The sequence below is a fragment of the Benincasa hispida genome, chromosome 3 (genome assembly GCF_027475165.1).
Source record: "Benincasa hispida cultivar pf3 chromosome 3, pf3_genome.v1.1, whole genome shotgun sequence".
NCBI classification, from domain to species: Eukaryota; Viridiplantae; Streptophyta; class Magnoliopsida; order Cucurbitales; family Cucurbitaceae; genus Benincasa; species Benincasa hispida.
The window spans coordinates 3,534,201-3,606,289 of NC_143480.1; the positions used below are offsets into that span (position 1 = coordinate 3,534,201).

At 34.1% G+C, this 72,089-nt stretch overlaps 1 protein-coding gene across 2 annotated transcripts; it reads right to left on the bottom strand.

The window, feature by feature from the left end:
• Positions 1–12,436: 12,436 nt before the first annotated feature.
• LOC120072869 (ABC transporter C family member 2-like) lies at positions 12,437–47,219 on the bottom strand. 2 transcript variants are annotated; one of them, XM_039025394.2, is made up of 28 exons: positions 46,905–47,219; positions 45,906–46,339; positions 45,344–45,522; positions 44,798–44,837; positions 43,795–43,948; positions 40,819–40,933; positions 40,657–40,737; positions 38,364–38,388; positions 37,971–38,027; positions 34,164–34,229; positions 33,489–33,563; positions 32,537–32,644; positions 28,685–28,819; positions 27,500–27,606; positions 27,325–27,418; positions 26,480–26,647; positions 22,391–22,531; positions 20,975–21,178; positions 20,257–20,355; positions 20,015–20,167; positions 18,981–19,369; positions 18,090–18,270; positions 17,587–17,910; positions 15,088–15,844; positions 14,190–14,311; positions 13,514–13,759; positions 12,987–13,413; positions 12,437–12,697 (listed from the first exon to the last, which is right to left on the bottom strand). In XM_039025394.2, the coding sequence occupies exons 2-28, from the start codon at positions 46,236–46,238 to the stop codon at positions 12,597–12,599; spliced, it is 4,881 nt and encodes a 1,626-aa protein (XP_038881322.1). In that variant the 5' UTR covers positions 46,239–46,339; positions 46,905–47,219; the 3' UTR covers positions 12,437–12,596. The 2 variants fall into 2 exon arrangements, with proteins under 2 accessions (XP_038881322.1, XP_038881323.1); XM_039025395.2 differs by having other exon boundaries at positions 46,809–47,021.
• Positions 47,220–72,089: the final 24,870 nt, after the last annotated feature.

Genomic DNA, 72,089 nt, shown 5'->3' on the forward strand with positions numbered 1-72,089 from the left:
AAAGGAGTGATTTTACAATTTTGAGCCCTTTATAATTTTTTTTTTTTATGAAAACAATGTAAAATGAACCTAGATTGAAAATTTTTCTGTTTTAAGTCCCTTAAAGTCTTAGAAACGGTTTATCCATCTCAGATTTTTGTTGTCACCTTGAAAGTCCCCCTATTTGCTTGGAAACAACTTTTAGTGCCGAAGAGTAAACTATATAGAGAGAAAATAGAAACCTTGTGTGTGAGAAAGCAAAAAAAAAAAAAAAAAAAAAAAAAAAAAAAAAAAAAAAAAAAATTATACTAGTTGCTTTTCTCTTGAAAAACAAAAGGAAAAAATGCATATAAAAAGAGATATAACTGGTGTGCTTGGAAATATATATATATATATATATAGTGTGTGTGTGTGTGTGTGGATAGAGATGAAAAGAGTTACTCCACATGTTTAGGGTCTAGACTTTTTTTGGCCAAATTTATGTATTCCCTAGTATAGTCTTCCATAAAAAATTATGCTATAAGATGTGCTTGTCCAGCTTGTAGTGTGTCTCGACAATTGAACCCTTTACTTAATGCTTTTCAGTTTTAGCTCGTATGTCGCTGAGAAGGAAAAGTTTAAAACTGATTTAAGGTTGGTTTAGATTATTATCAAAATTGGCTAATTGGGCTATTAGAATTTCTAATAGGTTGAGGGGTTCACATAATTGAAGGAATTAACTAGTAACTAATGATAGAAAATAAAAAAAGCATGCAAACTAATCCCAAGATTTTCTATTAATTTGATTCAATCCTCTTTTCTACGCTATCCTTTATTTATTCTTCTTCGTTTGGTTTTTAATTTATTTTGTAAACAAAATCAAGAATCACCAAAACCCCTTTTTCTTACTTGGAATTCATTAATTGGTCTAAGTTAATTCGACAGTCTCCCTGTGGATTCGACCCCGGTCTTATCACTTTGCTACATTTGTGGTTTAAGCCTTAAATTGGTGAAAATAAATTATCTTTGCTTAGGTCAAGAGCACTCACGACACGCTAGTCTCAGAGACCGAACATGTACTATACTAGTTTTTGTACTTTGTATTTGTTCACCCCACTAGCTTTAGAAAAAGTGAGAGATTATTGGGGTTGATGCCCTAAACCTCATGGTTTCGTAGCTTGTAAATCATTTGTATAAACAAATTATTTATTTAATAAAATAAGTATTATTTTATTTGACATTTAGTTGCATTAACCCAAAACCAATAAATTAAGATCCAAGATTATTTGATGAAGCTTAAGCATGTATGTGGAGACATACAGATGGATCATTTTTAAGTAATAACCTGAATAGTTTGTAGTAGATGGATAAGGTGAGTAACTTATCCTAGTGACACTACGGATACAACCCGCTTTGTAATTGTTACAATTGTTATAATGTGGTATAAATGATTTAATCTTGATCATTCATGTGGAGACATGTAAGCAAAGGTATACTATGCAAAGAGTTTGTATAAGACCAAACCACGAAATGATTAGTCTCTCTTTATAACACTGTTAGTAGAAAAGACTTACATTTCACCATGATGACCATAGGTGACTTGACCTTAATTTTGAGTGAGTTGTAAACTCTTGCCTATGAAGGCGGTCCTTTGATTTGCATGGGTGTGAGTGGCCAAATTCATCGACTCAATATGCCTACCACTTTGGGGATTCATCCGAGTGGGGAGTTGGAAACACAGCTACACAAGAAAGAATTCACTCATTCTTATTGTTAGGGTAAGTAGATAAATTGCTCCCTTAAGAACTTATTTCGGGTCCTGAACAATGAGGTGTCTGAGACTCTCCTGGCTCGAGAGTGGTTCAGTTATAGTTGGATTTTTTACCCAGTTGTACTTATGAGCAATTTGTGAAGGGTCAATCCACTGTTGATTGATTATATCAAATGGACACATAAATATATCTACAGTGAGAAGAGTGTAGTTGTCAATCTTTAGAGAAGAGTTTAAGTTGTCAATTATTTGAGCAATCTGTATTAAGGTTTGTTAAATAGAGACTAATAAAAATCAAATTATTAAGAAAATTAATTGTATAAGATACAATTAATATAATGTATGTGGATACATTATGTTATAAAGTTCAATGAGAGAAATAAATATTTGAATGTGATTCAAATATTAATTATATAAATGAAATTAATATAAAAACTATAGGTTAATATTAATATGAATATGGTTCATATTAATTAAAACTATGGGTTATTTGAGAGATTTTATTCTATCGGTTATATTATATGTGATATAATAAACTATAGGTTATATATTATATGAGATATAATACATAGTTTAAATTTAATTATATTACGTTAGTTAATATAATTATAATTTAAATTAAATATTGAAATAACTCCCTTAACAGTTGTTTCATGATGGATGTGGTCGTGGGGAGTTATTCCTTCACACAATTCTCTCAAAAAAAAAAAAATCTTTATGGATTGAAACAAGCATCTCGATCCTGGAATATGAGATTTGACACTGCGATAAAATCTTTTAGCTTTGAACAAAACGTTGATGAACCTTGTGTTTACAAGAAAATTGTGAATAAGACTGTAGCCTTTCTAGTATTATATGTTGATGATATCCTACTCCTTGGGAATGAGGTAGGATTCCTTGTTGACATTAAAAGATGGCTAGCATCACAGTTTCAAATGAATGATTTGAGAGATGCTCAATATGTTCTTAGAATCCAAATAGTTTGAAATTGCAAGAACATAACACTAGCCTTATCTCACGCATCTTATATAGACAAGATGTTGTCTAGATATAAGATGCAAAATTCCAAGAGAGGTATGTTACCTTTCAGACATGGAATTCACCTGTCTAAGGAACAATATCCTAAGACACCTCAAGAAGTTGAGGTTATGAAATGAATTCCTTATGCATCAATAGTTGGGAGTTTGATGTATGTCAATACACGCCCAAACATATGCTATGCAGTTGGAATAGTCAACAAGTTTTAGTCCAATCTTGGATATGATCATTAGATTGTTGTTAAGAACATCTTCAAGTATTTTCAGAGAATGATGGATTGTATGTTTGTGTATGGTGCTAAGGATTTGATCCTTACAGGATACGCTAACTCTGATTTTCAGACCGACATTGATTCAAAGAAATCAACTTTGGGATCAGTGTTCACTCTAAATGGAAGAGTTACAGTATGGAGGAGGATAAAGCAAAGTTGTATTGCTGACTCCACCATGGAAGTGAAATATGTATCACCCTCTATTGTGATAACAGTGGAAGTTGCAAATTTAAAAGAACCGAGAAGCCATAAGTGTGGAAAGCACATCGAGCACAAGTACCATCTAATCAGGGAGATCATACACCAAGGAGACGTGATAGTCACGTAGATTGCCTCATAAGACGATCTAGCTGATCCATTTACAAAAGCCCTCACAGCTAAAGTATTTGAGATCACCTAGTCAGACTAGGACTACGATATATATAAATATAGGACAAGTGGTAGAATTTTTGGGTATCTGATGCCCTAGTTTATTCGATTTCTATTTTATTCCCTCATACTCAACATTGTGTATATGCAAATCCATTGGAGTTTTAGTCCAAATGGAGTTTGTTAGATTGTATGTCCTAAAACTTACAGTTTGTAAATATTAAAACATATTCTATTTTACAATAAAATTGTTATCGAGGTTTATTTAATAAAATTTTTATTGATTATGTGAATTGCACCTTTAAGAACCCTAAATCTAATAAACTAAGAACCCCTGGCTATAACATGAATTCTTGAACTATATGTGGAGACATAAAAGTGGATTAAGTTCAATTATATAGCCAAAATGGTCTATGGTATAAGGATAAGGCTGGGTACCTTATCATAGGGACCCCATTTTGTATATGATATAAACAATGTGATCCTGAATCGTTCATGTGGAGACATGTGAGCGAGGGCATCCTATGTAAGGAGTTTGTATAAGATCGGTCCACGAAATAGTCATTTTTACTTTATAACATTGTTTACTATTAAGATTGACTTTTTCAATTCGATGACCTAGGTAACTTGATCTTAATCCTAAGCTAACTAGTACTCCTGTTTATTTGGGATTATCCCTTAATCTGCATGAGTGAGAGTGGATAGGTTGTTCCCTTAACTACCGAATCCTAGTCTTGAACAAGGGACCTTTCCCTCTCTATGATTGAGAGGGACTCGATTTAGTGGTAGGACCACAAACCAATTGTTCATTAGTGAATCAGTGGAGACTTAATGAGCAAGATGTATTATAGGGATAAAACGATAATTTTGACCTAGCCGTAATCACGAATAACTTATGAAGGATCGACTTACTAATCATGGTTAAATCATGTGGATAAAAATATATCTATAGTGAAAAGAGTACAACTACTGAGCTTTAGTGGAGTGTCTCGGTAGTTAATGAATGTTGGTTAATTATGTTAAAGAGTTTAGTCAATTAATCCAGAATCGTTGGAGCTCATGATCTGTAGGTCCGTTAGGTCCGCCTGCTAGCTCATATCGGACTAAATCTTAGAATAGTGTGACGAGTGAGTTTGAAGTGTTCATATTTGAATTAGGGAATAAGCGTTAAATATATGCGATATATTTAACGACGTATCATTCAATTGGGAATTGAATGATAAAGAGAGAATTTGAGATATTTAAATTGGATTTAAATATCAAAACTATGAATAAGGATTCATCGGAGATTAGTATTGGATTTAATAATTGAATATTAAACTAAATTAATTAAATTATTTAGTTAATTATTTAATATTAATTTAACTTAAAATCAATTATTTGATAATTTTGAATCAAATGGAATTAATCAAAGTTCATCAAGGTCAAATGTTGACTTCACAAAGCTTTTGGAGGTCAAAAGTCAAAAGTTGACTTCACTAAGTGGGCAATCCCAAAAATGATTTTGAATTAATTCTGAACTAAAATTGTATTTAATTAAAATTTGACTAAAGTCAAATGGTGACTTCAAAATAGTCAAAAATCAAATTGTTGACTTTACTTAGTGGAAAGATCCAATAACGATTTTTAGTGGAAAAATTTAACTTTTAGTGAATAATTCATTAGACAAAGTATTTGATTCTACAAAATGCCACTTATCCCACTAAATTGAGTGCGTTTTGAAGTGTCAAAATTTGGTTAACTCAATTTTGCATGAATTGAATGTAATTGCTCTACAAATAGGATGTTTTGATGGAGATTAATTCTTCTTGGCCATTTGATGAATTTCAAGTTAGTTGAAAAACAAATTCTTCTTGGCAACTTAGAGATTTTAAAAGAGTTTTAGAAATTAAGTCCTTAGTTCTCTCTCAATTTCTATACTAAATTCATCCATATTTTAGTCACTCGCCAGATCCCACCATCTCATTCTAAGGCTGAAGAATAGTTGGAAAAAATCTCATGGTGGTTCACAGCCAATTCGTGAGAAGATTAAAGTGGAATTTGTGGTCAATTTGGAGCTACAAGGGTTGTATTTTTTAACTTTTCTTTTACATTTATTTGCATGCTTATTCCTTATAAATTAGCATAATTAGAGTACTAAAGATTCATTTTACTTTCGCCGCGCATGTGCACGTTCCATCAGTGTCCTCTTTGTTGTGTTTGAGGCCTTACTGTGAAGCCAAGTTCGTTGTGTTGCTATGAACGGGAGAAGAGTTTGTGATCATTCATCAGAGAGGAATCGTGAAGAAGTGTTTCTTCAAGGGTTAGTATTCGATCTCCCTTTTTCTTCTCTGAATTTCTATAGAAAAAGCATGCTTAGGACTTGTTGTTTATTATCTATTTTCGTCTCTCTGATTTCTAAGTTCTATAAAATGAAATTCGAGACACGAGGCGTTTGTACGCTTCTACTGTGGGAATTCCAATCTCTCCACTGCCTATGTACCCTTTATAATGAAAAGGGATCAAGTCATAATGTAAACAAAGTTATTGCATGTCATGCTATCTACATAGCTAGTCTTTTTTTGTTCCTGCATTTTTGATCCAAAGTTGCTGAGGCAGTATGAAGGCAATCTTCTAAAGATGGATGATTATCGAGGAAACTTCTTGGGAGGAATTCTGCCAAAATTACCGACTATCGAAGTTGAGGAAAGTCCTCGTCTTCTTCCATAGTAGGCTTAAGCTTCCATATCATTTTTTCCCTTTATTTTTCTGAGTCATGTTCCCTCTTTTATAACTTCGATAGGAGTGCAACTCTTTTTTAGTGGAATTCGAATTTCTTCTCTTTCGACGAGTCACAAGGATCCATCTTGTGTCATCGTCACCATCATGTTCATCTTTGTTTCGAGAATCTGATATTTGAATCACTTGTTGAAATCGAACAACTATAGGTTCGAGGATCCCAAACTGGATCAAACTTTTTTTTTTATCATAAGATGAAGACTGTGTTAAAATACTTGTAGTCACTACAACTGCAACATGGTTATTCTGAGCACATCTAGCTCTAGCTTAAACTTCTTTTCACAAGCTAACTTTAGGATCAACTCCTTCAACATAAAATATTTTTTAATTGGGTGACTGACAACTCGGTAATACTTACAGTAGTTGGGGTCATTGACTTTTCCTAACTGCTTCAGTCGCTTGCACTTTGGTCGTTGAATTAGTTGTTTCTCTAATAATTTCTCTAACATATCTGCAACATCAAAATCAGGGAGTGGATAAACTTTTCTTGCCTTTCTTTAAGAGTTGGGTGACGCTTCTCGCCCTCATTGTGTTTTCTTTCAAATTTTATTTCTTTTCCTCAAGAGGAAAATTTCATTAGGGCTACATGAACGACCATAGATTCTTTGGTGGCACTATTCACGATCTTTTCAATGCCCTAGATTCATTCTTGTCTTTTCTCACCTTGGGAGCCAAAAAGTCCTTAGTTCCCCTATTGACGATGCTCAACTCTATGTCATGGGTGCAAGTCGCTAGCTCTTCGAATGTACGAGGCTTTATCCCTTGCAGAATGTAGAGAAGTTCCTAGTGCATACCTTAAGTGCACATCTCCATTGCAGATAATTCAGTGAGTCTATCTTTACAATCCAGACTCAAAACTCTACATTGGTTAATGAAATTGATGACTGACTCTTCTTTTTGCTGCTTGACATTTGTCAACTTCATCATACCAATGATACGTTTAGTGTTATAAAAGCGGTTTAGGAACTCTATTTCTAGTTGTTCCCAGTTGTCAATCACTTACAGCTCCAAATTGGTTTACCAATCAAAAGTATTTCCTTCCAAGGTTCGGAAAAATTGCTTGACTAGCAGGTCTCCTCTTGTTCCTAAATTTTTACAGGTTTCAACGAAGTGAGCAACATGTTGTTTCAAATTGCTTCCATCGAATAGTTGGAACTTTGGAGGTTGGTACCTAAGTGGCATCCTCAGGTTGTCATCCTCTTGATGTACGACTTAAAGTACATAAAAGAAGATTGTGATGGTCCTCTGTACTGAGCCCTTATGGAGTTTGTAGTCATGTCCTATAGCTATTGAACTGACAGGTCGGCGACATAGGTAAATTGTTGTGGGTCATTTTCCTGGAAGGCAGTCTTTTCTTTGTCATTGGCTTTCGCAGTTGGAGCTTAACTCATCTCAACAGTTTCTCCAGCCTCTATTTGAACTCTTAATGCAGTGATTTCGTGATTTTGCTCCTCAACATCTTTAATTAAAAGATCTATCTTCCTCTCCATCTCTGTCATGGCTATCTCAAATGTTACATCTGCCATCATGATAGACACTACATCAAAGTGTGATTCTTTCTCTGATCGATTAGAAGCAGAAGTAGAGTTGTCAAACAAGGAATTTTCTTGTTTGACAATTCCTTGATCCCACCTTTAGGAAATTCCAACAACTGTTCCCAGATTTTCTTTGTGGTGTCAGAGCCTTGTTCTTGCTCATGCAGGATCCCTTTTGAATGATTTCGAGTGATAGGTCCCATATAAGAGTCGTTTGTAGCAGTTGCTTTGGATGCAACTTTCTTTGGTGTCATTTGTTGATTGATTGATTTTGATGACGAGAGAGAGATGAGAGGTAGAGATGTCCCATTGGACGTGCCAGTTTGTTCGCACAAGATTTTCAGAGAAACTTGTTTCGTAGAATTGAACTTGTGTTTGTGTTGATTTTATGTGATATGGTTTGATCTCTAATACTTGATCCTCTTATTCTCTTTTGGTTGAATGTGTACGCTTGATTTGAAGAAATGAAGCACGTGATGTCCTTGAAGTTAAAGTCTTGAAAGAGTGTTTGTATCTCCAAAGGACTTCAGTCTTCAAGTATGTGTAGCTTTAAAAGTATAGGATTCTTCTAATTGTTGGGAGAATTCTCTCTGGGCACTCTGGAGTGCAAAATTTTCTATCCCATAAAAGAAGAGAACTCTTATATTTATAGAGTTCTCATTTGGACTTTATGGGCTTAGGCTTAGTTGGTCCATGGAACCTGACCCTTGGGCTCAACTATTTGGATTTGGATCTTAATTTGACATTTTGGTCAAATTAAGCCTATTCTTTTGGACTTAAATGGATTTTAGCCCAAATAATAATATCAAATTGGACCGAATTAATTTTATTCAACCCAACAGTCATGATGAAAACATGAGGCATCATCGAAATTTGCCAGTTATATCTTCAGTTTTAATTTGAGACACATGTCAACCTTTAATTGGACCCAAAATTGATTATTTGGTAATTTCACCATTAATTTAAGAAATGGCGTGACAATTTATGATTAGTTCAAAATTTCTCATTCAACAATATTATTTTATATTTTAAATTTAATTTCATTAAAAATTAAATTAAATAGACACCAATATTATAATACATACGTACATACATACATACATGTGTGTGTGTGTATGTATGTATGTATGTATGTATATTTATACATATACATACATATATATATATATATATATATATATATACATAATGTATGTATGTATGTATGTATATACACACACAAAATATGAGGTCTTTCTAAAATGGGGCTTTAGGCGATCGCCTCACTTGCCTATAGCTTAAGTCGACCGTGATTGTGTGTAAGAAACTATTGTGAAAAAGAACTGTAAATGGTCAAAACCTCTTTGTTGATGATAATGTCATAATGTCAGCATAAATGATCTCTGTCGACACTTCCTACAAGGCATCGAGATAGGTAGACTCCCCAACACCTTTAGTATGCTATTGGAAGAGGTCAATCTAAAATTAAAAGACCCTATAGAACGGCTTCTTAAAAGTTAAGCTTATAAATACCGATATCACTATTAATATATTTGTTTTTTTATCTATTTGTTAGGAGTGTTTTCATAAAGCAAACCAACTTTTGAAATTTAAAAATGGTTTTCAAAAGCCTTTGTTTTTAAAATTTGGTTAAGAATTTAAGTGTTCGAAAGATGAAAAAAGTGTTAAAAATTATTAGAAAATAAACATAATTTTTAAAAACAAAAAATTAAGACCCCGTTTAGTAATCGTCTTTTGTTTTTGTTTTTAAAAAGTAAGTCTGTGAATACTACTTTCACCTCTAAATTTTTTTTCTTTGTTATCTGCTTTTCAAATATGGTTTAAAAAACAAACCTATATTTTGATAATTAAAAAAAGTAGCTTTCAAAAAGTTTTTTATTTTTGGAATTTGGCTAGGAATTCAACTATCATACTTAAGAAAGATGTAAATTATTGTAACAAATGTGAATGAAATAGGCTTATTTTTCAAAAACAAAAACAAAAAACTAAATGGTTACTAAACAGGATCTAAAAGTCAAATGATTATCAACGAGATGCTTATATCTTAAGTGTTTAACATCTTCTAAGTATTTAGGAGTAGCCACATTTTCACCTGACTAATTCATTAGCTACACTACAATACTAGAAGTTGTCGTTTAAAAACAACACTTGCTCAACTAATACATTCGTGAAATACAAATTCACTAAGGGGTTGTTTGGATTGAGGTTTCCTCAATGCCCAGGAATTAAGGATGTCTGGGAATTATATGTCTGGGAATAAAATTACTAGGAATCAAGGATGACTATGTTTGGTTGTGCATGGGAAAACAATGTATGAGAATAGTATGTGGGAATTAAAAAAAAATATTGAGATTGTGAAACAAGTCCAAACGATCGTTTACAAAATACTATACGTGTTGGGAATGCGACTAAAGTTCTACATTGGTTAGATAAGAGGAGGATCATGGTATATAAGTGAGAATGACTATCTCCATTGGTACGAGACCTTTTGGGGTGAAACCAAAAACAAAATTACAGGATGACTATGTTTGGTTGTGCATGGAAAACAATGTTTGGGAATAGTATGTGGGAATTAAAAAAAAAAATAAGATTGTGAAAACAAGTCCATGAGGGTTTATGCCCAAAGTGGACAATATCATACCATTGTGGAGATAGTTTGAGGGTATCCTAGAGGCACCATTATAATGTAATTTTCTGAAAACATTCTCTCTAATAATACCGTTCTCCCTCTGTCCGTGGACGTAGTTAACACACTGTTAGTGAATCACGTATATCTATGTGTCGATCTTCTTTATCTCTACGTTCTTTTTTTTTATGTTTTTTAATTGTTGATTTTGTAACAATATGATCTCTTAAATTATCTATACGATCGTTGAGCTTCGCTACACGATCGTTTACAAAATACTATACGATCGCTTAAATTATCTAAACGATCGCTGAACTTCGCTACACGATCGCTGATTAACAAAACGCTATATGATCGCCTACACGATCGTCTACCAAATGTTATACGATCGCTTACCAAATACTACACGATCGCTAAGCTCGACTACACGATTGCTAAGTAACAAAATGCTATACGATCGCCTACCAAATGCTATACGATCGCTTACCAAATGCTACACGATCGCTGAGTAACAAAATACTATATGATCGCCTACCAAATGCTACACGATCGCTTACCAAATGCTACAGGATCACTGAGTAACAAAATGCTATACGATTTCACGACTGGAAGGAAGAAAAATCGTGGTAGGAAGCGGAAGAATAAATGAAAACTCACACTCCTCAATGGGTATGCAATTCATTCATTTGTGTGAGTAAAAGATACCTAGGAATTGCATTTTCCAAGATAAATAAACAAATCCTACCAACCAAACATGGGCTTTGTAAACCTATTCCCATTCCTACCCTTTTTTCCCTCCAACCAAACGGCCCCTAAAACTCTAAGTCTATGAGAAAGTAAAATCAGGCTCTGTCTTTGTTTTTTTTTTTTAAGTAAGGTTTTCCTTTTTCTTTCCTTTTTAGTTAAATTATATATAATATGAAACCCGTAGAAATCTTTTTTGTGTTGAGAACCCCTTAATTATTAATCAATAAAAATCTCAAATCAATAAACACAATTCCAAGGAATAGTTAGAGAAGGTTATTTATGATTGAAGACAGGAGTTTTCCCAAAAAAGAAAAATCTAATTTCAAGTAGCTAAAATTTCCATTAAATATCCGTGATTGCATTTAAAAAAAAAAAAAATCATCTAAGATACTTCAAATTAAATTTTAAAAATTATCTCAAATTTTAATTGTCAGTACATCTGTCCTTTTTGAAAAAATAGATCAAAGATTGATCCAATTAAAAAATAAATCAACGATCTACCAGATTAAAATAAATAAATAATCTATTGTTCCATAAGTTAAAAATAAAGACATAAGGGACATAATTATAATAACCACATCTTGCTACCGTACATATTATTTTGTAATTCTCAATTAGCTACTGTAATATTATTTCCAAACACCAATTTGTTACAGTATTTACTATTTGCTACCATTTTTACTATTTCTCTCATTATTTTTTATTATTTGCTACGATGTTTACTATTTTCTCTTCAAACTAAAATAGTTCACAGTTCAAACACATACGATAATAACCAAACTAATCTAAAACCTAAACACAAATATCATAATTCAACTATAATAACCTATGATTATAATAACTCATTATCCCATGCACTCCCTTAATAAACTCACAATTTTAAAAAATATCTTTTGGGCCAATTGGATCTCCAAATAATAAACATTGAATCTTCAAACTTATATTACAATTTCTACAATTATGTAAGTTTGATGGTGCAGTTTTAACACTATATAAGTTTGAAGACCCAATTTTTACGATTGAAAGTTTGACTTATAATTGCAATTACACTTTTGCAATTTGCTCAATATTTTTTCTTTTTTCGGCTCCCTCGCGGGGGCTTCAATGCCAGAGTCCATCTTGATGTAAATCATATTCAAGTAAAATAATTACCCCCTGATCTCACAGTTCTATTATTACAATCAGAACTAAAGCTGTCTAAAGGGCCTTTTTGGCAGAATCTGACAGGGATTCTTAATTTTTGTTCTGTCTACTTCTTTGTTTCTGTTCATAGAAATTATAATTTTTTATTTAAAAAAAAAAAAAAAAAAAAAAAAAAAAAAGAGAGAGAGAGAAAAGAAAAAGAAAGAAACTGTCTAAACAATACATAATTCCTCCGCAATAATGTATTTAGTGCAAAATCCAGAGCCATTATATACCACGGCCACGTAAATGCAAAGAAACAGCATTAGCTAAACAATTGGAATCAAGAAAGTCTCAAGCTAATGCTAACCTAACCAAATTTCACTCAATAGTGCTTTGATCCCAATCGAACTTCGTGTCTTCAAAGCCATATTCTGAATTTTGAAGCCTGTTTCGACCCAATCTGCTTAGCAGAGCAAGTCCTGGAAAAGGGAAAACCACAGTATTTTAACAAATAAATAAGTTGGTTCATGAAATTCTATCACAGAAAATATCAGGGATTCCCATAAACGGATATCCACTACTTTTTAATTTGTAATATAATTTTCCTTAACTTTAAACTAGTCTGCTATGCTGGTTGCCATAATGAAGGATTTTTATGTACACTTGAACATTTGGAATCCATAGTCTATAATTATAACATATGTTTAAGGCCAGAAATACTTAAATTTATGTACTTATGGGTATAAATATGGGAAGATTTGGCAATACCTTCAATCATTCTGAAAAGAGACGACCACCATCCATCGGTAGAGATTTGGTAACCATTCAAGCTTTGTTCAATTTCAGTATCATGCTTTCCTCCCAGAACTCCCCGTAGCATTATTACGGCATCCTTGGTTCTCCTAAGGATACTATTCTCATCTTCTACCTCCAAACTTTGAAGATCATTATGTGAAGATCCAAGGCTGACAGCCAAAGCAAATTGGGCAGCTGCAGCCCACCGCGAGGAAGCCAACCATTTCCTCTGCCCATCCACCTTATAGTTCTCTTCAGTTCCCGACTTTTTCTCACCTCCGCCTCCCAGTACTAAGCTGCGTAAGTATTGGGCATTGGCAGCTCCTGTACTTTGAACCATCTTTGAAAAAGCGCTTTTTTCATTTGACAAAAGTTCTTCGGGAGTATTATACTCCAAAACCTAAGATAAAGCAGAATCAACAAGTTTAAAATTAAAATGAGAATGCAAAACAAAAGGAGTCATTTCAATAATTTAAGAACTTTTAAATTGATTAACGTACCCGACCAGAATCGAGTAGAAGGATCTGATCACAGTCTATGATGGTATTTAACCTGTGTGCAATAATGAGCATGGTACAGGATTTAAACTCCTCCCTTATTGTTTTCTGAATTAAAGCATCAGTTCTAACATCAACAGCTGCTGTTGCTTCATCAAGAACTAGAATCTTCGATCTTCGAAGTAGTGCTCGAGCAAGACTCAAAAGTTGCCTTTGTCCAACGCTAAAATTCTCCCCGGACTCAGAAACCTTGCAACCAAACAAGTTACATAATTTAGTTTTTGTTGCTTCTCTTTGTGGGAGGGGAATATCGAGTGAATTTTTTACTACTCGTAGATGCATGTAAACGGATTGTTTTTATAAGGGATGAAGATTTGCAATGGCTCAGTAAGTTTTATGATTCCATCACTTCCTTTTGATTCTATTTGAAGTCACACAGCAAGGAACCTAATAACAAGGAATCTTTTGGGAACACTCTGGATAATTAAGACATCGCAATTTTACTGTTCCATCTCATGTTTTTCACCAAAAGTTTGATGAGTGCTGATATTGACCTCAAGTTCGTATTTTAATAGAAAAATGTTGACTCAGAGAATCGAATTCCAAACAAAGGTAAGAGTATTTCATTTAGATCATTCCATCACATGACACACATCACACAAAACTCATCATGATATACCTCAGCATCCAGGCCAAAGGTATTCCTCCTTATGGCATCCTTCAAATGTGCCCTCTCTAGTGCTTCCCAAAGATCAGCATCATTGTGTTCATTGAATGGATCTAGATTAAACCTAACCGTTCCTAGACAAAACGAAAAAGAGAATGAGAACAATAATAATCAACTCATACCTATTTTTCCAAGAGTCCCCATATAAAAAAAACTCATAATATAGGCACTTTCATTTAAATAAAAACCAAAAGAAAACTAAACAAGTACTTTTCAGTTCTTGTATCATAGCTTTAATTTTATCTTTTTCTTTTCCAATATAGTTCAACTGCTGCTCGTTCTATCAGGTTCTTTCTTTAGTATGATATGGTTTTCTCACTTCACATATTTAGTTAGTATCAAAAACAGCAAAATGAAAAACTACATTCTCAAGCAGGCACCAAAGTCTGCATAAGCATTGTCAACATTGTTCAGTCAGGGTGATAAATTTGCCTCCGTTTATGCATAAAGATATAAAAAATACTTTTTGAAAACTTAATTTTGGTCTTGGAATTTGGCTACATACTTGGGCAAAGTGAATTGTAAGAAAAGAAACACAATTTTTAAAATAAAAAATTAAGAACCAAATAGTTATCAAATGGAGTCTAAGTTGTTCCAAAAATAAAAAAATAAATATCCGGAACTTTTTACCGTATTTAGATTTAAGCTTTAACCACCCAGGTCACTTACAAAAACTAACATAATATTCCCACAAAAACTAAAAAGGATTTGAACCACATAAGTTTTAGTGTCATGATAACATCACAATGGGAAAAAGAAGAAAATATTGGATGCAGTTTGATTAATTAAGTAGTAAACAATATCAGCTATACTATATTATTGACATAGGAAGCAACTATAGATTGCGTACCTGAAAAAAGAACAGGTGCTTGTGGTATGATCCCTAGAACTCTCCTCAAATCCAAAAGCCCAAACTTTGCAACATCAAAACCATCTATCAATATTTTTCCCGCTTCAAGTTCAACAATACGAAATAAAGCATTCAGCATGCTCGACTTTCCCGCACCCGTTCTTCCTACAATGCCAACCTTGTCACTTGGGAAAACTGTGAAAGAGAGCCCATGCAAGACTGGAGGGAGCTCAGGTCTATAACGTAAGACAACATCCTCAAATTTTAGAAGTCCAGAAGAAGGCCATCCAGGAGGGGGGCGGTTGCTTTCAATAATTGGTGGAGCTTCTGAAGGTAAATCTATGTAGGTCCCAACACGCTCTACAGAATTTAAACTATTCTCGGCCATACTCGCAAGCCTTAGAACACCTGTCAACAAAGATGTAATATTTAAAGCATAACTAAGAAGAAGACCCATGGTGGATGCAAAAGCTTTCTGGTTTTCTGCCCTGCCATTTTGCATCACAGCAAAAGTTGCTGTAAACCATATCATAAGACCGCCAACTGTCTCCAGACGGATTGCAAGCCATCGATTTCCACTCATGTTCACAAGTGTAAATCTAATGTTATTATCCATGGCTTTTCCATTAATATCAGCCATTCTATCATAAGCTTTGTATGCACGGATAGTGGAAAGACCATTTAGAGCTTCTCCAAATTGTGCATAAACAGGAGATCTACTGATGGAGTCTAGCCTCTTTATTTCCCTTGCCATGCTCTACAACAAATTAAAAGGAAAAAAGAAATTAACCCTTGAATATATATATATACCCATGTTATTCAATGCTTGTAACTAGCTTTAAATATAAGCTTATTATGTACCCCTTGTTCGATGCTTGAAATTATTAAGATAAGCACATGATAATCCCTAAAGAAGGGAAAAAAGAAAAACCGCTAATAATAACAAAATGATTTTGAAGTTTAACTATTATTGGGTTCTTGGTGGATGTATACCTACAGTTGAATGGGTATCTTTTGCTATGCTCTTCAATTGCTTTAACAATCGTCCAACCTCCTTTATTTAGGTCAATTGTTTTATTTAATTAATTAATTTTTTTTGTAAGGTATTGAGTAGGTTGATCTCTTATATCGAGCCATGACTGCAGTGCTGAAGTCAGCAACTCCTGTTCCATATTCAAACCCAAAAATAAGCAGTGGGAGAGACACCACCACCTCCCCTCTTCTTTTCTCTCTAACAGATATAGATATCTAAAGTCCATCTGTATTGAAACTATTTGTCAATTGCTAGTTGTGAGTACATATCACATAATCATTATCTACTAACCACTAAACACCAAGGATTTCCCTTCCACCGTGGATCTGAGCACTCTGGCTTCAATGAGAGAGATATAACCGAAATTAATTAACTAATATTAACCATGGCCTAATTAGAATTATTCAATCTTAACTTATTAGTTAATACTAATAAATAAACTTAAGGTACATTTGCAATTTTTTATTGATTATTATTCTATTCTTTAACATTTGATAATAAATTCTATGAAATTTTATAGTTATAGGAAACATCTCATGAGCATAACTCAGTGCTAATTGGCATGTACACCTTGCCTTGAGGTGGTAGGTTTAAATCTTCGTAACCTTGGCCTTTCTTGCCAATCTTGTTTAGTCTTTCTTTTCTTGGCCTTTGTGTTAGATAATATATAATTAAATTTACCTTCACCCATCAGCTTAAGCTTTTGGGTCACGGTGATTTAAGATGGAATCAGAGCAGATGGTCTAGAAAGGTCCTATATTCAAACCCCTGCAGTGTTGTTTCCTCCCCAATTAATATTGATTTCTACTTGATGGGCCTTCTTCGTATTTCAAGCCCACAAGTGAGGGGAGTGTTAAATGATGTATAATTAAATCTACATTCACCCATCAACTTAAGCTTTTTGGTCAATCGGTGATTTAAGACTTTGGCTAGGTAGTTTCATTTATTTAAGTTCTTGTGTCAGTTCTTGATTATAGGTAGTTAAGACTTATTTACCAGCTCAGCCAGTTGTAGTATTGATTTATCAGTTCCTGTTCTGCCATGTCTATAAAAGTGGCAGCCCTTTGTATCTTTTGGGCATGAAATAAAAACTCTGAGGTATTACTTTCACTTGAGAGTGCATCATCATGTTTGTTCTACTTTATACAGAATTATAGGAAACATAACCATAAACTCATTTGCTATTTTTCTTGCAAAATGCATATAAGATACAGCTTTTATTAAACACATAAAAGCAGAGCCCACCTACTGAACAAGCCAGTCCTATATGAGCTCAATTTTGAATTAAAGAAAAAAAAAGGCTTTTAATTGGGAGGGTAGAAATTGGATGCGACTCAAAATCAAACGGAGAGAAGTTTAACTGAAAAAATATGTCAGAAAAGTTGGATGTATAATTGGACAATTAAACAACGATCTAATTTACTCTTTTTTCCAAAAGTAACCATAGAAGATGCATTTCCAATTACCTGGTAGTATAAATAGGCTGCATAAAACAATAACAGAAGTGGAAGGATTGCCCACAATGATAGCGTGCTCACAACTCCTATCAAGACAAAGGTTGAAAGAAGCTGCGAAACTTGCCCTAGAAACATGTTGACAAAAGGGGCAACATTCCTATCAATATCCCCAAGATCTTTTGCAAACCGATTGATAATCCTCCCAAGAGGATTGGTGTTGAAGAACACCATTGGAGCTCTTAGAATAGAAGAAAGCATTTGATCGTGCAACCTTTTCGCAGCATACAAGCTTGACACAATCAGCCAATAAGAATTTACCAGCGTCACAAATACCTGACATCAAAGGCAGAAACTATGTTTCTTTTAGGCTAAAGCCAAGACAAATCATGTGTTTGCAATGACAGTTTATCATATACATCAAAGAGCGAAAAAAGAGAAAGTAGTAGTCAATGCTCAACCTCAATCAAGAAGAAGAAAGAGATTAAAAACATGCAGAAATTACTAGTTGGTACCTGAGCCAATGATAGGCCTGCATATATCGTGTTGTAGAACAAAGTTTCACTAGGTACCAAATTACTTTGGTCGGTCCAACTGCTTAACCATAAGCTACTAAAAACTCGAAGAGTTTCTGATAGAACATAGCTCAGGAGGAGGATAAGAACAACCCATAGGCCTCCTAATGCATTCTTGTATCTGAAAGAAAATGAAAGAAAACAGTTGAATGATGACAAGATTGTGGGGGATTCACATTAACAGCAATTGTTATAAATAAACCTTGTACAATTAAAACAGGGGAAAGAAAAGGAATGATGAGCTATTGTCCCCATTTAGAAGCCAATGGAGATTAAAGATGGGTTCTTTAATTATAATTAACATTAATCAAAAAGTAAGCATAATTACACAAGCTCTTCCATAGAGAACTCTATAAGGATGCAAGAAAACTATTTGGCAGGCAATCTGAGATTTTGTTTTGCGTTTTCGAATTCACCAAGTTAAGCAAATATGGAAATGTATTCTAAAAACCATTTTCAGATTCTGTAATCCAAATAGTCATTTGGTATTAGATCCAAACTTCCCTTAATAGTTAAAAGTCTTGGACTTTCTTATTTGTCTTATTTGGAGTTTGAAATAGAGTCAAGATTCAAAGAGGAGAAATCTTCATTAACAAAAGTTTATAATTGATGGAACAGAAAAGAATATCCATCAATAATGTTGTTTTTGTGGTTAATAATCCTTCCATACAGAAGTCTTTACAATAGTTTTTTATAATAATAGTGTTCAAAGGGCGCATAGTCTCTCCTGCCAAGATTTATGAATTGAAAAAAGGAAATTATGAATATATATATATTAGAAGGAAAAAAACACACAACTGGATAGTGGGATTCACGGTCAAGAATTCTTACCTCGATAAAACTTTCCAACTGACTACACCCGTTTCTCTTTCTTCTTGCTTGATAAGAACAGATTTGTTTTCTTTACGCTTTTTTGAAGGACTCGCATCCTTTGCATGATCATTTCCCATCCCATTAGCAGCAAGTTCTGTTGATTTTTTAGTATCACTGGTTTCACCATCTTCCTTTTCCTCGGTATTTTCTTCCAATTTACCTGCACTTTCCATTAGTCTTTGAAACAACTTTCCATTTTCAAAAAGTTCCTCATATGTTCCTTCCTCCTTCACTACACCTTCATGAACAAGGACAATTCTGTCGACTTGTGAGAGAAAATGCAATTGGTTGGTAACAAGAACTCTCGTTTTCCCCCTTAATTCTCCCCTAATGCATTTTTCAAAAACCTGTCGATGGTTGGATGATTGCATCAGAATGGTACAGGAAAATTCAAACAAGACACTAGAGTCAAAACTATGTTCAAAGTCAATGATAGTGAAAAGAATACTGAATGCAGACAACAACTTCAAGAACCGAGCCCAATGCCTACCCTTTTAAATGGGAAAAAAAACATGACAGAGAAGTACACCGAAGCTGCTGCAATAACAATGATTAGTTTTTAAACAGCAACTAACAGTAAGAAGGTAACAAGTTATAGGTCGACCCCAAAGAAAAATCTCCATGCACTAAAACCTAAGGTGGGGATGAAATTGCTAATAGCTTTTCAAATAACTAAATAGTCAGAGTGAACTTAAATGTCAAATAAAACCCTCTTAATAGAATTATTGCTCCTAGCAAAACTAGATGAAATAGAAGAAATATTCAATTCGAATACCAAAAAAGCCCATGAACTAGACTAGAGTAAGTTAATTGAGAGAAAAAGCAGATATCAACTTACCATATATTTTGTAGGTTATAAATCATCCAAACTTATATAACAATATGTCAAAAACCCATAAATTTACAACACATGGGAGACTACACACTTATATATACAAATATTTAGTACAAAATCAAAATCAAGGAGAATAATACTCTAGTGGTACATCTACCTCTCTAGCCACGTGAGCATCAAGAGCACTCAGGGGATCATCAAAAATGTACACATCTGAATTGGAGTACACTGCCCTGGCCAAGGAAACTCTTTGCTTTTGACCACCACTAATGTTCACTCCTCTTTCTCCAATTTCAGTAAGATCACCGCCCTAACAGCAAACAAAAGAAAGAAGCTCACTGCTGAATTTTATTATCATCAAGTACCAACGTTGATATAAACCCATACTGTAATACTTACTGGCAGTAAGTCAAGGTCGTGCCGCAATGCAGTTATATCTATTGCTTTCTCATATCTAGCAGATTCAAAAGTAGAGCCAAACAAAATGTTATCACGCACCTACATATAAAATTTGAGCTCCATAAATATAACAAGTTAATAACAAATTATAAAGTTCTTCAGTCTAAAATAGTTTACAATAATAACAATATATTTTAATTTAAGAGAAGTTACATATTAAATTAGTAACCCAATCCCAGAAGACTAATAACAATAAATTGTAATCCCTTTGATAGGGATCTTTTATACATCCTTTAGAATATTTCATACATCAATGAAATTGTTTCTTATCAAAAAGTAAAAAAAAAATAGAAATAAAAAAATAAAAATCTAGTAGCCTAATCTTGGAAGACTAAGAATGGAAATAATCATTGAATAGATCGGTCAACCAATTCTGAAAAGAAGGTAGAAAGATGCCTTAAACCACATATCAGATAAATGTCTATTAATTAGTTGACGACATTGAGCAAAATACTGTTTTAAATAACAAAAATAGTAAAAAGAAGGAAATTAAAAAAAAATAAAAATACAAAGATACCACAAACCATTTCATCGAGCTAAATACCATTAAATGCATAACTATTTTAAAGCAAAGTAAAAACTTAAATCATGCATATGATCTGAGAAAAAAACAAAATAAATGCATATCTCTACTCTTTTGCAAATTATTTCAACTCACCGTTGCATTAAAAATCCATGCAACTTGGGGAACATAAGCAACAGATCCCCGAATAATAACATTAGTATCTGCTGCAATGGCCGGAAGCTCTCCAAGCATGGCTGATATTAGTGATGTCTTTCCCTCTCCTGTACTTCCAACAATTGCGACTAAGCTACCAACTGGTACGTCCAAATTGATGTTTGACAATGTAGGTTTCTCGGCCTGGTTATAAAGTAATAAATGACCAAATGAATAATTAAACCATTGAAAAACTATATAAATAACAGAGAGCTTGTGATGTTGGTAAGGAAAGGAGATAATTACACTTCAATATACGCAAAAGCAATGACTAAAGAAAATACACATTGAGAGACAATAAAATATTTACCCATTTGAGACTAAGACATTTTGTGTCCTTGGAACAAAGACATATTGTGATCAAACTTCTTCTATTGCTGTGCGTAAAAGTTATTGGCTCGACAGAGATAGATCATCCAACATATTGTTTGGATATGTAAGCAGTTGCAAACTGCTGCATAAATTAAATATATAGCACTCACAGCACTAGAGACTTTAACTACAGAAGAATTAATACATTCCCCTTGTTGTTCTACGGTTAACGGTCGTTCTTGTAGATGTAATTATTAGAATTGAAATTGGAGTTGTATCAAAATGTGAAAACACAATAACTTACTGCTACCTAAATCAAGGACAGGAACAAGAACTAAAAATATTAATATTCTGATAAGTATTTTATAGTAAACTCAAATGTAACTAATTCTCATTAAAAACGGATAGAGTAAAATTAAGGAATCATATTGAGCAATTGGTTACATATTAGTAATTTTGTTTCTTTATGAAATCAAGTATTGTACCAGATTTAAGATGGTCTATTCTCTCTCCCCCTCATTATTACTTACCAAGCACCAACCACCCAGTAAAAGAATTAATGAGTTCGAGAAAACTTGGGTGCTTTCAGTGCAGAATGAAAGTCGAAATCCAGATCCTATCTTTTTCAAATGAGAGTAAAGCGCTTGGGAGGAAACCTACGGTGAGTGGCATTTCAATATGGGTAGCCCGAGGAATTCAAAGCACTCTCTCAGAAAAATCTTTTCCACTGTGGCTCTTCCAAGGGAGGATAACAAGGTTCAGAGCCATGTAATTCTATGGAGTTTGTGGAAAAGGAACGTAAAAAAAAAAAAAAATTAATAAATAAACAAAAAAGGAGTAAAGAAAATCTCTTATTTTTGGCACATCTTGTAACTATTCTTTCTACGCCACAAAAGGCAATCACAAGCTCTACAAGAACAATGAAGCATTTTATGAGATAATAATGTACACCAGTCCATAAATAACCTTCTATATTTGTATGCCTGTCCAAATAAATAAATCAAAATACGGAAAACCAAAATCTTTAATGAAGAGAGAAGACACCTTAGAATCCCAAGAAAAACATCCATTCTTGATTGAGATGGCTGGAAGTTGTGGATTTAGAGGTGGATTTGGAAGCAGAATTTTCTCTTCGGCCAGAAGTAGATCCTCCATACGCTTCAAGGATACCTTGGCATTTACCACCTGTCAATCAAGCTTCTTAAGTAACACAATAGAAAGAAAACCATAAAATTATAATTACTCATAAAATTATAACTATTATGCCATTTGCATAACCTTGCAGTTACAGATCTCATTACAGAAGTTAGAAATTGATAAGAAGATAGTTTTTCTCGAACTGAATTGGAAATAGATCGTACTAAATAGGAACTGCAGACAGGGGCATGCATGAGTTCCAAATGAAAATAATCACAGCTAAAAATTTCATTTTCAGACAACACGAGAGCATGTCTCCGCTACCTTACCTTTTGAACAACCGGAAAATATATACATATAAAATATATATATATATATATATAAAAGAAACAGACGGGTATATTTCATCAATAGAAAACAATCTAAGGGCAAGGGGTTGAGAAGACCCCCTCCCCAAAGCACTAGTGAAGAAGAGCCTTTCAATTGTTAAAAATCATCAAGGAAGTTATAATTACAAAAAGATTTGGTATGGTTATTGCACCACCAAGAGGTTGTGTGTTGAACAACAGTCCAAAGAGAATCAAAAGAAACATACTTATCTTAAAAAACTCTATTATTCCTTTCCTTCCAGACGTACCATAAAAGAGACCAAGAAGCCCACCTCCATGTAACTTTCCCTTTACCTACGAAGGCAAAGCAATCAAGCCCATCAAGCAACCAATCATATACTTTGTTTGGAAGGCAGCACTTTGTTAGAAACCAAGGTAGTATGGGATTGTCCCACATTGGTTAGAATGTAATGACCAATGTGGTACTTAAGTGGCTTGGCTTTTCCACCCCAATAGCTGGCTTTTGGAGTGTAGTTCTCCAAGGTGCTTAAGTACCTAATAATTGTATCATAGCCGATTGTTGACATTCTGGAGTGGAACCGCGGAGGGTTCTAACCGGGTGTGGCCGAGTGAAGCAACGCCGGAGTAGCTGCCGGGACATCGGCTTTCCAAGTATGGGGTATTGGTAGGAACCAAGGTAATATGGGATGCCTGTGTCCCACATTGGTCAGAATGGGATGATCAATGTGGTACTTAAGTGGCTTGGCTCTCCCACCCCAATAGCTGGCTTTTGGGGTGTTGTTCTCCAAGGTGCTTAAATACCTAAGACACTCCAAACAAAAAGTTCTAAACAAAAGAGTCCATCCCTTAGTAGCAAAATCACAATGCAGAAATAAGTGATCAAGAGATTTCTCGTCTTTCAAGCAAAGGCAGCAAACGGAGGGGCCTAGAGCGGTATTTTTAAACTACCTTTGAAGCTTGTCATGAGTATTTAAGACTTTATAAGCAAGGGACCAAAGGAAGAATTTGACTTTTTGGGGGATATTAAGCTTCCAAACAAGATTCACCAAAGGAAAGGTGGAGGAGGAGGTTCTCTTAGTGACATTCAAAAACGTAGCTTTGGTAGTAAGCTTCCCCGAGGAGTCAAGCTTCCATTTAAGGCAATCGTGACCATCTTGAGGCGCTCAAGAGTTTAAAACTTCCAAAATAGCCACCATATCACCCAGCCCTCTATCAAAAACATTTCTCCTAAGGCCCAAGTTCCAGGTTTGACTGGAAGCACACCAGCAATCTGTCCATCCTTTTTTAAGGTAAAGTAAAGATATCAGGGAATTTCTGTACAAGGGGTTGAATATCACACCAGCTGTCCACCCAAAATCTGATTCCTCTCCCATCACCTACAATAAACTCAGTGAACTCAAAGAACTGCTCTTTATGCTTTAAAATGCCAGCCCAAAGTCTAGTTTTCTTTCCCTTCTTAGGCATATTTGAAGTCCATCCGTGAGCATTGATACCATAAATAGCCCCAATTTTACGTCTCTAGATAGCATTCTCCTCTTGGCAGAACCTCCAAAGTCATTGCATAAGGAGAGCTGTGTTTTTTTTTTTACGAAGGGACCCAATTCCAAGGCCACCATAAATAGTTGGGAGAGAGGTTAATTCCTATTGACAAGGTGGGATGTAGGGTTGCAGGGGCCCCATCCCAAACGAAATCTCTAATGATCTTTTCTAGCGGTTGATAATGTCAACAGGAGCTTGCATTTAAGAGAAGTAGTAGCAAGGAGGACTACTGAGAACCGATTGGGCTAGAGTCAGCCTACCACCTTTAGAGAGGGAAATTCCTCTCCATCTGTCCACCTTTAGATTAAGCCTCTCTTCAAGCGACTTCCAAGCTTCCTTAGCACTATGCTTGCCTCCAATAGGAAAGCCCAAGTACGTGAATGGGAGAGATTCCATCTTGCAACCGAATTTTGTGGCATGAAAATTCACTTCCTCTCTATCAAAGTTGATGCCAATGATTTAAGTTTTAGTAACATTGAGAATAAGCCCCGACCCCAAAAGAAGCAAGTTGACAACAAGCCACCAAGCCAAGAGGTTACCATTCTCCTAAGAGCAAAAAAGAAGAGTGTCATGGAAATGGGTTAAATCTGAGGGCATAATACCAAAAGAGAAACCTCTGACAAACTTCCTTTCATTGCAAAAGTAAAGGAGGCTACTGAGGGCATCCCCCACAAGAGCTATACACACACACACACACATATATATATCTTAATGAAAGATCTGATTATCAACTGTTCGCTAGAAAAATGGACGATCATAGCTCTAAAACGAGCTATTATAAGTGTTAATAGTTGTTTGCCTGCCAAATTTGAAGGTAACTAGCTGAACTTGTAAACTAAAACAAAAACAGCTATTTACATAATAACCAGGTATGCAAACGTCCTTAGCTCATAGGGATTGATACTTTTTCTTTTGTTATTGACCCCTTCTATGTTCTTTTTGGGATTTTCCCTTAATAGCCTCGTGTCACAAGGGTGTTAACAGCTTCCTTGAATCCTCCTCTATTGAAATGAATTCATACTCCTAGTTTGTTCTTTCTTTCTATGTTTTGAGTCCTTGTTAGCAGAAATTTTGAAACAAGTCTCTTAAGTTGTCGCTCAAGTTTAGGAGCCATAGTCATGGCCTCTGTCAATCATGCTTGGTTGTAGGTCCTCTCCTTTTGATTGTTCAATCTCAACCAAGAAATATAGTGGGCTAGTTACTGGTATATCGTTTCAGCCTAATTGTTTCTTAATTGAGCCTACATGATTGCTCTGTACCCTTGCTAATCAATGTTCTTTCCTCATCTACAATTTTGATACAGCTCATATAAGAGCTGTCTGAAGTTTGTAGGAAAAGCCTTTCCTTCATCAGCGCCCCCACAGGCATATCAGATAAGTTGTCTGTCAATTATCCTGCAATTGAATTGAAAATGCATCATGCCAGCACAGCGGCCTCAAGTGTTAAGGCGACTAATTTCACTTTGTGATCCTCCAGGCTATCGATATAAGGCAATGTTCAGCCAGTCTAAAATATTTCCATGTCATATCTAATCTTCCATCAAAGGTCGGCAATCATTTGTTCACCCTCTCGCTGGATCTTGCCATCTGAGATCCAGGTTACCCCTTCTCCAAATTCCAAATTAGTCATTTAGCTCAGTATCCTCCTCTAATTCATCAAGACCAGCATCCCAGTTCCTATTTTGTTGTACAGATGACATGTTGCAATTTAAGCAAATCAATTCCACTATCAGCTATGTAATTTGGACGCTCTTACCAATCATGTCAAATCTTCTTGCATCCAATACAGTTCAGTTTTCTGGCACAAATCAGCTCTGAATCTCATTTGATATGATGATTACATCCGATCCTGGATGGTAGCTCGCCGCGGCAATTGGAAGTAGGCGGAGGAGTTTACTTTGTTTACTAACACAGCTTCTCACCCTCCACCCCCACAAAAAGAGGGAAGAGAAAGAGAAGAAACAAACTAAATAACAAAAATAGAAAGGGAAGTGTGATAATGGGATGCATAAACAAGAAACTCAAATGCCAACAGCCAAATGACAAGCTCATATCTAAGCCAAAAATGGTTTAAAAGATAAATTTTGAAAGCAAATAAGAGATAGAACCTGAGTTATTATATTAGGAAGCAGGAACAGAGGAAACCGCAGCACTGCAAATAGAGAAAGTGACGTAAAAGCCCTAGATGGAGTCAAATCTCCCCCAAGAACCGTGAACAATCCAAAAGCAGCCACAGTCACCAAAACAGGGATGCTATTCAATATAAATCCATTAAGCTGCAAAAATGAATATGATCATTAAAATATAGATGTGACAAATGGAGAAAGAAGTTCACTTCATTTGTATAATTGATAATTCATTGTCATTGTAAAATTGTTAAATTATATATCAGTGTATAGCAGACAAAATACCCTTCACTACATCAGAACGGAACCCATAAAAATAAAAGAATCCCCATGTGTGTGTGTGTGTGTTTTCCTAAAAAGTAAATAAATCTAAGGGAAAGTTACCATTTTGGTCCCTAAGTTTTTACTTATAGGTCGCTTTGGTCCTTTGAGTTTTTAAAACATACCCTTTTAGTCCCTAAGTTTAATGAAATAGGTCTAAAATGTCCCCCAAACTAACAATTCTGTTAAATTCAAATAGAAAGATGATTGAATTGATGACAATGTTTTTAATGAAAAGAGACTAACGCTCAAAATACAAAGAAACAAACAATATATCATTTATATTTGTAAGATTTTTTCTCTTATTGATAGTTGGTTTTTACACTATATAAGAAGGCCTTGTATTTTATCTATTGTATAGAAGAAATACATTAATATTTTCTTCCCAAATTCAAGTATTCCATTAAAAGGTCAAGTGGCAACCTTAACTATACATTTTTGTTTCTTTCATAGGTAACACAATGAACAGAACATAGCATTTAAAAATAAAGAAATAAATAACATACCGCACCAAGAAGTGATGCCTTACGGAACCATGACAACTCGTCATCTCGAATACTTTGTACTTTTGACTGAAAACTACTCTCCCATGCATAACATCTGATCCATTTCCGAAAATCAATAAAATTCAGGAAGTTTTAGATAATAAAGAGTTGAGTATTTTATTCTTATACTGCATACTTCACTGTGTCCATTGCAGCTAAGATCTCATTCATGAGACCAATTCTCTTGTCTGTACGTTGTAATCCCTCTTTGGATTGTTTCTGCAATCTGCTGATCACAAGTGTCTGTAACCACAAAATACAATAGTATAAATATTAGATATGTCTGGTATGGGATCATGTTGAGAGGTAAGCAAAATACTAACTAATGGGTTCAACATCATGCAAAACCTACTTCCTTAAGATGTCAATGGATGCATGACGATACCAGATCATAAGTACAGAAATAAATGCACTCAAAAATTAATCAATTGCCAAAATAGGGGTCTAAATAGCACCTCCTGCACTATGAAGCGTGTGTATCATTTACATTACGGATAATACAATAAATCAGCTACCAACGGCAGAAGACAAATGAGGAAGGTTGGTCAAAATATGTGGATGCCTCCTCCCAGATACATACATAATCAACTTTTCATATAATGATATAGAGAAAAAATGCTAAAGTAAATTTATCGGTAATTTTAAAATAAAAAAATTGAAAGGGGTCAAAATTTATCATGTTGAACCAGGAGAACTCAACAAAAGTGCATAATCAAATAGTTTCTTACAAAAAGATATAGTAGTAAAGTTATACTGTTTCTATGAAACCAAAAGGTCAAATGAAAAATTAACAGTGATGTGGGATTTTGAATTGAGAAAAATGGTTGCTTTGAGCATGATTTTGGAGGACAGGGGGATAGATGGTAGAAACCAAGAAGGGAATATGAACATGATACATTTGTGGAAGAAGAAAAGCTGAGAAATAAGTTACAGAGAGGCCCGAGTCTTTAATTTCTCGCAGCCTTCCTTTCACTTAGACATCAGATTACATAATCTCTTTTCTTTAAAGGGAGTACATAGTCTCTCAAATCTACAATTATTTAGCACATTGATAATTCAAAAAAGCTCTCCAAACAAAAAAAAAATACAGACAAAAATCTATTGGTTGTGTATCATAACACAGATACACTGCATAAGAGAAAGAAACCCAAATTAAAATGTAAGAAGTACTTTATTAGAAAAGCCGTCAAGCATTGAGATTGCTGATTCCAAGTCTGGTGTCAAGGAAGCATGAAGGTAGAAACCAAATTTAATTTTCGAGCTTCAATTCTTACATTTGCTTTAGAAACTATTTAGACATTAAGAGCTGTTAGATACATACCTGTATGGGAAACAAAAGAACTAGCAGCGATGAACCAAAAAGTGCAGAGACTCCCAACTGCTGGTAAAGAAGAACCATTGCAATGATAATACGAAATGGAGCTGACCATAATGAATGAAGTGACTGGGTTATTAGCTGGATACCAAGACCAAAAAAAAAAAAAGAAGAAAAAAACCTACGGTAAGTTTTAGCATTTGATTAGAAAGATGATTTTTTTTCTTTTCTAGAATAGAAATTCATTCTATAAGACATGACTAAATAAACAAGGAAAGAGAATATTGGGAAGTGAGAACTTGCAATTACGTAGCCATAGAAATATATATGGGAAAAAAGAAAGTATAAGATCTGACCATTCAGATTTAAAATCATGTGTATACCTCCTTATATGGTTTGTATATGATTTTTTTTTCTTTTTATATCCGTGAGTGTCCAGGCTGGTTTTAACCTTGATTAATCTCACAAAACAATCCACCTACTTGATGCTACATCATTTGGCTTCCATGGATTAAACTCATTCCTTCTAATCCCTACAAGATACCATAGTCCTTATTCAATAGGTCAACCCAAGATGGTTAAATGAACCTATAAATCAATTTTTGTGCCAATATGTTGTTTTCAAAAATACTTAGAAGGTTATCTATTTTCTATAAATCTAAGTTTAACTACTTTGACTTACAAAGTAGTAGCTAAAGTACTAGTGGAGAGGCTGAAAAAGGTAATGTCAAGTATAATAGAGGCTTCACAAAGTGCTTTCATTGAAGGAAGGCAAATATTAGACCCAATCCTCATAGCAAATGAAGTGGTTGAAGATTATCGCTCCAAGAGAAAAAAAGGGTGGATTTTAAAACTTGATCTAGAAAAAACCTTTGATCGTGTTGATTGGGAGTTTCTTGAAAAAAATCTTGTTGAAAAGAATTTCGACTCAAGATGGATAATGTGGATGATGGGTTGTATTTCTAACACAAAATTCAAAATTTTTATAAATGGAAGACCTCGTGGTAGAATCCAAGCTTCAAGAGGAATAAGGCAAGGTGACCCTCTTTCTCCTTTCCTTTTTCTATTAGTCAGTGAAGTCCTAAATGCACTACAGTCCCAACTTCATGAGAAAGGTAAGTTTGAAGGCTTTATAGTTCGCAAAGATAGAATTCATGTTCCTCTCTTGCAATTTGCGGATGATACTCTAATTTTCTGCCAAGATGACAAGGAAAAGCTTAGAAACCTAAAGAAAATACTTGAACTCTTTGAGTGGTGTTATGGGTTGAAGATTAATTGGGAAAAAATCAGCCATAAGCGGCATCAATATTGACCATTTTAAGCTACAATCAGAAGCTGCCATTCTGAACTGCAAGACTGTCTCTCTTCCATTCATGTACCTCGGTCTTCCATTAGGTGGCTACCCTAAACAATTGGCTTTTTGGCAACCAGTAATTGATAAAATTCAAAGTAAATTGGACAAATGGAAGAGATACAATCTTTCAAGAGGAGGTCGCTCCACCCTTTGTAAGTCGGTTCTTTCTCATATCCCAACTTATTATATGTCACTTCTCCTGATGCCAGAAAAGGTGGTTCGAATTTTAGAAAGACTTTTAAGAAATTTTTTATGGGAAGGGCATTCCGGAAGCAAAATAAATCATTTAGTAAAATGGGACCTTGTTTCTCGTTCTCAAGAAGATGGTGGTCTCGGTATTGGTGGCTTGAAACTCAGAAACCAAAGCCTTCTAGCGAAATGGGGGTGGAGGTTCATCAATGAGGAAAATAATTATAAGCATCCATGGAAGAAGTAAGTTTGGTTGGCACACCAATGGTAAAACTACCAACAGCCTTAGAAGCCCTTGGATCAACATCTCAAGATCTTGGCTAAAAGTAGACTCCTTGGCAGCCTTCAAAGTAGATAATGGTGAAAGGGTAGGTTTTTGGTGTGACCCTTGGTTGGAAATTGTTCCTTTAAAAGACTCATATTCCTAGTCTTTTCTCCATCTCCACCAAGCCTGAACGCTCATTACAAGACTATGGGATGAGACATCAACTTCTTGGTCTTTCCACTTTAGAAGACTGCTAAAAGATAAAGAGGCAGAAAACTTCCAGCTCCTGACTGAAAAGCTTTCCCACTCTAAACTTAATTCGCTTCCCGATAAAAGAAGGTGGTCTTTAAAACCAAGTGGGATTTTTTCAGTCAAGTCTCTTGTAAAGCATCTATCCTTCTCCTCCCCAATTGGACCGCTACTAGAATCAGCCTTATGGAAGTCCAAGAGTCCTAGAAGGGTTAATATACTGATTTGGATCATGCTGAATGGCTTGCTTAACAGTGCAGATATTCTTCAACGGAAACTACCTACTCATTATATTTCTCCACAGGTTTGCTCTCTTTGTTGGATAAACTCAGAATCTCTCTTACACTTGTTCTTCCAGTGTTTTTGCATAAAACTGTTGGATACGTTTATTTAAGTGCTTCAATGTTAGCTGGGTTCTTGACGATGATTTTAAAGCAAATGTGCTTCCAACTCTTAATCAGTCCAAAATTGAAGAAGAAGCCAAGATTACTTTGGGTCAATGCAGTTAAAGCTTTGTTATCAAAATTATGGTTCAAAAGGAATCAAAGAGTGTTTCAAGACAAAGCATCTTTTAGCTCCTTTAAATTTGATATCGCTCTTATCAATGCCTCCTCTTGGTGCTCTCTCTCCAAAGCTTTTAAAGATTTTTCCATTCAAGACATCAGTCTCAATTGGAACGCCTTCATCTTCCCGCTTTCTTGATCCTGTAACTGCCTAGTTGTGGCATCTTTTATTTTTCAGATTATCTTTTTGTTGTATGCCTTTAAATAGGCAAGGTCTACTCAATTTTGTACTCAGCTATTGAATTTCTGTTCTACATTTTAGGAGATGATGAGAATGCTATGGAGGTGTTAACCTAGTTGAGATGTCCTGGTGCATTTGTTGATCCTTTTTTATTAGTTTTGTTCTCTATGGTTTATTTCCTTTCATACACTTGTAACATCTTTCATTATCTTAATGAAGTGGGTTGTTTCTTGTTCAAAAAAAAACTGATGGAAGATGAACAAATATAGATCATGATAGTAGCAATGAAAATTCCATGCAACAAAGGAAAGGAGACCAATATCTTCATTGGCATATCCATCCACGTGCAATCATTACTCGATAATTTCAAGAGAGAGAGAATCCTTTTTAGACTAGAGTCTAGAAATCTCCATAAATCTCCATCCAACCCTTCGAGTGACTGCAATGGGATTCAATCCCATGATCACTTTGGTTGAGTCCAAGATCATCCCAAACCCATGGGTGTAGACATCATTATTCATTAGCAAACTTTCTAGAAGTGGCAAATTTTGAAAATCAATATGCATAACCAAGTATAAGTGTTAAATCACTAATTGACCCAAAAACGTAAGTTAAAGGGTGAAGGCAAATTTAATATTTTATCATCTAACGCTCTCTCTCACTTGTGGGCTTGAGAACCAACAAGTGAAAATCAATATTAACTTGGGAGGAAATAACATTGCGGGGTTTGAACATAGAACCTCCTAGACCACTTACTCTGATACCATTTTAACTCATCGATTGACCCAAAAGCTTAAGTTGATGGGTGAAGGCAAATTTAATATTATATCTTACCAAAAGCTTAAGTTGATGGGTGAAGGCAAATTTAATATTATATCTTTTAACACGAAGCCCTATGAAATGCATTTTATATTCGAATATGAAATTTAAATGGGGAAAAGTGCATAGGGAAGAACAAAAGGAAAAGATATAAAGAAATTAAAGTATATAACATATATATGCAATACATATATATATTGCATACACATCATAAAAGAGTATGAAAAGTTGAAAATGCCTGAAGTGTCTCAGCATCAGTAGTCATTAAGTTTGTTATCTTTCCCGTCGAAAACGTCTTGCGGGCCTCGTGAGTTAACCTCAGAGATTTGCGAAAAACAGCTGCAACCTAAAAATGGATAAATAAGCATAGCTGTATTAGGATAACCTTTCTTGAACATACCTTTGTGCTTAGGACAGGAACTAAAATAATGAATCTAAGCATATGGAACCAATATGGTAGACTAACTTACCTTTATAGCAGTTAAATGAAAGAGCCAAAAGCCACAAAAAAAGAAAGGAAAAAAAATAAAAAATAAAATAAAATAAAATATTGCATGTAAGGTCATGATGCTGAATAGGGCTTAAAAGCAAACAATAAATGAAGATCTTGAAAACTAAATACAACCTTAGTACTTCTCTGATGCATTACATTGAATTTTAAAATATAACAAATTTGAAGGTGGATCCAATCCAAGGCGATAAAAAGGCACCATTGTCATCCCAATTCCTCAGCCAAGGTGAGAGGCCATATATTTTGCATCAATGAACCTTCTCCAAGGGGGTGACTTTTCATTTTGGTACCTCCATAGCCATTTAACTAGAAGGGAGGAGAATTCTCCCATCTTACCAAATAAAGGCCTGATTTTCGGTGCTGCCTTTCCAAAGAATGCTTCTAAAAGTTTTATCGTGAGATCGATCAAATCACTTTCAAAGACATGGAGAAAAGATATCATATTATTTCAAATACTAAACGATAGAGGATCCATTTTAAATACCAAACTATTATTTTGAAAAAGAAAGAATATAACATTGGTTCCAAGGACTAGAAAAAGCTCACTCAGCAAAAATATCCTCCACTCAAAGAGCCAAACTTGCATTATTATAAAAGATAAAGAGAGATCATCATGGCAACATTTCACATTGGTGATAACTGATAACCAAGCATATGTAAGACATAAGGTCAAAATTACCAAGGTTGACCTCACTCGATAACCAACACGCATCACATTCTGAAAATACTGTGCTTCACATAACACTCCAATGATCTGTATCCAAAGTGAAAACCCATTAGATGTGTCCTACATGTGTAATCAAACTGCAGTCATGCAACTTGTGCCAAAATGAGCCAATTGAAGTCATATATGACATGAGTAGGACAACTACATGTTCTAAGCTAGATCAAACAAGAAACTAATACCAAGTTAGTTGTGAGAGGAATATAATATTATCTATATTAAGAATATAAGAGCTAAGTTAGGTCTTTCATAGGAAAGACTGTTGCAAATTAAAAATAAATAAATAAAAAGATAACACTATTATTAAATATTGAAAACTAATACTTATGGTCAATAATTACAATAATATAATGCAATCAAAAAATTTGTTTTGTTTAGTACAACAAATGTGGGAGTATGGAAATTTGAACCTCCGACCTAAAGATGTCATTGCCACTGAGTTATACATGTTAGCCAAAATTCCAAAATCTATGTTTGGCATATTAACAAATTTATAATTTTATAAGATGTGTCAAAATAATAAGATATGTCATCTTTCGAAGTCATGATGGATACATGTTAATACCAAAGACTAACCTACTTATTGACATGCATAGACTTGGCAAAATAGGACAAGAATTTGGATCATACCACTCCAGCAAATATTGAGAAAGCATAAATGTAACCAATTTGAGATGGATCTCCACGCTGCATGGACTGCAAGTATTCAAAAGAAATACGTGAACAAATACAGGGACAAAATTAAACAGGAAAACTTGCTTGACGGTGTTTACAAAGTTAAACTCTCATGGTAATATAGATGCCTAATCAATACCCATCTAACTGAATTATGTGCCAGTGCTAAGCACTAACCAAGATAACAAGCAAGTATCGAGTAATAAGACTTTCTTATGACCAATTATTTATCCATATATGAATTGGTTATAGTTTTTTTTAATAAGAAACAAACTATTAATTGATTAATGGAAATGATAAATTTTTCAAGATACGAACTCTGAAAGAAGTGAAAAAGGAAAAATGCAAACACAAATCAAAGAAACTTGAGAAAAACTAATAAAGGATCTTCAGTTAATACAGATATAGGGGTATAAGACTTGAATAAATTAGAAAATGAACACCATCGTTTTGAACTTAGCAATATCGAAATGCTCCAACCAAGTAGTTTTAATTAAATAATGCATCTTCAAGGTTTAATTCTCTAGATAAAATAAAGTAAAAGTAGTTATGGTACTTAACTAAATTAATGACCCACTCCTGTGGATCATACTCAAATTCAATCACTATTTAAAACTTGACACTGTGCACCTGCAGTTTTCCATGGTGTAACAATCACGCAACATAGTGTAAATAGTGTGGGTTACTATTTGCAGATTTGCTAGGAGTGAAGCAAATGTGTCAAGTTTTATGAGTCTAGTAAAGTTTGATATAGAGAAATTTGATGGAATGATCAACTTCGGAGTATGGTAAGTGTAAGTCAAGGATGAGATAATACAATTTAGGTTACACAAGGGCTTGAATGAAAGAATGAACAATGATACGCCTGAAGAGTTAAGTGGCGATGGTGGTCCAATGGAATCCAAGGGTGATTCTAGCGAGGTTCAAACAAGAAAGTCTTTGAGCAGAAGACTGAAAACAAGGAAAAAAAAAAGAGTAAATTTGTCAAAGAGCTTTGGATCGAATGTTGACTCTGTCTTTCTTGTTAAGGGAGACAATGACTTCCTCTGAAGAAAGACGAAATTCATCCTTATGGTATATCTGCTTTACCATGATAGAGGATGATGTAAGCAGTTGACAAGTTTGCACATGGGCACTGGCTTGGTTGTTATGTTAGATGTGTGGTAGAAGTTGTATTGATGGCTGAAGAACTTCCAAGTAAGCCAAGTAAGTGGAAGTTGCACCATAAATTTCAGCAAGGTTTATCGACATGTAACGAAATAGTAAAATCTTGGAAGGTGGTATTTCAAGTGGTCTACGTTTGTGATGAACTGAGTTATAATTCTCTGAGCTGAGAATTATGATTATCGATGAAGACAATGGTTGCAGCCAAAAGCTGTGAATTCTTCAAATATCTTGCCAAGGTGGAATTTGTTGGATTTTACCAAAATATTATAAGACCAATTGACCCACATCTGAAAGGTTCAATAAAGTGATGGGCTCCCAACATTAATATATATATATATGTATGTATGTATGTATGTATAATAAAATAAATTAAAATAAATTATATATATATATATAAAAAAAATAAACTATTAAAAATAAAAAATAAAAAATAAAAAAACTTTGTCTTTGGTTTCAAATCATCCCAATTTGAAGCACTTTAAGCTTGGTATATATACTAGTTCAGTTGTGTGAGAGGGTATAATGCTCTGACAGAGTGCTCTTGTAATTGGGGTGGAAGAAAGATTTATATGTGATGGTAATAATTTTTCACATAGTGGAATTTTTTTTAGTTCGTGGTTTTTTCACAGATAGAGATGTTCAATTTCCCCACGAGGACGGAGATTTCCCGATTAGGCGGGGAATGGGGGAGGGAGTGGGGGAAAAAATTCCCCGTGAGCTAAACGGGGATGGGGACGGGGAATGCATTCCCCGCCCCGATTAGCTTTTACATATTTATTTAGTATGGTTATCTAATGTTATGTTATTATTATTATTATATAAATATTACATTTAAATTTCAAATTTGATTATTTATTGGAAAACATAATGAATATGTTTAAATTGAATGTTTAAATTTAGATTATATATGTGAATAATTTGATTTATATTTATTTCTTTCTACTAAAAAAAAATAATTAGTTTTTTTAAGCCAAAATTTAAGTAATTTATCTTTAAATTCAAATTGTCATATAAAACTAACCATAATAAACAATTTAGTGATAAAGCTAATTATTTAAGTAAAATTTGCTCAGATTAGTGATTTAAATTAATTAGTTTTTTATAAATAAAAAAAAAAGTAACGGGAAAAATTCCTGGGGGAATCCCCGCCCCAATCCCCGTGGGGAATTTTACAGGGATGGGGAATAAAATGGGGAGTAGGGACGTGGATGGGGAATGGCATCCCCGGCCCCACCCCGCCCCGTGGACATCTCTATTCACAGATTTAGAGTTTTTCCGCATTAATTCTTGTGTTCCTTGTTTTATTGATTTCTTTTAATTTCTCTGTTTATGTTTATTCCTTTGGTAGAAGTGAGATTTTTTCCTAACACCAAGGAGGTCTACATTTTCCTTTTTATAACCTTGAGTATCGAGGTCAAATCACCTAATCCCACTATACTTGGTTGCCAAAGGAATTTATAGAATATTAAATCTTAGGTAGATGGCCACCACGGTTTGAACTCATTTCCCTTAAGTTCTTTATTATTTAGGATCCTTATTGACCATTAGGTCAATCCATGGGGATTTATCAAAAAAAAAAGTCCATTACCCGAAGCATGTCATATATTACTTTCTTGCAATCAATCAAATATGATTGTCCGTTTACATAACTCATTAGAAACCTAAACTTTTAGGTTTAAATCGTCATTTTGGTTCCTTGTACTTTTAGGTTTGTTCAATTTTGGTCCCCGAATGCCGTGTTTGCTTCGTTTTGGTGACTAAACTTTCAGATCTCTATTTTAGGCCGTGAAGTTCCAAAAAACAATTGTTTTGGTCCCTACTATATCAATTTTTCACCTAATGTTCACTTACTCAATACTCACCTCCAACCTACAAGGACATTTTTATTTTCTTTCATGTGCTTGTATAGCATAGCTAAGCATCTCCATAGACTGCCTTTCTTTTAGAATCCACGCGAAGTACAATATAACTTCTCATTAGTATTAACTTTTTGCTAGCCTTTAAAGGCTCATCAATTTTGTTGGATGTGATGAGGGTGCTATGGGGATGTCAACCTAGTTGAGATGCCCGGGTGCGCCTGCTGATCCATTGGTTTCTTTTTAGTTATTTGTATTTGCCTTTATTTCCAAGTACACATCTCTTGTACTAAATCTTAATGATTAATAAAGGTTGTTTCCTTTTTAAAAAAAATACAATATAACTTCAAATTTTTCATTTCTAGGAGGATAACTTGTCAACATTTTTTTCAGCAACCTTTCCCACCCAATGTCACAGAAAAGAAAATGTTTATTTTCTTTAAATTAAACTATTAATAAAAGTGCCCGTCCCCGTGGACCAGTTATAACTTATAAGTTATCCCTCTTGAAGTATTTGTTGGGGAAAATTCTACCTCATTCCAAACAGGATGACGTAGAAAGTGAAAATTCAGGCAGGCCTAAAATGCCTTCAAAGTTTCAACAAATCAGCATTCGTACACAGTGCTATCAAAAACAATAAATGGTATGTGAAGCGAGTTCACAAATAGAACTACCAAGTATCAAATGTTTAATGGTGAAGAAAAAGTATAATGCACCAGCAAAAAAAGACCCCACCAACCTCGAGAAGTTTATTCAAGATGACAGGCCCCACAAATTGAGAAAGATCATTGCCAATCTGCAAGTCTCACAACATGTTAGTCAAACAGAAAGGACAAGAATAATGCAAAAATACAAGAGTTGAATTCAATTTTCCTGTGAGCCTCTTTAATACTATCATTTTTTTATAAGATGGAAAATATGCTCCCTTCAAATTAAGGATAGAAATATAATGTTTCTTTCAGCTAAACCAGTGAGCAGTCACAATAACAATTACTGAGGCTAAAAAATGTTCAGATATTGGGTGCATTATTGCATGTTTCAATTTTGGTGACCAAATATTTGTTCATAAATGGATACATTTGTTTAGAACACTCCAAATAATCTACTAAATTCAAGGTGTAGATCATATTACCTTCCAAATGCCACCCAACCAAAACCTATTGAATGGAAAAGAGAGAAGAGAAAATTAAAGAAAGACAATGTAAAGAATAAGCAGCAAAACCAGTAGTATTCCTATCACAAAAACTAAAAGGAAGTAGCACATATCCAATTCATTTTCAGCACTTCACATAATACACCTTTAGTAGAAATCTGACAATCGTTAGTTTTGTTAAAAATAAATAACTGAGAAAGTAAGTTTGTATCTTTTGTTTTTACCTCTTATAATCCATTACATTTGGAAGCATTAATGCATATATAACTGAATGAAATTATCAGATTGAGTCTCTCCACTACTCATGTCCTAATATTTCCCGGGGAGAGGAACATCATGATGTTGTCATGAACAGATGGAATCTTAGCCCTTTCCTTTTTCATTGCCCCAGTGAGTACAAGTTCAATAGTGGAATCAACGTGAATCATGATAGATTTAACTCACAAAATATACTGGATTATGTTTGACCCAATACCCCATTAAAGAAGTAACTCATTTCTCCTAGAAGGATTATTTAACCTCAGCTAGTTTTTTTTTGTCTAATCTCCTTTTTCTCATCAATATTTTTCCAGAAAAAGAAACAAACGTTCAATTGATTAATGATTAATGAAAAGAAACAAAACAATGTTCCAGGGGTACAAACAGAAGTGTTCAATATAATTATTTGATTGTGGCACCAGCGGTTTTGAACCCATTATTTAAACATGGATAATCGACCCCTATTTGATTATTTGGTTTTTGAAAAATGTTCTTGCTTTCTCAGGATTCTTAATTGTCGTTTTCATCTATCTTTCTTATGTAAATATTTGAATTCTCAGTCAAATTTCAAAAACAAAAACCAAGTTCTAAAAATTACTTTTTTAAGTCCTGTTTGGTAACCATTTGGTTTTTTATCTTTTGTTTTTTAAAATTAAACCTATAGATACTACTTCCACCTCTAAATTTCTTTCTTTGTTATCTACCTTTTACCAAAGGTTTAAAAAACTAAGCCAAATTTTGAAAACTAAAAAAGTAACTTCTAAAAGCTTGTTTTTGTTTTTGGAATTTGGCTAAGAATTCAACCATTGTACTTAAAAAAGATGCAAATCATTGTAAAAAATGTGGAGGAAATAAGCTTAATTTTCAAAAACAAAAAACTACAAACGAAATGGTTAACGAACGGCCTTAGTTTTCAAATTTTAGCTTTAATTTTTTGTCTATAAAAATTTGGCTTTCAATTTAAAGCTTTTAAATTATGCTTTGATTTTGAAAATACTCCTAAAATAAATTATGTATGAATGTCTCCTGATGTTCTGAAGGCCTAGTGACTTAAGCAAGTTCCTTCACTCGAACTAGTCATTGGAATTGTCACATTCACTAATCCCTAAAAATGATACATTGGAAGAATCTTTTTGGCTCAAAAGACTACAAAACATAGAAACCAACAAATGGAAGTGGTGTTTTCAAAAATAAATAAATAGCAAAAAAAACATTTAAAAAAATACCCCGCCAAAGTTTGCCTTACAAGTTATAAACTATCTTGCTGTTTTATAACTTCAAAAACTAAAAATAAAAAGTAAAGACAAACTATAATGTATTGAAAAGACATTAATCTAAAGAAATATTCTTTGACTACTGTAGCATTCACAAATACTTCAAATTTACAAAACATGTCATTGACAATTACCGATAAATCATTTAAATATTTATGTGCCCTCTGTCTCTCTCAAGAATTATCAGCTCATTAATACATTGAAAGTTTACAACTTTCATCCAACAAAATAAAATTTTACTTCATAAGTTCACTTTGTCTTTATTATTCATTAATTCAAACTATAACAAATTCCAAATATTACTTTTTAAAACTTTCTGATTTTTTTTCATAAATATTATTAAATAATACTCCAAAAAATTTATGATGTTTTATTGCCTTAAAAATAATAACAATATATTCAAAACAGCCATGTTTAGTCACTTGTTTAATCAACAGTTGAAAAAGGAAGTTTAAGAAATTTATTGAGTAAATTCAATATCGTCTTTACATACTCGTTGATTATTTATTGAAAAAAGTGCATGTCATAAATAATACAAGTGTTGATGTACTAGTAGTGTCAACGAAAACTAGAAAAATATTTTTAATAAGAAACTAAAACAAAACAGAAGACTACACCTCCTAATAAATTGATAGTTTACCAAATATCAATCAAGAAACTACTGTTACTATTTATAATTAGAAACAGGGGAATAGCAATCCTTTCAAAAATAAACCATTTGCCACTCATATTCTACTTACCTTCCTCCAATGCTGCTGTTCAATCCTCTAAGAAGCCACGGTTTGGATTTTTGAGATTCTTCCACCCAAGCTTTCTGGAAGCTATGGAGAACGGTAAATAAGATCCAAAAAGAATGTGCAAGAAACGGCAGAAATTATGTTGAGAGAGACAAAAGAACAGACTTATTGTATAATGTTTCAGTTCGATCCCACGAATCCAATTTCCAGACGTCCTTCTCTGTGAGTGGCCTTTGGTATCCTAGCTTCAGTAAGGAATTCATCCATGCAAACGTAGTTTCTAGAATAAAGTAATCACAATTAGAAATGCAACATATATTTTTAAATAACAAAACAAATTGTTGGAAGAGCATCACGTCCATTCTTTAGATAACTGATTGGGTTGCCCAAGCTCAGGCTAAAACGGTTCCTTTTTAAATATCTTTGAGTTTTTAGACCAACTTACACACACTTCAACTTATCTCATAGAACAAGTAACTGAGGGTGAAATAATAGGAGGTATATATCTGCCAAGGTTAAGAATAAGATGCCAAAATAATTTCAAAGAGATCTTGATTTCATACCTCAAGGGCAAGTCTAGACTAGAAGAGGTAGTTATGTGGTCGACTACGATTATGCTTATGTGAATTCTCCATTCGCAGTATAATAGTTAACATAGGTACATGTTTGGTTTGTTATACTTAGTTATAATTATTTAAAATTGGTTTAACTATAAGTATGGTCTTGAAGCATTAGTTTTTTTTTTCATTTTTTTAATGAAAAGTTTCATATCCTTTTCATATATTATATATACATAAAAATATAGACACATGCACACACACATATACATACATGATACATGCATGTATACATATAAAATTATATTCCTGAACAACCAGGGCATGTTTAACCGTTTTCAATTTCGTGTCATATAGATCTTTGAAGTTTTAAACTGTCTAATGGCTCTCTAGATTTCCAATTATGTGTCTAGCAGATTCTCCCCTAAGCTATTAGACACGTTTTAAAATATACGAGATTGAACGGTCAGCACTTTATTAAAAACAAGATTCAATTTCATGTCTAATAAGTCTATAAATTGTTTTTAAAAAAATGTCAGATTGGTTAGAACCCCATTAGACATAACTAGATATTGTAAGGTACTAGACCCTTTAAAATTTCAAGAATGTATGATGTACAGGATTGATAGCACTCAAAATGTGCTATCATGTTCCACTTAATTCAATATTGTTCTTAGATTTTACGTGTTTGTCTCAAGATTATTCCTAGATTTTACGTGTTTATTTAATTATTTTATAGGTTGCGAGCACATAAAGGGTAGAACGGGGTGTTAATGACGAAATGGAGCTAAAACGGGCCAAAACGGAGCTTAATTGCATCAACCGGGAAAGTGAAAGCCAAATTACCATTTTGCCCTGGGAGATGACGTAGCAGTGCCGACGCTGCAAGACAGAGAGCACCAACTTGTTGCAAGACGCAGAGCGTCGCGGCACTCCGAAGATTGCAGGCGTGTGCATGTTTAGCGCTACGGCACTGCGCCTTCTCCTCGAAAGCGGCAAATTGTAGAGTGCCACAGCGCTTCAGCATTTATATATATTAATTTTTAGCCACCTGGGTCATATTGTGTTGGATCCCAGCCAAATTCCTACTATTTTCTCTCCATTTTTCTTCTAGTTTTTTTATCTTTCATGTACCTAAACTCCACCTCTTGATTGGCATGTCGATGAGGAGCTAAGATACTCATTCTAGCTTAGGCGTAGAGTTCGTTTTCCCAATATTGTAACTCGAGAGATTTAGATCAATTGCATAATTCCATGATTTTGTCTTTGGGTTTTTTTTCTATCTTTCATGTTTATGATTATATCACTGCTGGAAGTTATATGACCATTAGCTAGGTATCGAATCGCAATAGGCGACATATAATTGTGATTCAATATTAAGTGGCAAAAGGTTAGATTAGCTTGTTATATTGTTCTAATCAACCTAGAAAGAACCATGATGAATATTAATTTAGGTTGTTCCTAATTGATATTCACCTTAGCATAATACCTATTTGTAATGTGGTTAGTTGTAATTGATTGTGATGCTTTTCATCTAATTAAATTGGCTAATTTGATTAATTGGACTCTCACCTAGCTTATCTAGGTAAGTTGGCTCAGTTGAGACAACATAGGAATTAATCTGATAATCTATGATCAAGTTATAATCCTGGGAACAACTCAGAAGCCTGAGCTAAATCATTGAATTATTGAATTTAACTTTGTTTATTTTTCTTGCATATAAACTCAATTTCCAAAACCCCCGGTTACCTTGGACTGTTTACAATTCAATTGAGAGATTCAAAGGTTCCCTTAGTTAGACCAGTTACTGTCTAATACTACTGAATTAGAATAGAAAGTGTAACAATTATTTGACTGAGTCAAAAGCCTCGACAACTTTCACCCGATCAAGGATTAAAAATTTAGAAACTTCTTGGTAAGTAGACACTTCTTAAATTTTAAAGTTCAATAACCAATTAGAGACAACCCTAAAGGCCTACGGATAAACTAATAATTTAGGCCCCTTTTGGTAACCATTTCGTTTTTTGTTTTTGATTTTTTAGAATTAAGCCTATTTCCTCCCATTTTCCTACAATGGTTTGCATTTTTCTTAAACACAAGAGTAGAATTCTTAGGCAAATTCTAAAAATAAAAACTACTTTTTTTTAGTTTTCAAATTTTGTCTTGGTTTTAAAAGAGGTGGGTACAAAATAGATAACAAAACAAGAAATCTAGGTGTAAGAGGAATTTGTAGGCTTAATTTTAAAATTTTGAATTTTAAAGCAGTTAGAATGTTAACCATATCAGATTAATTCATTCCTCCAAATGTATAAAGGTTTTTTTTTCCTTTTTCATAAGAAACAATATTTTCATATGAACCACCATATTTGTTAGAACTATTGGCAGACAAAGGAGAGTTGCTCTCCTCTTAGTATTTTATAAACATAGTGTTTGCACGTAAAATTCCCCCTTCCCTAAGAAAATTTCTAGTTCTTCCCTGGCCAATACTTTATAACATCCATAAACATTATTTACGTCATTGATAATGAAAAACAACAATTTATCTCCTCATCTTACAAATGGGATTTTATGTAACAGTACTTACTTGAAAATAAATTTGCATGCCTCTCGGGGCATATACGTTCCTCTCCAGGAAGTTCTTCATATTCAACATCAACAGATTCACTATTTAGAGGCGTATGACCAGGATAAGGATCCAAGCTAGGCACATATACCACCAAAAGAACACCAAATAAAGCCTACAACAAGAAGAAAATTTCAGAAGAGAGCTCACAAGGTGGAATGAGAAATTTAATGACATAGATTTTTAATGTTACAAATAAAGTTATTTTAAAATTATTTAGAAAATACGCCCCTTCTGTAATGAACTCTAATTTAAACTCCAACGGGTTACTTTTGTAAAAGTTTCACTGCATTAATGAAAATATTTTGTTTCGATTCAAACTCAATATTCAGACCTTCTTTTTTTTCTTTTTAGGAAACGAAACTTTTCATTGATATGAGGCTAATGCTCAAAATAGGAGACGAAATTTTTCATTGATAAAATGCATAATTACAATGAGAATAGAAAAGACTACCAAAGCAACAACCCAACAAGTTTAAATCTTTAATCAAGACCAAAATACAAGCCACACAACCAACCCACAAAGAAAGCAGAAACTGAAACAAACCAGCAAGAAAAAACCTATTCGCAACACATACAGGACCAAATGAATTTTAAATCATGACTCCTAAATCAAAATACTAACATTACATATTTGATTTTCTTATTGTAATCCTAGATACTTGATTAAGCACACTAAATTATTTTATTATAAGTATAATATTCCACAGCTTTAAGCCTACGAAAAAAAATTAAACAAAGTTGTGTAGAAAAGAACTTCATTACAATGCAAGCTTGCATGGAGAGAGAGCTTTTATAGCTTTAACAGTCTAACACCAAAATATTGTTAAACACTTTGAGAGTATAGCCCATACCAAACAATTCACCGAACTACTCATTTGAGATCCTCATTTTTCTTTTCCAACCATATATTGCAAAATAATGCAGATGCTGTATAAAAGATTAGAGGCAGAAATAAACCAACCTGGACAAAGACTTCACTGATGTACCAATATAGGACATATCTGAAGAGACATAAGCAGAACCATTAATCAGTGGTTCAGTGTTATGTGCCAAAATGCAAGTTCAAGAAACTGGCTAAACTTTACATTTAAATTCCAAATCTGATTACTAGCTTGAGAAAATAATTAACAATCACAAGATTGATAGATTATCACAATCACAACAATGTCATCCCAGTCTGACATATGCTCTACATTACTAAATTCTATATCTACTTGTCGTATTTTACAATTATCTTAGAATTACATTCAGTTCAATTTCCGCCTAGAATCTTAATTGCTTTTATTTTCTTTACCTTTTTTTTTCAATTACAACAGACAAAATAATATCTCAGCTCCACTTTCTAATACTTTTTGCATCTTCTGAGGCAGAGTGTATTTTTAACTTTGACAACAACCAATGATTCAAAGACAGAACAGCAAGAACAATGCAGTAAGATGGCATCCAGCTATCATAAATAATTATAAGATTAAAATTAAAAATAATTCTTAAAAAAAAATAAAAATACCTCTCATAAAAGTCCTTCACGGAAAGAATTAGATTGAGCATTACAGCATCCGCTACTAATATATAAACAACTCCAAACCTTACGGTCCAACGAAATTCAAAAACATAAACTTTAGTTTCTACAACAAGCATTACAAGCATCAAGCACCAAGCAAGAGCCTGAATTATCAGGGCAACCACCTGAAACAAAAGGGCATAATGTTTAATATGTGAACTCGATGATCTTTCACCCAATATGTCCAAAGATAAACAAAATTGTTTCTTCTTAGCTAATATATCAAAAACTTAAATTGACAATATCTCGATCTTTCTTACCCTGAAATCGTCTTTGGTTCTTAGAAGTGATATGGACCAAGGCACCATTTTCTCACCCCACACATCATATATCTTATAGCACCTCATATAATTTTTAGCTTTTTAAATAATATTATGGACCTAAATGCAAAGTAAAAGATACAAAACCATTTTTGACATTCCTCATGTAAGCATATTTCCTTGCATACTCTAAATTCAGTAAGAAACATCACCTAAAAAGAATTCTTAATATCTTGAGGAAACTCTACCTCAAATGGAGAAAGTGCATCCTGCCCATCTAAATTAAAAATTGAAATTCCCCTGATCAATCTGAATAAAGGCTCAAATACACAGTATGCAGCCAATAAACACAGCATGTAGTTGTATATCTTTGACTTCAAGCAAAACCTCTGTGCTTTAAAATCATTCTTGATCAACCATGTTCTATAGATGCATAGACCTAGAAAGACCAGGTGAGAAATAACAATAACAACAGAGTCTAAGGCACACGGCGTGTAAGCACCAAGAGCATTCTCCACTGCTGTCGTCCACACACCACCAGCAACCGGTCGACAATACCAAACAAACGGCTCAAAAGCCATTCTTGATCTACTTTTGACTTTCCTACTGCAAGCACATAATCCACCTCTGCACCCACTGTTGCTTGCTTAACCTGGTGTGGTCTCCTTCCACCAGGACGAACCTAACACAGAAAATCTAGTCAGTCTTCAAATTTGTGTTCTAAGCAGAATAATCATGTTTGTTGCAACCGAAGACAGCGGTCTAACATAGCTTCATAAGCTTAACGTTTTCGTCAATGTTCATTTAAGATTGTTCTTTACGCTATCTAGTGGTCAAATTGTCGACACATGCTGAGAAAAATTATTAGCAGTTCGCTCCAATTTTGACACAGAACTAAACAGAAAAGTTCCAATAACTTGAAACAAAGAACTAAAATTCCTGTCTACATTATCCATTTCTCCAAGTTCAGAATACCGTAATAATATAAGCACAGGTACAGTCCAGAAGACAAGAACATCGAGTTCAAAAAATGTTGAAACTTAACCATCTCAGGTACGTGGTATGCAGAAATATAGAAGAAATTAAAAGCGGAAGCTGATTACTAGATAAGCTAAATTTAACCAGAGCCAGAAGATATCCATAGAACTAACAAGCTGAAAATCAGCCTCCGATTAGCTTCTCGGTTCCTCCGACTGAAAGCCGGAAAGAGGGGGCAGGGGATAAATAAACAGAAAACAGCAGTCTACCGTAATAGAATGCGAATCAATGACCAAATCTCCCGGAAAGTTGAAGAACAGCGATCGAGAAGCCGAACTCGAGAAATCCAGCTACAGAACGAGAAGAATCATAGCCTCGAGCAGCAGACACCAGTGGCCAGCGTAATATTCCTTTTACGAACACGTCGCGAGAAAATAACTAATATCATATAACGAGAAACAGTTCATCCGGTTTGATGAACGGTGTGAAATTGATGACATCAAAATTGCAAACCAAATCAATTATGATTTCTAATTTATATTCCTTTGATATATGTACTGTCCGATGCATTGGAACACTTTGTTACAATAAAAAAAAAAAATTTCTTTTTTTTTCTTTTTACAATATCTGGGATGGGGAATAATCACTTTTTTTTTAGAAATTAGAATAATCACTTTTAAGTTGTAATCACTTTATTCCTTTTTTTTACTAGTAATTAAAGTGATGCCAATTTATTTCTACTTAATGTATCTTCAATCAAAATATTGGAGTATACTAAAGTAAATAAATAAATATGTTGTATTATGGTATTCTAAAAGATGATACAGCTTTAATTTTTAGTGAGCTAAGAAAAATTTTTACCTTTTCGAGATCAAAATCGATTAATTTTATGAATATTAAAAAGTCAACTCTCCTCAAAATAAAAATAAAAATAAAAATAAATATATTGAAGACCTAGATCAATCGGTCCATTCCTACATTTATTAAACACAAGTAACGATAATAATTATTACTTCCATGCATTTATATTACAATTTTTTTTAAATGCAAATATCAACCATTCCTTTACAAATTAGATTGGAAAGAAAATAGGGGGAAAGTGGGAATAGACATTTGAACATAAAATTGTTGGTGCCATAAATCTTTTTTTAGATAATTAATATTTTAATTAGGTAAGATATAGAAACTATGATAATTGGGGGAAATTACATCCAGAATATTATCCGGTTATTTTCTTAAACATTTTATTGTATCTACTTCCATTTTTTTCCTCAAATAGGTGTCTTTTTATTTGGCACCGTGTGAGATTGGATAACCGAATGTTTGATCTTGCAGTTGATGATACAATATTAATATTAGTTAAGTTGTCCTCATTTTGACTCTAAATTATATAATTTTAATTATTTAAATTGTCAGTTTGTTTATTTATTTATTACATTTTAAAAATTAATATATGTATAACTTTCCTTTTAGCCATTTTAATATTTCATTTAAACATTTAAACAGTAGTTATTCAATCCTTTCAAGATAAATAGTTCTTTCAAATACAAGTCAATATGAGTATAGTAGTTTTATATTCGATTCTCTCCATGTTGTGGAAAATGGAAACTAATATATGCAAAAGTCAAATTTGAATGAATCAATGCTTGTGGTGACCCCTTATCCTTATATAATCACATGTCATATTCAATTGATTTTTTCGTTAAAGTTATCTTGTTATTTGACTATAAATTAGGCTACATTTACTAAATCGTAATAAAAATTAGTGTAATCGTAATGAAATTCCATTGGTAGATCAACTATAAGGGACGGCAATCGTAAATGTAATTAGATTGCTTTTGATCCTAAAATTATGAACTCTGTCATATTTACCGTTACCGTTATGGTTATCTTTTATCTCTGAAGGCCAAATCGTTAACGGTAAATATACGACTTAATTTTTTTTATGTAATCCGATTGATCGCTCTCCGCTCGTCAATTAATTTATATATATATATATATATATTTTTTTTTTTTAGATTTGGGATGTGGGTCTCATGTGTCAATACAGATGTATAACATAAATAAACAATGGCCTTGATTCGATAACTGTTATTATTATCGTTATTATCATCTTTGGATTTCGACATTTTATACCACCATTCAAATTCCCAATATCGTTGGATTTTTTATATTTTTTGAAAAAGGAAAAGTTATATTATATATTATTCTTCATCGTTGTTGACCGGTAGGGCACAGACACTAAACTCGATTGCATCATTGCTTACGAATTCTATTAAATATTTAGTAAAAAAAACAAAAACGATTTTGGTCCTAAATTTGTCAAAAGATTTGATTTCATCCAAAATATACCCTATACTTAAATAAGTATTAATTTTTTTCCTCTTAATATTCAATTTTCCCTCATTTTAACAAAAACAAAGCCATGTAAAACTCTTCCTAGAGTTCTTCATTTCAATAAAATAAAGGTTTGTACAAAATTAACTTCAAACAATACTCTATCTAAAAAAAATACTCGATCAACTTACAGACTAACCATTTAATAAGATAACTTTGTCCAAGTTCATAATTATAAAATTAAAAAAAAAAACTCTACAACCCATTTTTCTCTAGTTGAATAACTAACTTTGTCCAAATTTATAGTTTAAAAAAATCTCTTAAATCCATTTTTCTCTAAAATTTTGCTGAAAGATTTGATTTCATCAAATTATAAGCTATACTTAAATAAATGAAAATTTTTAAAAAAATAGGAAAATAACAGAAACTATTGACACAAAATGGAAAATTTTTAATTTTCTTTTATAGAGACTAATAGAAGTATTCAGTGTCTATTAGTGATAGAAACTAATATAAGTCTAAAATAATGGAAGTCTAAAATAATGGAAACTATTAACACAAAATATAAAAAATTTAATTTTCTTTGATAGATACTGATAGAGATTAATAGAAATCTTCAATTTCTATCACAGATAGAAACTGATAGAAATCTATCAATGTTTATCAATATTTTTATTTGTTATTTATGTAAATAATTGGAAAATAATTTCAAATGATAAAACTGTTGAAAATATTTAGAAGATTAACAAAATTTTAGAACCATCAATGATAGACATGGATAAAAGTCTATCAGTGTCCATCAATATCACTTATAGATACTGGTAATACTGGTAGAAGTCTATCAGTGTCTATGAACGTCTATCATCGATAGTTTTAAAATTTACTATATTTTGTAAATATTTTGGTTTATTTTTCTATATTTAAAAACAATCCTAAATAATTTGATTTTTTATTTGATATTTTTTCTATCTCTAAAAATTGTTCTAAATAAATATTGCAACGTTTGTCCAATATTCAATTTTCACTAATTTTAGTAAAAATAAACATGTAAAAATCTTACACTTATTGATTTCAATCAAATAAAATTTTGCTACAAAAATAACTTCAACTTATACTAAAAAAAAAAAATTGAACAACGTAAAAATTAACCATTGAATAACGTAATCATGTCGAAATTTTTAATTATCAACCTCAGAAAAACTAACTTATTTTTTGCTAAACCGCTTTATTAATTTCGTATCATACATTTATTTTATAACTTATAATCACATAAGAGAACTTTTGCTAACGAAATTTGAAAAAAAAAAAAATATGTATTTAATGTTAATTTATTTGAAGTTAATATTACAACATTTATCTAAAATTTGAGATGCAACCTATGAAATTAAAGTTTACAGATAAATGGACAAATTTTGGACGTCAAATTCGACTTCTCTCTCTCTCTTTTTTTCCCCATAAATCTTTTTCCTGTCATTGTCCACTACTGCCACATGCATCATGACTTGGGGTTTTTACTATTATTGTTGTGTATTTTAATTTTATGGAAAAATAGATGGCACAACCTAACCAAAAGGTTAAATTATATATATCAACTTCAATTACAATCTAAACATTCACGGATATTTGGAACAAGGAGTTTGTTATTATAGTTCAAGATTATTGTGGTTGGGTTATTATAGTTTGTGTTTGTGATATAGATTATTTTAGTTTGGATTACAATAACATATATTTGATGTGTAAACTATTTTAATTTGAAAAGAAAATAGTTAACACTATAGTAAAGAATAAAAAAATTATGAAGGTAAAATAGTAAAATTGGTAGCAAATAGTAAATATTGTAGTAAATGAGGGTTTTAAAATAATGATGACTATAACTAATTGAAAAATACAAAATAATACTTACTGTAGCAAGAAATGGTTATTATAGTTTTATGATAGCTTTTACCTCAAATGCCCTCTTAAAGTTCTATTTTAGCTTTTTAAAGTTTAAAATTCATTTGAATGTAACTATGGTACATTTTCATTGTCACATTTATAAAATGAAAATTTTGTATATACATATGCGAACAATTCTAGACACCTACATGAGAGAAGTAAGAAAAAATTAAAATTAAATTAAATTATTATAAATAAAAAAAAATGGTTCAACAGTATTCTCCTTGGGTTAGTAAGGAAGAAGGAGATTATTGGAGGTAATTTTTTACAAAAATCTCAAAAGACCAGAAGCTAGAGAGAAACAATTATAGGATTTTGAGAAAACTATCTTGAGAGAGATGAGAAACTTGGGAGAAGATCTCTCTCCCACCACGATATAATTCCCCACGGTGGATAGTTGATTATAACTATTTAATTAATAATTTCAATCAAATTTAATTTATTTAATTAAATAACAATAAATTCATTTAATTTATTAAAATAAATCAAATAATCATTAATTAATTAAATTATTTAATTAAATATGCATTAGAATCATATTCTAATACATTATTTTTTCATAACCTATAAAGGTGTTTGACTCACCAACATGAGTTGAGTTAAGTTGGTATAATATGTTTGGCCTTCCAACTTTAAATATTGGTGGAGTTGAAGGTATATTTTATTAACTCACTCCAACTCCCTTCTTCCACTGTTTTCAATGGCTCCACCTACAGCCACTTATAGTGATCATTGTTGTCACACTTTGGGAACCAACTTTAGGCTCCTATAACCATCTCTGATGACAACTTTGGCAACCAACTCTAGGCTTCGAAACCACCTCTAATGACAACTTTGGTGACCAGCTCTAAGCTTCGACAACCACTTCCGATAATAACTTCAGTGACCAATTTCGAGCTCCGACAACCACCTCTGATGACAACTCGAGTGACCACCTTCGCGCGATCAACTCCAACGACCAAGTCCAGACTCCGGCAACCACCTCTGATGACAAACTTCAGTGTCCCAACTCCCGTGACCACCTTTGTGCAACCAACTCCAACGACCAATTTTAGGCTTTTGCAACCACCTCTGTCGACAAAACTCTGATGACCAACTCCAACAACCACCTCTAACTACAAACTCTAATGACAATCACTTTCAATTATCAGCTTTGATTACCATCTTTGAGCAAGCAACTTTGAAACCTAACTTCGGGTTTCAACAACCACCTCCGATAATAAACTTTGGCAACCAACTCCAATAACACCTTCATGTGACCAACTTCAGGATCCGACAAGTGTCTCTAACTACAACATCCAGTGAAAATTATCTTCGATAATCAACTTCTACAACCACTGATGAGCTATGCTCAACTTCCTAACTCATTTTGGGGATATGCAGTAGAGACTGTTGTTTGTATTTTGAATAACATCTCCTAAAAAATAATTTCCGAAACACCTTTTGAGTTATTGAGAGGTCGTAAAGGCAATTTACGCCACTTCATAATTTGGGAATGTCCAGCCCATGTGCTAATGGCAAACCCCAAAAAAGTTGGAACCTCATTCAAAAGTATGCCTATTTGTAAGCTACCTCAAGTAAACGAGAGGTGGGTACTTCTTTGATCCAAGTGGGAATAAAGTGTTTGTGTCGACAAATGCTACCTTTTTGGAAGAAGACCGTGTGAGGGATCATAAGCCACGAAGCAAAATCATTTTAAATGAGTTGTTAATGTGGGTTCGTCTAGTCATACACACTCATCTCAAGAGTTGAGATTGCCTCTGAAGGAACTGGTTAAGGTCCTTAAGCGGAAACGAGATCAAACCCAAATCCCAAATATTACAGGTTTAAAATTTTACAAAAAAGTACATAACAATATGCATTTAATCACAAAATACAACATGCTATATAAACAATTAAGAAAATAAATGATTTTAAGGTTTCATGAAACTCTTACCTTTAATTTGAAGAATCTAATCTTCACGTTTTTCCTCTTTGCAAAAAAACCACGAACTCGAACCCTAATTTAACCCATATGGCCACCACCACTTGGTTTTTTCTGTATTATCTGAGATGAAAATCCTTGAGTTTTGTGGGCTCTGTGATTTTGGAGAGGGATCAACAATTAGAGATGAGATGAAAGGAGATTAGAGATGTGGAGAGTAATTCTTTTTCCATAGAGTTTTTTTGTGTTAAATTTTTTTGTCAAACTTAAGGGGAAAAAATGACCGTATCAACTTCTTGCAGCAACTCCCCACTTTCACATACTAGGGAGAAAAAAGAGGGAAGGAATCCCAAAATTATTTTTCAAATCAAAATAAATTAATTAAAAATAATTTTCATAAAGAATTAATATATATACGATAACCACTTTATCATATAATATATATTAAACAATATATTATATCAATTATAACATATAACTTATAGGTTAATATTATATCCAATACAATATAACCTATAGTTAATATTATTTCCAATACAATATAACCTATAGTTTAATATTGTATTCAATACAATTTATCCTATAGTTTAATTCTCTCATTAATGGATGACATTTAATATAAATCTCATTTATACTAAATTTAATTATACGAATCCAATTCACATAATTAATATTTAAATCATATTCAAATATTTATTTTCTCTCAAATAAACTTTATATTATAATGTATAAAACACATTATAGTAATTAAATCATATATAATTAAATTAAATTAATTATATCATGTATAATTAATTCCCTCAATTAATTTGAACCATTCAAATTAATCCAAATTTTTTTCTCATTTAATCATCGTTGAGCTACAGAGAGGACCCCATGGACCTATAGCTTGAAGCTCCAATGGTACTTGAATAATTAATTAAACTCGTTTAATTATATTTTTCACAGCCATTAACTGTTGGGTACTCTACTAAAAATCGACAATTGCACTATTCGCACTACAAATATATTTGTGTGTCTCAACAGTGCGATGACCCTTCACAAATTCCCTGTAAGTACAACTAGGCCAAAATTACCGTTTTGCCCATGTAGTTACATATAACACTTTAAGTACCATTGATCCCTCTAACGAACAATAAATCATAGTCCAACTATGACTAAACCCCTTTCGGGCCAGGAAAAGGTGTGGCGCCACATTGTTCAAGTCCCGGAATCAACTTTTAAGAGAGCAATTTATCTACTTACCCCGACGTTGAGGAAAGAGTGAATTTTGTCTTGTGTAATTATGTTCTTAGCTCCTCAATCAGATGAATCCCCAAAATGATATGCTTGTTGAGTCGGCGATTTGGTCATTTTGACCCAAACAAATCAAATAAACGCCCTCATAGGCAGGCCACTCTCACCCATACTACTCAAATGAACACATTCGTATTCAGAAGTTCACACTCACTCGAGATCCAGGTCAGGTCACTTATGGTCATCCTGGTGAAATGTAAGTCTCTATTATTAACAAAGTTATATAATGAGACTAGCTATTTCGTGGTTCGGTCTTATACAAACTCTTTATTTAGGATACTTCTGCTCACATGTCTCCATATTAATTATCATGATTAGATCATTTGTAGCACTTTACAACACTTGTAACATCTATAAAGTGGGTCGTATCCATAGTGTGACGAGGATAAGGTACCTAGACCTATTCATCTACTACAGACCGTTTAAGTTATCATTTAAATATGATCCATCCATATGTTTCTGAAGGAACTCTTATCAAATAGTACCTTTGAGCAGAAGCAAGATTGTTCTAAACTTATTGTGACAGAATTAACGCATTCACAATCAAACAGGCTAGATATGCATTTAATAATAAATTGCAAACATGCTTTGAACTTTAAACAACAAAGGAATGAGATACGTACCAGTTGAAGAACCCTTATCCACCTCAAATCTCATTCTCGTCACAGGACTGCACCTCTCACTCTTGTTGAGATCGTCCAAGCAATTATCCATCAAATTGGTGTCATCTACCCACGAACTCGGCAGCAAGGAAGACACTGCCACTCGGAACCCTCGGTATTCTGGAAGTAAGAATCCAGGAGGTGTGGGCTCTGTTGGATTTGGTAGAGGGAAGGAGGAAGAGACGATCGTTTACCACGACCAAGCAAGTGGGAGATATCGGGTGTCTATCGTATAAACGATGCTTAATCGTTTAGGTAGAGGTACACGATCGTGTAGTAAAAGGGGTGAGATCGTATAGACGATCGTTTAGTAAAACGCTCGGGCGCGCGATCGTTTAGAAAGAGCTAGATGATCGTTTAGTAAATTCTATGCAATCATTTAGTGAACCGTGCGCGTGTATATGATCGTTTAGAAACTTTGAGCTGTCGTGTGTGCTCTCAATTTGCTATGTGATAGGCAGTATACACAATTCGTGAGCTTGTCTCATTAATTGCAAAATGAAAATTATTTTCATTTTATCCTTTAGTTACGAAAACTGAATGCAACCTCCCACTAACTAATTCGGTTACAGAGAAAAAATCGACACAATTATCCCATAATTGTTAAATTAAAAAAATAAATATAATCTTATTATATTTATAACCCAGGGTTTAATATCACATCATATGCTATACATTAACCATAGTTATTTTCTCCTCTACTAGATATAAATCATATTTATATCATTTTCCTCCAATAAACGCATCTCATACATTATGTCAACTATATCATATATAATTCATCAGTTTAATCACATCATATATAATTGAACTCCCTCTTGTCAATTTGAACACTTTACTGACCAAAAAACTGTTTCTCAACTTGAATCCATTGATCTACCTAGGGGACCTTATAGACCTATGGCTCAAAGCTCCAACAGTACCTGAATAGCTGACTAAACTCATTAGCCATGAGATCCACCATCCGTTAACTGCCAGAAATTCAACTAAAGATCGAAAGCTGCACTCTTTTCACCATAGTTATATTTATGTGTCCATTGGATATAACCAATCAATAGTACGATAACCCTTTGCAAATGCTCGTAAGTACAGTTGGGCCAATTTACTATTTTGTCCCTATAGTTACATCTAACTTCTTAAGTACCACTGATCCCTCTAATAAACCTTACAACATAGTCCTACTATGTGTGGACACCTCTTGAGCCATGAGAAGGTGTGTGGCGCCACATCGTTCAAGCCCCGGAATCAACCCTTAAGGGAGCAATTTATCTACTTACCCCTACTTCAGGGAAGGAGTGAATTCCATCTTGTGTAGCTGAGTCCCAACTCTCAAATCAGACGAATCCCCAAAGTGGTAGTTTGAGTCGGCGATCTTGCTACTCGCACTCATGCAAATCACAGGACCGCCCTCAAAGGCAGAAGTTCCCAACTCACTCAGGATTGAGGTCATGTTACCTGTGGTCATCCTAGTGATGTGAAGTTTCTGTCATGAACGACGTTATATAACGAGACTATAACACTTCGTGGTTCAGTCTTATACAAACTCTTTTTTATAGGACACCCCCGCTCACATGTCTCCACATGAATGATCAGGATCAGACCATCTGTAGCAAGTCACAACACTTGTAACTATTCTACAAAGTAGGCCGCATCCGTAGCGTTACCGGGATAAGGTTTCCCTCCTATATCCATATACTACATACTATTTTGGTTATCACTTAAGACACGATCCACTTGTATACCTTCACATACATGCTTAAGTTACAAACGACAACTAGGGGTCTTAGTTTATTGATTTGTAGCAAGCAAATAAAACATCAAATGTTCCATAGACAAAGGTGAAAAAAAAATCATATATTATTACATCACAAACGTTTATTCAAAACTGTGTTTATAGACTATAAGACCCAACGAGAATTTTGGGCATCATCCCCAACAGTCTCTACATACATGTTTAAATTACATAAAATAACCTAAAATCTTAGTTTATTAGATTGTGTGTATGCACATAAAATAATAATTATTTTATTAATAACAATTTGTTTATACAATATTTACAACCTCGAGAATACTAAAGAGATTTAGGACACCAATTTCAACAATCTCTCATTTGTTTTAAGCTTGTAGAGTCTAATGTACAATACAAATAAAGTACAAAATACAATAAACTAGGGCATATACTATACCCTAGTAACATCTTCCACTTGACCTATACAATATGTTGGATGTCCCCTAGACCCAGACTTTTCAGATGACCTTCGAACATTTTAGCTATGAGAGCCTTTATAAGCAGATCGGTTATGTTGTGCCCTAAAGAAATCTTCATGATAACCACGTCACATCGATGCCCAATCTCCCGAATCAAGTGATATTTTTGCTCCATGTGTTTGCCTCTTCTATGACTACTAGGTTCCTTTGAATTTTTCACAACACACTGTCATCACAATAAAATGTGATGGGCAAAGACATATTTGGAACAACTTCCAAATCAGTAAGGAACTTCTTAAGCCAAACAGCCTCTTTATCAACTTCACAATGTTGGGGTTGATGCCCCTAAATCTCGTATGATCCTATAGTTTATAAACGCTGTATGAACAAACTCTTATGTGATTAATAATATTTGATATTTTATTCACTTTGTCTATAAAATATGTGATATTTTAGTTGCATTAACCACCAATAAACTAACATCCAAGGTTATCATTGTAACTTAAACATGTATGTGGAGACATACAAGTGGATCATGTTTAAGTGATAACCTAAATGGTCTGTAGTATATGGATAAGGTTGAGTACCTTATACTGGTAACACTAAGAGTATGACCCGCTTTGTAGGTGTTACAATTGTTGTAAAGTACTACAAATGATTTGATATTGATCATTCATGTATTAGACATGCGAGCGGGGATATTCTATATAAAGGAGTTTTTATAAGACCGAACCATGAAATGTTTAGCCTCATTATATAACACTGTTCATAATAGAGACTTCCATTTCACTAGAATAACCATAGGTAACATGACCTTAATCCTGAGTGAGGTTTGAACTCCTGCTTATGAAGGCTTCATTTGATTTGTATGTGTGAGAGTGGCTATATCGCCGACTCAAAAAATCTACCATTTTGGGGATTCGTCTGATTAGGGAGCTGGGAACACAGCTACACAAGATGGAATTCACTTCTTCTCCGAAGCAGGGATAAATAGATAAATTTCTCCCTTAAGGGCTGATTCCGGGTTTTGAATAATGTGACATCACACCCTCTTCTGGCCTGATAGGGGTTTAGTCATAGTAGGACTATGATTTATTGTTCATTAGAGAGATCAGTGGTACTTAAGAAGTTAGATGTAACTATAGGGGCAAAATGGTAATTTGGTCCAATTGTACGTACGAGCAATTTGTGAAGGGTCATTGTACTGTTGATTAGTTATATCCAATGGACATAGAAATATATTTGTACCGTTAGTAGAATTTCATGTACTTAGTGGAATTAGTGGAATTTTCGACAATTAACGGATAATGGGTAATGTAATTAAAGAGTTTAATTAATTATTCATGTACCGTTGGAGCTTCAAGCTACATGTCCATAAAGTCTCCTTGGTAGCTCAAAATGATTTAGTTGAGAATTAGTTTTTGGGTTAATTTGAATTGTTTAAATTAATAAGAGGGAATTTAATTATATATGATATAATTAAATTGATTCAATTATATATGATATAATTGTTATAATATATTTGATACATTATTGTTTAATTCAAGGAAATAAATATTTGAATGTGATTCAAATGTATTTTCTATGGATTTAATTCATAGTTGTTAAATTTAATATAAATATGATTTATATTAAATGTCATATAATAGATAAAAGAAACTATAGTTTATATTGTATATGATAGAATATTAAAATGATAGGTTATACGTTATATTTGATATAACATATAGTTTAATATAAATATAATATGAAAAGTTAGTTATCATATTTATTTATATTATTTTATTATTTTGAATAATAAATTCCTATTTTCTCTCCAACCACCTTAGTGGGTGGTTAATTGGTTTTGTGGCAAAAAAAAAATTAAAAGAAAAATTAGTTTTATTATTCTTCCAAAGAAAAACACCTACACGATTGAAGGCTATTGCTAAACGATAGTGAGTATCACATAAACGTTATGTGTTCTTCAATTTTCATCTTCCTCCAAACTCAAACAATCCCTGCTAACTAAAATAGTCAAGACTCACCACTCTTGGGTTCTCAACTAAAGAATACCAAAGGTTCACTATGGTAGTGTCTCCATTTGGTTCATGAAATTCTTGAAGAAGGTCTTCAAGGGTTGCTGTGTTCGAGGCTCGTGGTTGTTCGAGGGATTTATACGAAGAAAGGTTCTTCAAAGGCAGTATCTCTTGACTCATTTTCTTGTAAAAAGCATGTTGTAATTTGTTTATGAATGCATATCTTGTATGTTTACTGTAAATTTAGTTTTTAATAAAATAGAATTTGGACGATCCACTTCCACTCAAGGATCTTCTTATAAAACGAGTTCTTTCACAAAAAAACAGCTACACATTCAGCTTCTATAGTGGAGTTTGTGATGCATCCTTACTTGATGCTTCACTAAGCTATAGCTTCTTCATTCAGAGTAAACACTGACAATCAGAGATTTCCGAGAATCTCACTCAATCTGAAAGTCGGAGTTTATGTGAATAAGGATCAAACTCCATACATAAGCATATAGTCATTCGTTCTCCGAAGGTACTTAAGGATTGTTTTGACCGCTGTCCAGTGATCTAATCATACATTGGATTGATATCGACTCACAATCCCTACTGCATAGAAAATGTCAGGTTTGTTACATAACATTGCATACATAAGGCTACTAATAACCGATGCATAGGGAATTTGTCTCATTGTCTCAACCTCTTTAGGAGTCTTAGGACACTGTTCCTTAGACAATACACATTTATGCCTGAAAGGTAATAAACCCTTAACGGAATTGTGCATCAAATATCTAACAAGCATCTTGTCAATATACGATGCCTGAGATGAGACCAACCTTTTGTTCTTACGATCCCTGATGATTTGGATCCCTAGAAAAAACTGCACCTCTCCCAATTCTTTCATTTGGAATTGGGTGGCCAACCATTTCTTTACATCAGTAAGAAAACCTACATCATTCCAAATGAGTAAGATATCATTCACATACAGTATGAGGAAAGCTACCGAACTGTTGATGATTTTCTTGTAAACATAAGGCTCATTAACATTCTGGTCAAAGCCATTAAATCTGATCGCAGTATCAAATCTTATATTTCAAGATCGAGATGTTTGTTTTAGTCTATAAATGAACTGGTTAAGCTTGCAAACCTTTTGCACTTGATCTTGTTTAATGAACCCTTCTAGTTGATTGATGTAGATGATTTCTTCAAGATTACCATTCAAAAAGACAGTTTTGACGTCCATTTTCCATATTTCATAGTCATAATATGTGCCTACGGACAAGAGAATTCTTATAGACTTTAACATGACAACATGTGGGAAAGTTTATTAATTGTCCAGTCCCTCAACCTGGGTATAACCTTTTATTACAAGTCTAGCTTTAAAGGTTTGTACATTTCCATCTACACCTCTTTTTCTCTTATAAATCCATTTACAATCTATAGGTTTTATCCCATCAGGTTCATCTATAAGCTCCATGACAAAATTGAAGTATATAGACTCAATTTCTTGATTTATGGCTTTAATTCATTCATCCTTGTCAACATCTTCTGTTGCTTGTTTATAAGATAATGGATCCAACACCATCATTAGCCATGATGTCTTGAGCTTCGGTTAAACCCGTGTGGCATACAGGCGGGTTCAAACCCTCCCACTACATCGAGGCTGCTGAAGTAGATGCCCTAAATCTCGTAGTGTCTTATAGTTTGTAATTGTATTGTACAAATGTTTTATTTCAAATTTAGTAACATTAAACCCATAAACCAATAAATTAACACCAAAGGTTATCTTTTGTAGCTTAAACTAAAGGAGTTAGATCACATGAAAAAGTAGGATTCATAATCAATAAACACTCTAACTACTCTTAATTTGAGTTTAAAACATGCTACTCATAACAAGTTCACAAGAGGGTCTGAGTTACACATTACCTTTGAAGAAAACTCCACGAATTCAGCAAGAAAGCCAGAAATTTGAGTTTGAATCTTCAAGTAGACCATCACCAAGATCTTCTTCACTAATCTCAAACGAGGATTGTGTGGTGGAAACACTCAAACTGAGCTAAATTTGGATGAATCTTTAGGAGGGAAGTGGAGTTTTACTACTGTAGAAATTTGGTGCAAAAACACAACATGACTCCCTAATTCTCAGCATTTAGCTTCAATTTATAAGCTCAGATCATGCATGGAGATGCAATATGCATGGAGACCAACTCGAGCTTCATCAATTTAATGAAACTCAAGTGGAATTTGGTGATTAAACATTTGATCACCATAGTGGATTTTTCCAATTTAAACCCATTTTAATCATATTTTAATGAATTTGATTAAAATATGCTTTTATATTTAATTGAACTATTTTAATTAAATATTTAGTTTTACAAAATTAATTCAAATTAATTATTTTTAATTAAAACTAATTTTAATTTTAATTAAATTATTAATTTAATATCTTAGTATTAAATCAATAAAACATCAATTCAACTAATATGATTCAATTTCATATAATTAATATTTAAATCATAATTTAAATATTAATTGATTTTCCAATTTCGTTTAACTTCTATAAAATTAAACGTTTCAATTGTATCGTATATAATTAATTGAAACCCTAAATTGAATTTGAAAGTTTCAAACTCACAACCCTAATTTCTAATTTCATCCAATAATACTCAATTTATTAATCCAATTTACGAGCTAGTAGAATGACCTAATAGACCTACAGATCATGAGCTCCAATGATTTGTAATTAGTTGGTTAAATTTCTTAAACCGAACTAATTACTATTCGTTAACTATCAAGATATACCACTATAGCTTGATAGTTGCACTCCCCTCATTGTAGGTGTATTTCTGTCCATTTTAACCATAATCGGTAAGTCGATCATTCACATGTCATTCGTATTTATAGTTGGGTCAAAATTACCGTTATACTTTTATAAATACATCTTGCTTCTTAAGCTCCCACTAATCATCTATTGAACAACTGGTTCATAATACCACTTATGAATCATGTCTCTCTCTACCAAGAGAGAGCGGAGCCCCGTTCTTCAAGACCAAGAATCAACACTTAAGAGAACAACCTATCTGCTAACCCTAAGACGGATGGTAATGAATTCTATCTTGCAAGGCTATGTTCCAAGCCATCTATCCGGTCTTATCCTCAAAATGAGAAGCTTATTGAGTAGTGCTGTTGGACTACTCTCATCTATGCATATCAAAGAATAATCCCGAACAAACAAGAGTTCATAGTTAGCTCAAAATTAAGATCGAGTTACCCTATGTCATTTTAGTTTGAAATAGTCAGTTTTAAAAATAAACGGTCATTTTAAAGAAAATTGATTATTTCGAGGTTTAGTCTTAACTCATTGCATAAGCTGTCCCTACTCACATGTTTCTACATGAATGATCTTGTTGGGATTGGTGTCTTAATTCTACCGAAGTCTCGTTGTTTTGTAAAGCTACACATTGTTCAGTGAATAAAATAAGTGTTATTTAATTCTGGCAATTACTCATATCTAATAAACAAAACTCCTTGGTTATCTTATGTGAACTTAAGCATGTATATGTGATATACAAGTGGATCGTGCCTTAAGTGATAACCTAAATCGATCTGTAGTATAAGGATTAAGGTGGGATGCCTGATCCTGGTGACACTAAGGATACAACTCGCTTTGTAGAGGTTTGCAAGTGTTGTAAACTATTACAGATGGTAGATTCTTACCATTCATGTGGAGACGTGGAGAGTTTGTATAAGACCTGGACCACGAGATGACTAGACTATGTATATAAAGTCGTTGATACTAGAGACTTGCATCTCACCTAAACGACCATAGGTGACACGACCTCAATCCTGAGTGTTTTGGGAACTTCTGCCTTTGAGGGCAGTCTTTGATTAGTATGGGTGAGAGTGGCCAGATTGCCAACTTAACATGCCTACCTTTTTGGGGACTTGTCTGATATGGGAGCTGGAAACTTAATCTAAGAGATGAAATTCACTCTTTTCCCAAAGCAGGGATAAGTAGAGAGATTGCTCCCTTAAGGGCTGATTCCGGGGCTTGAACATAGTGGCCACAACTTCTCTTTGGAAGAGAAGACTCAGTCATAGTAGGACTATGATTTATGTTCATTAGAGGGATCAATGGTACTTAAGGAGACAAATGTAACTACAGGGGCATAACTGTTATTGGCTCAGCTGTACTTACGAACGATCTATGAAAGGTCGTCACACTGCTAATTGGTTAAGATGGACACAAAATATAAATGTAGTAAGGAGAGTTCAGTTGTTGGTCTTTATTGGAGTGCCTGACAGTTAATGGATGGTGGATCTTGTGACTAAAAAGTTTAGTCAGTTATTCATGTACCATTGGAGTTTCAGAGCTACAGGTCCATGAGCTCCCCTTGGTAGCTTGGATACAGGTGAGGATCAGTTCTTGGTGTTGATTTGAAATGTTCAAATTGATAAGAGGTATTCTGATTATATATGATATAATCGGTATGATATATAAGATACATCTAGTGAAGGATCGATGTAAATGAGATTTACAATAAGTACCATGGAACAGAAAAAAAACTATGGTTTATATGTTTCATGAGATGAAATATTAAAACTATAGGTTATAAATATAGTATGATAAGTTGGTTATCATTTATATTTTATAATATTAATTATTGGATAATTAATACTTTTTATTTTAAATAACCAAAGTAGTGGGTGGTTATTGGATCATAGTAACCGTGAGTTTAAAAGAAAAATGGTTTTCCTATTTTGAAAAAAAAGTTTTTACAAATATTTGAAAGGGTTTTTGAGTTTTTTCTCGCGAAAAAGAAACTCACGTTGGTTTTCAAGTAAATTCGGATTTACTAAATGACGTTTGGGCGAGCTAAAGAATCGTGCAAGTGCGAGCTAAACGATCGTGCAATGTTTATTAAACGCTCGCATAGTTTTGTTAGACGATCACTAGCCAAAGGTAAACGATCGTGTTGTGTCTGTAGGCGATAGACCGAACTAAACGATCGCATAGCTTTATCTAAACTATTGGGCATCGACCTATACGATAGGTCTCCACCTTCTCCCACTTTCCCAGCCGTGTACGCGATCGTTGTTTTCTCTGTTCGTCTACCTCATACCAAATCCGAACAGAGCCCACTCTTTGGATTCTCATACCGAGAACACCAAGGTCGCCTTGTTGGTCGTGTCAGACTCAACTCGACAATGTCGAGGTTTTCTGGAGGCCGTTTGTGGTGCCGTGGAGGCCGTTCGCTATTGTGGAAGAGTTCGTGGTCGAGAAGATCGTTGAGAACGAGCACGAAGTGTTCCTTGCGGTGTTGCGGTCGTGTAGATCGAGCGCTCGTGGTTGTTATTGTTTGATCAGAGTGCGCATAGGAGCGTGGAGACACATCTGCCATTGTTCGTAGAGTTTGTCTCCCTTGTTCATTTGTTGTTCATGCTATAATTTCTGCATTTGAATTATATAATCGTTTGTTTTGAAGTCGACTGTAAATGATTTGTTCATTCATGATTGTAATTTGGAATAGTCTTGTTCCACTGCTCATGAAAATCTCGATTCCGATTTACTTCAATTGGTATCAGAACTAGGTTCTCTAATATTCCAAATTACATATCTGAATCGAACGCATTTTTCAGTTGAGGTGGGTTTCTGCATTTGTGGTTAACCGTTTTCTGCATTTGTGGATAAATTTGATGAATGTTTTGGGTTTAAATTGCCTTTTGTTAAAGCTTTCAGTATTACAAAGTGTTAATTGTAAGGGCCCCTATGTTTTTGGGTGAAATTAACTATGCAATCGAGTCTGTAATTCGAAAAGTTTGAGTTCGTCGAGTCGTTCGTGATGAATTAGCTAATGCTAAGTGATGGGGTAGATCGTTTACCATATCACGTAGTGTTGGTTGCGCGATCGCGTAGGCATTGGAGGTAGGCGATCGTAGTGGGAGCATTCAATGCTCGTCGTTTAGTAAAAGGTGCACGCCAGATGATCGTGTAGTTAGCAAGCTTCATCGCTTAGTTACTACCTATGCGATCATGCGTATGCGATACAGAGGTGCAAGCTATGTGATCGCTTAGGCGATGGTGCTTCGTGGCATCGTAGTTGCTTAGACGATCGTGGAAGGCGGGCGTCATGCGGAGCGCGCTAAGCGATCGTGTACTTCAAGCTTCATCGCTTAGTTACGGTACACGATCGTGTTGTAATATCTAAACGATCGTTTGGATTTTTTTTAGACGATCGTATAGTAGATGCTAAACGATCGCTTAACTCCGGGTAAGCGATAGAGCAAAGAGTTTATTTTATCGTATAGACGATCACTGGGTGCTTATTACACGATGGATAGTTGGATAAGCGATGCTTTGCCAAGGGAGTCAATACTTGGTTCGCCTGTTTAAACCAGAGACTCCTTATCTTTGTTATAATTAGCTTTCCTTTTTGTGTTTTAAGGGAATTTAACCGAGTTCATCAACTTTTATTGCTTATAAATGTGACGTATGGTTCTTATATGCCAAAGTGTTTGTCATATAGTTAACAACTCACATTTGGTTGTGCAATTATTCATGCATCATGTATTATAAATGTTATAATCTTGCATGAAGAAATTACTTGAAAGCATGCGCATGCATCATGAAATATAAGAGTTATTTTTTGCATGCATTGAGCATTATCATGCATCATCCTTTTATTATAAATGTTATAGTCTAAGGGTGAATGGAAGCATGTCTTGCTTGTTTCATTGCGGTTTTTGTATAAGTGTTATATAAAAGAAGTAACAATGAATGGACAATGCATTGAGCATGACATTTAGGCTGTTTATAAGCGTTATGAATGGCTTGCATGTGTTAGCTTAGCATTGTGGTTGTTTCCATTTATAAGTATTATAAAGGAAATTAGACCTAAAATTAATAATTCAGAGTTGCATGCGAACTTAGGGTGAACTCAAGTTGTTTAAAAGGGTTTTAAAATTGGATTGAGATAGACCTAAGTTCAAGTGGTTCTAAAGAGTTTGGTAACCTAGATTAATCTTTTAAAATCGATTTAATAGGATTAAATTGATTGAATAAAAGATTAAATTTGTTGTAAACCTATCTATAAGGGACCTTTTATCTAAGGCGGGTTCTGGCTAGGCTGAGGTTCTTAAATTGACGGAAACGTAACACCCCTACGTGGGAACTTACCTGGAAAGGTGAATTAGATAGATTTTCAACAAGTATGCCACGATTTGATCAAAGATTTTGTTAAACAGTTTAATGGATAATGATCAAAAGTTGTTTAACTATCCAAAGTAAAAGTTACTATTGGGAAAACTAAGTCACTTAGTTAAAATCCTTATTTGCAGCTTGTTTCTCAACGCATTTCCATCATCGCATTTCATTCCATATTTTCATCATGTAAATAACGCATCAAGCTTTTGGGGCCGTTGTCGGGGAACTTCGAAAAATCAGTGTGCTACGGTAATTTTTCTGATTTCTTTGCAGCTTTCAATCTCTGGCGAATTACGACACTGAGATTAAGAGGACGTTCCGATGAAGACTAAGAGACAACCACCAACAACAAGACAGAACCCCAATAATGGCGGAGCAACCGGAAGAAATGGTCGCAAATGCAAACAATATAATGGCCAAACCCATTATTTTGGCGAATGACCGCAATAGACCCATTCGGGACTATGCATCACCCAATCTCTATGATTTCTCCCCAGGAACCATGAGGCCAGCAATAGACGGATCGAGGTTTGAAATGAAACCGATAATGTTGCAGATGATCCAGGCTACTGGGCAGTTTGAAGGAAGGTGTGGCAAAGACCCGCACACCCACCTCCGGAGCTTCATAGAAATCAGCAACATTTGTTCCCGAATATCTCCACTGAGGAAGTTCGACTCACTTTATTCTCGTTTTCCTCATGCGATCAAGCAATAAAATGGACGTATTCTCTTGAACCAGGGGAGATAACTTCGTGGGAACAAGTGGTGGACAAGTTTATGAAGAAGTATTTCCCACCAACCGAGAATGCCAAGAGAAGGAAATTAATAAAAAAAAATTGAACAAGAAAATGACGAATCGCTTAGCGATGCCTGGGCAAGGTTCAAGAGGCTAGTAAGCGACTGTCCACAATGGTTTGCCAGACTGCTTGCAGATGGAGATTTTTTTATCAAGGATTGAACCTTGCTTCGCAGACCGCTGCTAATGCGGCAACAGCTAGTGCTCTGCTTGACAAAACATATGAGGAGGTCAAAAGTATACTTGATCGCATTTCCAAAAATCACGATGACTAGCGGGAAAGCGATCGAAGATTAAGAATCAAAGATAGTGACGTGAACAACGGGTCTAACGCATCCCTTCAGAATCAAATGTCTACGATGATGAGTTTGATACAAGGCATTGCAATGAATAACACGGGAGCGAAGAAAGGGCAAGTCAACGCAATTGCTCAAACGACCACAAGTTGTGTCATCTGTGGAGATGCTCATTCGATGGAAGAATGCCAAAAAAATCCACAGTTAGTATGCTTCATAAAGAATAACCCCTATTCCGGTACGTACAACCCCGGGTGGAGAAACAACCCAAATTTCTCATGAAAAAATCAACAACAAAGCTTTCTACCAGTGACGCACAAAGAAGGGCCACCGGAATTTTTTCCGTAAACCAACAGTCCAACCCATAGCCAAGCTAGCAGCTCGCAAACACCACAATCTTCGTCCTTAGAGAGCTTGTTGAAGCAGTACATTGAGAAGAATGAATCAGTACTTCATAATCAAGCAACATTCATCTAGAATCTAGAAATTCAACTAGGACAAATTGCGGGCGAACTCAAAAACAGACCACAAGGAGCTTTGCTGAGCTCAATTGAGCTTTCGCGCAACGCTGGGGGTATTGGGAAAGAACAATGCTTAGCAGTCTCCTTGCTAAGCGACAAAATAACTACGGAAGTAGGGGAGAAACCCATCACGACCAACTTGAATACGGCAACAGCCAAGGATCCGTTGACTTATAATTCGGAAAAGCCCAAGAAGATGAACCCTAAAGTTGTATCCACCCTCAAGCCTTCAGAACATGAGACAGAAGAAGTCCAGTTACCACGAGTCCCGTAAAGATTGAAAGAAAAACAAAATGATGAAGACAAGATCACGACAATGGCAATAACGCAAAATGCTATTATCCCACCAAAAATGTGCGACCCCGGAATCTTCACGATACCATGCTCCATTGGAGGGGGTCTATAATGGCCCTACAATATGCGATCTTGGGGTGAGTATAAACGTAATGCCGCTATCAATTTTCAAACGATTGAATGTTGGTACACTCACGCCCACGACAGAGACTCTCCTACTTGCGGACAGATCCCGAATACATCTTGAATGATAGTTGAAAAATACCACAATCTCAATTAATAAATTCATCTTGCCGGCAAACTTCCTCATTTTGGATTATAAAGCGGACGAAGATGCGCCCATCACATTGAGGCGACCATTCCTTTCGACCGGACCCGCTCAAATTGATGTGCGCAAGGGGGAGATTGTGATGAACATTAATGGGGGAAACTTCGGATTAAGGCAGTCAAGATTCTAGAGGACAAAGAAAAGAAGAACACCGTGGATGTGAAAAGTCCAGCTTGGAATAAGCAGTCCCTAAGTTACTATATGACTCAACCTCATCAGGGACGCAACTTTTTTGTATATCCCGTCTCTACATCAATACTTCATGAATTTTCATCACTTTGTTATTATTTGTTATCGCACATTTACTTCTTTAAAAAAAAAGGGCGAGAAATATTTTGTTAACTTCTTTTTATTATCATTTGACTCTCTCAATGTTTTCTCAGTAAACGATCAAGGCACACGATTGCGGAGGCATTGTACGAAAATGCATCTACTTCACTTCGTCACCGCAATCCAAAGGAGGAAGATCACCGCAAAGCAAGATGCATCAACAAACAATGCGGGCGACAATGCAAATTTGGGGTTGTATTTTTCCTTCACCTTATTCCAAATTCTGCACTATCACATCGCATTTTAATTTTGAAAGTTTTATCACTGCATCCTCTTTGATCACCGCAATCATTTAACATTGATAAATTTAGTAAATCGCCGCATGATTTCTTTTTATCAATTATGATTTCAATGATGACACACATGCTTCTATTTCTTCGTATACACTAAAGTCAACTTAATCTTAAAAAAGTCACCTCGTGAAATATTTCTAGAAATTAGTGATATGCTAGCTTTCTTTCAAACGAACCCTTTACCAAACTTCCTAAGAACATCGCATGACTTCTTTCACTCTATTGGCAATGAGAACATTGCCGCATTTTAAATTTGGTGGTGAGGTCTTTATTTTCGACTTTTCAATTTTTAACTTTATAAAAAAAAATAAAAAGAAATTTTGAGAATAACAACTCCACTATCAACGCAATAGGGAAACCTATGTTGATTAGAGTTAAGTTGTGAAGGGCACTTACCCGCAGTTGGATGTCCGCATGACACACGTGGGGGCAAGCAAAAACGAAAGTAAGTCGCCAGGATCAACGCATAAATAAATTACCGCAACTCTGCTGCCAAGTAGGGATGAGTTTAGTCTGAGAAATAGCGCCTTGCTCGTAGTTGGATGTCCGCATGACACACGTGGGGGCAAGCCAAAACGAAGGCGAGGCACTTGGATCAGCGCAAGATTAGAAAAAGATAACAATGTCAAATATATGCAAGAATAAAAATCAGTTAACACCCTAGAAAAAAAATTAAAAATAAATCATGCGATGTCCTGGAATCTAGTAAAGTTCTTTTGAAGGTTAACTTGTGGTCTTAGATCTTAAAAATATTTTAAGAAGAATCTTGAATAAGAATTGAGGAAATTTTGGTGTATAGGATTTGAATGGAGTATCTTTGAGAAATCTAGGAAAAGAGATTGCGGTCAATTTTCTAAAGAAAATCTTTAGCTTATGCTTGAGGACAAGCATTGTTTAAATTTGGAGGTGTGATAACTGGCAGAAATGTACGTTATTACAGTGCTAAGTTATTAAACAATGAAAGTTTGCGTTGATAAAATATATAAGATTGCGTCCAAAAAGCATTAAGTTCACGACATTGCGGTCGCATGCGTTCATCGCATAAAAACAGTTAACTTTTGTATTTTTATGCAGAATATGCGTTGATGCAAAGTGGAAAGTGCGATCATATAATCAACAGTCGAGCGCAACGTTGCTGTAAGGCTTTGCGGTGATTTTTGCTCGCAAACATCTGCTCAAGAAGGATTTCTGAATAGAGCCAGTGCAACTTGGTGGGCGCATCTGGGTGAAAAGCATAATTAATCACGATGGGACAGAAAGCTGATGATTGTCAAATCCGAATTAAGTTGACAAGCCGCTAACGATAACAAGTACACTTAGCTTTTCGTTAACAAATATTCGGCGCATCACTCAGAGAATTAAAGTCATCCCATATGTGCAATCATAAGAGAGAAGCCGCCTTTCATCCTAAAGCTCTATAAATACTTAAAGGCAACATTCAAAAAAGGGTTCAACGAGTTCGGATACTAAGATAATTTTCCCCATAGTTAGAATAGCCTTATTTTTAGTTTTTCTTTTATTTTAAGACGGAAGCGAGAGAAGCGAGATTGTGCCAATAGATCGTTCCGGTGAACTTGGGAGAGTGTCAGAAGCTTCAAGATTAAAGGGTCAGCTTATGTAAAAGCAGGAATATCTTTTGAACATAATAGAGTTGACAGTGTAAAGGTCTTGGGAAGCAAGGGATTGCTACCAGGCTCTCTATCCTTATCTTCCATTGTCATTTTGTACTCAAACTTATTTATAGAAATGGAATTTACTTCTTTATATATGCTCACTCTCTGTTTATTACGCATGAGTAGCTAAATTTGTCGAATGAGTTGAGAAGCACTTAGCTAGCTTAACTGGGGATCTTCATTCTATACGATTATCTTGAATTGTGTATGCATCATTCGTCTATTAGAGATACTCGGGAGGGTAGTATAAGGACAAAATCTAGGCTTGGAAAAGTCAAGTTAGAATCTAGGCTTCCTTAAGGGATGGAATTCACTTCTTTCCCGAAGTAGGGATAAGTAGAGAGATTGCTTCCTTAAGGGATGATTCTGGAGCTTGAACATAGTGGCCACAGCTTCTCTTTGGAAGAGAAGACTCAGTCATAGTAGGACTATGATTTTTGTTCATTAGAAGGATCAGTGGTACTTAAAGAGACAAATGTAACTATAGGGGCATAAAGGTTATTGGCCCAGCTGTACTTATGAGTGATCTGTGAAGGGTTGTCGCACTGCTGATTGGTTAAGATGGACACATAATATATCTGTAGTAAGAAGAGTTTAGTTGTCGGTCTTTAGTGGAGTGCCTGGTAGTTAACGGATGATGGATCTTGTGACTAAAGAGTTTAGTCAGTTATTCACGTACCGTTGGAGCTTTGGAGCTACAAATCCATGAGGTCCCCTTGGTAGCTTAGATACAGTTGAGGATCAGTTCTTGGTGTTGATTTAAAATGTTCAAATTGACAAGAGGTATTTTGATTATATATGATATAATCGGTATGATGTATAAGATACATCTAGTGGAGGATTGATGTAAATGAGATTTACATTAAGTACCATGTAATAGAAAAAGAACTATGGTTTATATGTTTTATGAGATAAAATTTTATAACTATAGGTTATAAATATAGTATGATAAGTTGGTTATTATTTATATTTATAATAATATTAATTATTGGACAATTAATACTTTTTCTTTAAAATAACCAAAGTAGTGGATTGTTATTGGATCATGGTAATCGTGAGTTTAAAAGGAAAATGGTTTTCCTTTTTTGAAAAAAAGTTTGTACAAACATTTGAAAAGGTTTTTGAGTTTTCTCTCGCGAAAAAGAAACTCACGTTGGTCGTCAAGTAAATTCAGATTTACTAAACGACGGTTGGGTGAGCTAAATGATCGTGTAGGTGCGAGCTAAACGATCGTGCAGTGTTTACTAAAAGCTCACATAGTTTTGCTAGACGGTCTCTGGCCCAAGGTAAACGATCGTGTAGTGTCTGTAGGTGATAAACCGAGCTAAACGATAGACTAAATGATCGCATAGAT

Coding starts and splice junctions, on each gene's coding strand:
- LOC120072869 (XM_039025394.2), bottom strand. CDS start 46,238: ATGGCTTTTGAGCCGTTTGTTTGGTATTGTCGACCGGTTGCTGGTGGT. Junction 44,838..45,343: donor GTGAAGGACTTTTATGAGAG/GTATTTTTATTT, acceptor ATGTCTCTTCAG/ATATGTCCTATATTGGTACA. Junction 20,356..20,974: donor CATGGATTTTTAATGCAACG/GTGAGTTGAAAT, acceptor TTTTATATGTAG/GTGCGTGATAACATTTTGTT.